At 43.2% G+C, this 72,089-nt stretch overlaps 3 long non-coding RNA genes across 5 annotated transcripts; 2 read left to right on the top strand and 1 right to left on the bottom strand.

Moving 5' to 3' along the window:
- Window positions 1-22,045: 22,045 nt before the first annotated feature.
- Window positions 22,046-27,915, top strand: LOC140254465 (uncharacterized). Its single transcript, XR_011904226.1, has 3 exons — window positions 22,046-22,142; window positions 26,342-26,479; window positions 27,442-27,915. It is a non-coding gene; the product is annotated as an uncharacterized lncRNA (long non-coding RNA).
- LOC140254463 (uncharacterized) lies at window positions 27,006-49,405 on the bottom strand. Of its 3 annotated transcripts, none has more exons than XR_011904222.1 (6): window positions 48,785-49,405; window positions 48,317-48,398; window positions 47,787-48,058; window positions 47,643-47,696; window positions 47,140-47,551; window positions 27,006-27,178 (listed from the first exon to the last, which is right to left on the bottom strand). It is a non-coding gene; the product is annotated as an uncharacterized lncRNA (long non-coding RNA). The 3 variants fall into 3 exon arrangements; XR_011904223.1 differs by lacking the exon at window positions 27,006-27,178 and adding an exon at window positions 44,531-44,671; XR_011904224.1 differs by lacking the exon at window positions 27,006-27,178 and adding an exon at window positions 44,862-44,984.
- On the top strand, window positions 39,524-45,177 carry LOC140254464 (uncharacterized). The gene is made up of 3 exons (XR_011904225.1): window positions 39,524-39,638; window positions 43,834-43,971; window positions 44,936-45,177. It is a non-coding gene; the product is annotated as an uncharacterized lncRNA (long non-coding RNA).
- Window positions 49,406-72,089: the final 22,684 nt, after the last annotated feature.

Below are 72,089 nucleotides of genomic sequence, written 5' to 3'. Positions count from 1 at the left end.
GCCTGCTTGTATTTTAGCCTGTATTTGTAGACGGTATTTGTCTGATGTCCGGCAATGAGGCCCCACGGTAAGAGATGGCTGGGAAGTAATGGAACTGCAGCGTACTTGGTATTGCAGTGAAACCATAGAGGAGAGAATGGTGAGTCCTTACCTGGATTTTTTCTGGTCCTCTGCCAAAGAAGAGTCTTGTTTCCTAGGCTCCTTTCTGATTCAAAGCTTCTGTTGTGCTACTGTTCCATGGAGTCTATGGGTAGGAAACTTTTATGCTGTGAATTAAAGCTTCTCGTTGAAAACTAGCATGCAAATATCCAATATGTATGAGAAATACTGAATGCAGCTAGTTTGCTTGAATTGCTCTATTGTGTTTTTTTGTTTGGTTTCCATGATTTGTTGTTTCTTAGGAGTCCTGTAAGCTCTTTGTGAGCCCTGTGACAAAAGTCATAACAGTTAACTGGTGACTACCATTAAGTGACTAGAGAGATTACTGAAAGGAATGGATGAGACACATTTGTAGTACTACTACTTATATTGAACGCTGTTTTTACACAGGTTTTGTTGTGTTTGGTCTGAATGTATTTCTTAGTACTTCAGTTTCATTTTGCATATGTATACCTAGAAATGCTTGTCTTCATTGCAAAGCAAAATATATTTCTGTTCTTTTCTGGCCCTTTTTCCTCATGCGCAGTCAGAATTCCTTAGTTTCCTTCACATTTATCTGTAAAAATGGTCCTTTGTGATGTGAGCTGTAGAGCTAATCTTCTAGCCAGCTGCTGAGGTGAGTGATGAGCTTTTGGGACAGGGTGCCACAGAAATGTTTGAAGGCTAAAATGGCACATGGCAAATGCTCAGTGCATAGGTAAAGTGCTGTTTGCTGGCAGGCTTCAGCTCAAGGCAGTTAATCAACTTTTTGCCTGGATTAAACCTTGGAAGCTGCTACCTGTGTGTGTACATATATATATAATAAAAAGAAAGAATGCATGTATGTCCTCAGATATTTCCAGAGGTTCTGAGGTATGGATGAACACTGTCAGAGCTGTTTTGTTGAAGGTTTGATCTGGAACATCCAGACAAGCATCATTAGGACTTGTACTTCTACACTTTGTATCACATACTGCTTTTCCTCCCTCATCTCACCTGCAGTGTTAACTGATTTTGATTAGTACTTACCAGTGCATGCTGATGTGCAGAAGGCTATGGGGGGGCTGACAAGAAAGCTGGGGAGGGACTTTAAGAGTGTGCAGTAGCAGGATGGAAGAAAATAGCTTTAAATTGGAGGAGGGTAGTTTTTAAACTAGAAAATGGAAAGAAATGTTTTACTGTGAGGGCAGTGAGATGCTGGAATGTGTTGCCCATTGAGGTTATGAATCCCTCCCCCCCTTCCCAAGCATGCAAAGCCAGGCTGGATGAGGCTTTAAGCAACTGTTGTCTAGAGGGAGGTGTCCCTGCTGACAGCAGGGCAATCGCAACTAGGTGATCTTCTAAATGTTCCTTTCAACCCAAATGATTTAGCGATTCCATGAGTATTCTTAATGTTCATCCACACCTGTGGAAACTTTAAAGACCTTTAATTGCCCTTTTTTCAAGTCTATTTTGTTAGTTATTAAATCCATCTCCAGGTTAGTCATGTTGTTGTTCTCCACTTGGTTAAATAAAATGAAAATCATAGTATGCAATGCAGCCTCTTTAAATACAGGAAACAGAACAATTACTGTAGTCAAATCTCCCTTGAACACCAGAAGCAGAAAGTCTCCTGTTGTAAATGCATTGCTGTTAGCCTTACTTACAGTACTGCATTTGGGAAAGCAATTGAGGAGCACATTGTAGGTTCAAGATTCATCCTTAAGGAAGAACAGATGTTTTAAAACTAGGACATTAAGAGGTCAGTCATGTATGGTGGCCAGCCTACAGTGTAGTGGCAACACAGGTGAAGGCAGAAAGCCAAGGGACTGCTGCTTTCCTTCCTTACCTGTGGCAGAGGGAATTACGGTGGCTGAGCAGTCTTTGGGCCTGTGCTGATTTAAATGTGTTTAATAGGATCCACTGTGGCTTTATATTTCTCTCTCCTGTTTTAGATACCTCGCCTTTCAGCTTGCTGGAAATTTTGAACGGAACGGGCATCAGCAATATACACAGTTGTATTGGCTCTGTTGTTTGCCCATGCTGGGAAGATGATCTCTTGACCTCCACAGGCAAGCCCTATGCTTTCTTCTAATCTGAATAGCTTGTTTATGGGATTTAGCTGTCAATGTTGCAGTGCTGTTTTGATAGTGTAGGAAGGGCATTGTGGTGGCTGTCAGTTCTTCCCTCTTAGCTCTGGTTCAAAGCGCTTGTAACTGAGAAGCACGAAACCTTTTAAGTTTCAAGGATAGCAGTGTGATTTCCCTCATAGGTTTCTACTGAGGCTAGTTTTCTTCCTGGCCTCCTCCTCATTGTCCAGTGTCTTCAGTAGATGGTTTGCCTACTGCTCCTTAAGGTCTAGTATAATGTCCCTGGTATAGATTCCCATGACAAAACCAGACAAAGTCTAGTGTGATACATAAAGGGATAGCTTTATTCAATTAAGCAAGGTGGTTAAAGTGAGTAAAAGAGCACTGGGCAGCATGGGGATCCTACACTCCACCAAGGTCACAATTTGAATAAAGGATCACTTCTGCAGCTTTGTGGGAGGGAAGGGCTGTGCACTTTCTTGTCTCCTGATGGTTGTGGGGGTGAAAGTCAGCAGTCTTTTCTGTTATTCTCTGGTTATTTTCTAGCAGCTTATGTGTCCTGGCAATGTGTAGTTTGTAATGTCTGCAGCTTCTTAGTTTCTCTGGTTTACAACATGATTTATAGTTTACAATGCTGTTTACATTCCAGGACACCTGAGAAAGCACAACTGAGTTTTGACCTGACTAAAAAACTGAACCCTTACCTATCACAGTCCCTGTCCACTTGAATTCAGGTGCTGTTTGTTATAGCCTTACTGTGGCATGTGAGCCTGCAGGCAAAACTCCTACTTAATTCTATGTTTTCCTAATGAAAGCAGCAGAGCTGGTTACTTAAGGGCTGAAAATGGACTGTGAGATTTGTTATGTTTTTTGTGTGTGTCATTAGATTTCTGCTTAGTTGGTATGCTCCATAGCCAAGCGGGGCCTTTGGCGTCCTTTACAATTAGGTTGTGAACATGTAAAAGCAAGTAAGACAGCAAAATGTTGTGATTAGTGTTAACTCGAGCACTGCAGCATCTGACTTCTTAGCTCACAATGGTTTCTAGACAGTATTTTGAGTTTTACTATCTTAAGGAATTTTATTCATTTTCTCTGTTTTCCTGGTACTCTCTCTTAGATTTTCTGTGATCTAGGCTTTGACTCTCTCATGGATTTTTGGGATCTAGAAATATACCAGGGTATTTCCTTAGTTCCCAATAGCTATAGAGAATATGTTCCAATTCACAGACTGGAATACATGAGCCATAATTAGTGCATCTCTGGCAATGAGAGTAGGAAGACTTGATGTGTGGGTAGGATGATCAGGGGAAAATTGTCAAATATGTGCTTAAGTAATGACCAAAATCCTTACTTAGGGTATCCTTGGCTAGGATTCTTTGAATTTAAACCTATTTCTAAGTCCTGCACACCCTGCTGGGTTTTCACTCTACTTTTCATCGTCTCCTAGCTGAATGCCCCTCAGTGTATGTCCCGATTCGCAGGTCATTCCAGTACAGAGCATCTAGCTCCTCACTTTCTACTGTCCATTACCCCCTCTGCCTCAACAACATAGTTGACAACCTGTCCAACTTTGTGCTACAGCTCCTCCTTTCCTGGTGAGTAACTCCCACAACCTCTCCTCCTGCACCTCTTCATGACAGACAAATTGCTTCTTGTGCTTGCCTCCTAGCCCTTTAAAAACTCCCCCAAAGCCTTCTGTTCCCTAATGTACTCCACTCCTGCATTCAGTCTTTTCCACTACATTCTAGTATACGCAGCTGGACAAAAAGGAGGCCTTTTCCCAACCAGAATTTCAAGTTCCGCAGTGCAGGAATCTCAACGTATGTCCCTTTTCTCCTTCTCCTTGTACTTCAAGGCAGCAAAGCAGGTGAAGTCAGGCGTGTACTAGCCCTTTGTGCATTGGGAGAACGGATGGCTTCAGGCAAGGTCTGGAAGAACACTAAGGCTAGCAATACTTCAGTGTGGTACTTTTTAAATACATTGTAGCTACTTTTATTTCTCTTGCCAGGTAAGCTGTACAGGATTCAACGTATCTTATGGAGCAAGTTCAGCCCAATGGGGGCTTTTGAACTGTTTGGTGTGTTTATCCATGTGATTATTTGTGTATGTGTTATTTACGGTCACATGTTAACATCTGTCTGTTAGATGAAAAGGGTTTTCAAACCAAAGGGATTTGGATGTGTTATTGCTGGTTTAGCACTTTTGATGAATGCAGTCTTATGGAGCAAGTGTTATTACACCAGTGTTTCCTGCATGTGTGTTTGAAAAGTTAGCATGCGTAAATGTAAGTCCGTGGAAAACAGTAATGTTGACACATAGTAGCTTAGCAGGAACTGAGACCTCCACTGTAGAGTTGTGCTGCTTCTCTCTTTTCCCTGTGGACAGCCAGGAGTTACTGCAACCTGCAGTGAAAACATCACCAGCCTTGGGCTTTCTCTAAGACATGGAGGTTGTAACGAAATAATTTTGGCTAAACTGTTTATTTGATCTGTGTGGACGAGGAGTGATATCGCATTACCAAGCAGAATGCTGACAGCACTGAAACAGTTTTTCCCATTGAAGAATGGGAGCAGGCAGTGAAGGACTACTGTAGTGCATTCTCTTCACAGATTATCAGCAGGCAACTAGATGCCTTTCTAGAAGGGATGGGTCTTGCCAAGGTCAGGTCTATGGGTCACGAGTGAATATGTTGATATTAAAAATACATGTGAAGTGAGGTCTGCATAAATGAATACCAACTTGGCACCTGAACCTAGATCTGAGCTATTTCACTTGCTGTTATTAAAATGCTGCTGGTAGTATAATTTTACAGTTTTACCTGAGGTTTGCATTTGTTAATTTCATTCTGTAACTAGTTAATTCACACGCTATCTTGTGCCAGTCAGTTGCCATCCTACTGTTTCCAAGATGTCTTGGTACTCTTATATTGATATGTTGATTCCATTCAAAGCTTCTTCCATTCTGTCCCGGAGACCGTTGCTGAACAAAGAGCCTGGGGGGTGATTCCAGTCCTTCCTGATACCACTTCAGGCACATCCTTAGATTTGTCACTACTTGTATATTTTTACAGTGTGTACAACAAAGCATTAAAACATAAGTTGTTGCTAGTTTATACAGGTATACTGTTAATTATTTTAACTTCTCCTCTTGAGATCCTTTATTTCTCAGGTCTTATTTGTCCAGCTCCAAAAATCGGTAGTTTTATTTCAGACAGCTGGACAGACAGGAGCTGCAGCCTTTGTACCTATGACTTCTACCTAATAACTACAAATTTCTTCACTTATATATTCTTACTTTGTTCTAAATGCAGAAACATTTGATTCCCACACTATGGCAGCTCCTGTTACATCTATACCGAGTGTTTGCAAGCTGCGACTGGGTCAAATTGGAAGTAAATCTAGCTTAACCTTGTGATTTATGTAATGTACTATGCCAGGATGGTACAGCTTTTTAGGTACTGCATTCACTGCTGGAAAGAGTGACAAATTCATCAAAGATAAACCTATTAAAGAACGTTAACTATAGAGAAATCACCTCTTCCATAACCAGAGCTGGAATCACAAATAGCTGAAGATGTAGGAGCCCTCTGGGGAGTGCCATTATTTGTCTGATAAAAGGGTATGCTCTTCTGCAGGCATCTACCATCAGCTGCTGTTCAAATTGCAAGGCTTTCATTTGTCTTTAAAGGAAAGCATGTAACAGGGAAGAGAGTGAGGAGCTGAGCTATCGTTCCCTCGTTCAGTGGGCCTTGAGGGCACAAAAGGCCAATTAGGAGTGTTCCTCTATTGAATGCTTGTTCCTTAATTCTTGACCACTATGCGGTTTGGTGTGTGCATTTTGTACCAACTTACTTAAACTAACGGAGGGCAACCAGGTTTTGTGAAATGCCTAAATATATTGAAGTATTTTATATATAAAACATAAAAACATAACTACTGATTGGACTGTAGGTCTCTAAGTGCCCATCATGGAATTAATGGTGTGTTTTCCAGTTCTTCACTGATATTTTGTGATAGACGTATTATGTTGGTTTGGTGTCTATTTCTTAATGTGTGGCTCTATTGTTGTAGAGAATTGTACTTCAAAGGAGCTGTGATCCACAAATAACCTCTTCTCAAAGAAGTGTTCACTGTTTTCTTCATCCTTTGGACTCTGGGTTCACCTTAGAGTAGTTTTCACCATTTATTAAAGAAAAAATACACCAGAATATCCTTTATTCTTCCTGCAGTCTCATACTTTCAACTGTACCCAGCTGTAAACTGGAGCCTGATGATCTCTTAGTTGCCTGGTGTGGAATGTGAGAGAAATCAGAAACTTTCTCTGCTAACTTTCTTCTGTTTATGTTAGGTTTTTGCATCTCTATCTTCCCACACCTTTAATTTTCTGTCTGCTGCTTTAATTTTAGCTTGTTGTTATTAGTAGTGTTGAACTGCTATCTAGCTGCATCAATATAGAGTTAAGTTTTCCTAAATGAGCATGTATTGCTTTGCTTGCCTGATGCTTATGCTGCAATGAGAATGCCCCGATGCTTACATGTTATCCTAGAAAACAGTTACGAGAGGATGAAAAAGATTTGTTCAAATACTATTAGAAACTGAGGGGGCTTTCTTATTTTTTACATTAGGGAGTGAAGATGATGTGTTTTTACCTCCATTCTGTTTCTCTTATCTTTTTAGCCATGGTGTTAAAACTACTTTTAGTGTTATTGCCTCAACTTATAACACACTGTGCAATATTGACTGGAGACGGACTTGAGTGCTGATGTACAGTGAGCCTGTAATTTGAATTAAGCATTACAGTGATGTTTGCCATGTATTTGGCCTAAGTTTTAACTTGTCATTTCTTGTAGGTGTGGATGTCTTTTAGCCTCTCTGGAATACTCAAAATACTGAAATCAAGAACTACAAGTATGTAAGGTTAATACGTAAGAGTACAAGACTGTCTATATGAAGTCCCAAAGTTTAGCCAACCCAGTATCCAGTGTCTAACAGCAGCCAGCAGAAAATGCTTAGGAAGCATCAAACAAGATGCACTTACGGTGTACATTTCGCTGGGTATCCTTCTGTCCTTCAGAAAGCTGCAGTTGAGTGCCTGCCTCAGCCACAGGTAGCTCCGTGTTTAGCAGCCTTTGTGTTTAGATGGTAATTTTTTTTTTTTTTCAACATCTGTAAGATGAACTGGACACAAAATCCTGTGGCAAAGCAATTGCAAACTGTTTGAAGATATGAAGATGCATTTCTTAAATTCACTTTGTGTTTCCTATCTAATGTCTTTGTGGAGAACATGGCTTAGTTCTTTAATAGAAAAAAAGCTATGAATTATTCCCTTGCCTGTATAGCAACCAGAATTACTCTTTCTCCTGGTAGAAGCCAAGAGGAAATAAAGCTTGCTCACTGAGTGTTGCTTGTGTATTGGATAAGAATGTGATTACACATATCTGGGACTTAGTCCTGCCTCTGGGAGGAATTTCTGTTTCCAGGTAATGTTTACCAATGGAACAGATATTTTTACTGTGGTCTATTTCAGGGAGAAAAATCCAATGAAAATAAATACTTCAAAAAATTAAAACTGAGCTTTATCTGGGAGACCTAAATTAGTATTCTAATCACCTTCCTCTTCCAGAGCAAAATAATATAATTCAGATTAAGCAGCTGTATATGATTTTTCATAAATTGAAGCTAAAAACAGCCTGTAAAACCTACCTTAAATCTGAATTTATTGGGTTTTTACTGTGTTGTTTATAATTGTTTTGCTTTACACTCCAGTCCTTGGAATCTCCAGTGTTACATTTACATTTACATAGTTGTCAGAGGGGTGTTTTCTATTTAGTATTGTTCTGATACTTCCTGTGTAGTTCACTGGCGGAAGTTAAAACTTTAAGATCAATGTCCATACTTCATTTGACATTAAGAATTATTGAGAGCTCTGTGTTGTTAACACTTGTCTGCTCTGGAACCAATGGCAAAACGTCTGCCAAGAGGTGCTCAGTTTAATAGCTGCACAGTGCTAAGCAGCCACTGCATCAAGCCACTGACTGTACATTATTATGAGGATGTCAGCATGGGCCTGTGTATGGAATATTAATTCCCCAGTCATTCATTTGTTGTATGCATGCGAAGACACCGTATAGAAAGTGAATGGCTGTCTTGTGTGCTCAGAATTTTTTTTTTTTAACAACGTTTTTTCTGGATGCAAATGGCTATAAAATTGAAGCTTTCTTGAAGGTATATTAGAGAGATGAAATAACCGTAAAAGAATAGGACAGGACTTGAAATTCCGGATCCCTCCTATGACTTTATTGGAAGTACATTAAGTGAATTGATGGCTTGTTCTTAAAAAATAAAATTGTTCTTGTTCATTGCTACTTAAATCTGCAAATTGATGGTATCTATTTCAAATATGTTCTGTTGCAAAATTTACATTCACGCTAATCTACATGTGAACTGTGAAAACAGGACTGCCCTGGAAGTAATGGCTTCCTCCCAGGGTGCATTTAATGTTTCTGAGATCAAAAAGATCCTTCTGATTTTGCGGTAGAAGCTATGTATCCGGTGTTTTGCACTGTATTTCTGTATGTCTTTTGTAATAAAGCCTTCATGAGTTTGAATACTTTCCTATGCTCATACTCAGTCAATTTTAGCTTGAAGAAAATCTGTCTATGCTAACTCCAATACGGGGCTGATTCACAATAATCTGCTTTTAACAACCCAAATAATTTTCTGATTCTTACTGTTCAGGTACTAGTGCTAAAGCTTAGAAGGTTTCTCTGCATTGTAGTCCTTATCAACCAGTTTGTGTCATGACAAATTAGTAAACTGTTTGAGAACTGTTATGTTGTGGATACCCATCAGCTACGCGCACCACCACTTGTCCAGGTAGCGCAGACATCCCCGCTAGTCATATGTGTAAGACTGAGACATGCTGGACCCTGTAATGCTTGCCTTTACCAAAGTGACTTTGGATGCAGCAGTGATAGTTATGGGCCTACTGGATTATGATATGAGTGGGGTTTTAGTTTGTGCTGCTGATTGTTTTTGAAATTCATCTTGGATTAGAAGTACTTTATCTCTGTATGCTCTCAGGTCAACGCGCATGTGTTGTTCAAGGCACAGCATCCATTTATTTATTTTTAATATATGCATTATGCTGCATATATCCTTACAGCAACTTTTACCCTAAGAATCATTTGTATCATCCTAGAGAGGAATGTCCTCAAAGCAGTAATTTTAAAGGACTATTTGTTTTGTACAGCTTGTTTACAATTGGAAGGTCTGCCAATGAATTCTCAGTAAGTTTGTGTTGTTATTTTGTGATGTAGGGATTTCTATCTCTGTCCTGCTATGCTTCTGAAACGCAACTGATGATTTATGGCTGTGGTGATGCGTACAGGTTCTTGATTCAGTAGCTGTGAGGCCAAAGATAAATCACTTATGTTTCTTTATACTTATTTAATTAATAATAAAAATCATTGTGACTTTTTTATGTTGTGTTTGCAGATGCTGATAACTGTATTACAAGTTACCTGAAAGCCGACGGTTCTATGTGGCACAATGAACATCCTTAGGAGCTGCTTGAAGTTCCCTTGCGTTGTGAAATCCTAAAGGAGTTTTCTTGCTGGAGAGGAAAGAGCAGGTAGAATACAAGAAGGTTGAAGTGATATTTATAGTACTTATTAGGTGTAATAAGCTGTCATTTAATTCCACAATTCTGCATTTACACAACAATGTCAACCAAGAAAAATAGTTACATTACAGAGTAAGTGTTCTATGCAAAGTGGTTATATTATTTCATACCATGATGAGTTGACCATTAATTCAAAGCAATAGAAGTTGCTTGAGATACACTTAACTGGATTTGGCTGTAGAGAATTAATTTTCATTCATCAGCTTCCAGTTAAATTTCTACACAGTAAATGTTGCAGAATGTTACAAACAACATAATTTAGGGCAACAGAGCTATTTCCAGAAGCCGGTAGGACTGTCTGAATTAGAGCCTGACGCGACTGCATCTCCTGCAAGACGTGGCATCTCAGATGTTGCTGGACCGAGAGGTAAGATCTGTTCAATTACTTTTTAAGAGAAAGGTGCTTGTAGAACAGTTTATCACCCAAGTGAGAGTTGGCTTGATGGTGTGACTGCACCCATATTAGCATTTCCATGTGCAATTGGTGCAGTGTAACGCAATACCAAAAGGCTTTACAAAAATCAAGGACATGTATAGCAGTGTTCAAATGGTTATGAACTGTGGTACTTGGCAGGTGCCTACAGTGATAAGATGGATGTACAGCTGTTTCACGATAATGTGAACTGAGATCTGCTATCTACAGAATACTTGATGACAGTGATGTGCAACGTCTGGATGCCCAATGAAAATCATGGCATGCCCTTTGCAGAGAGCATCTCTGTAGTAAGTAGGCAATGAATCCTGCAAGTATATGTCCAAACAGACCTTTGAGAGAGGATACAGCTTAAGAAAGCAACGTATTTTAAAAGTTTCATGGCTAGGAGTTAGGCTAATCAATGTGACAGCCTAAGATCTGATCAGTCTTGAATACTGTATATTCATAAAGACAGGAAATAGATGTTGTTGGATAACCAGTTGCTGCCAACAAGATGCATTTTGAGAACAGAATAATCTGCATATCTTCTAACTAAAGTAAGAGTACTTAGATAATAAAATAAACTTTTCATTCATGCTGTTTTTGAACACATTTCTCTGTATATGAATTCACTGGTCCCTGTAAGTATGCCTGGAAGTATTCTGTCTGCAGATCTAGGTAATGCCTAAATTTACTGTGCACTGCTGTAGCTTAAATAGACATGTTTTTCTTCTTCTTTGCTGATTTTATGGACCATGCTTTGAACCAGAATAGTGCACCTGCATGTATTTAATCAGCAGCATGTGTTTAACAGCAAGTTCTATGGACAATCATATTGTTTGCACAGTCCAGTTTGCACAGTCCAGTTTGCACAGTCCAGTTTGCACAGTCCAGTTTGCACAGTCCAGTTTGCACAGTCCAGTTTGCACAGTCCAGTTTGCACAGTCCAGTTTGCACAGTCCAGTTTGCACAGTCCAGTTTGCACAGTCCAGTTTGCACAGTCCAGTTTGCACAGTCCAGTTTGCACAGTCCAGTTTGCACAGTCCAGTTTGCACAGTCCAGTTTGCACAGTCCAGTTTGCACAGTCCAGTTTGCACAGTCCAGTTTGCACAGTCCAGTTTGCACAGTCCAGTTTGCACAGTCCAGTTTGCACAGTCCAGTTTGCACAGTCCAGTTTGCACAGTCCAGTTTGCACAGTCCAGTTTGCACAGTCCAGTTTGCACAGTCCAGTTTGCACAGTCCAGTTTGCACAGTCCAGTTTGCACAGTCCAGTTTGCACAGTCCAGTTTGCACAGTCCAGTTTGCACAGTCCAGTTTGCACAGTCCAGTTTGCACAGTCCAGTTTGCACAGTCCAGTTTGCACAGTCCAGTTTGCACAGTCCAGTTTGCACAGTCCAGTTTGCACAGTCCAGTTTGCACAGTCCAGTTTGCACAGTCCAGTTTGCACAGTCCAGTTTGCACAGTCCAGTTTGCACAGTCCAGTTTGCACAGTCCAGTTTGCACAGTCCAGTTTGCACAGTCCAGTTTGCACAGTCCAGTTTGCACAGTCCAGTTTGCACAGTCCAGTTTGCACAGTCCAGTTTGCACAGTCCAGTTTGCACAGTCCAGTTTGCACAGTCCAGTTTGCACAGTCCAGTTTGCACAGTCCAGTTTGCACAGTCCAGTTTGCACAGTCCAGTTTGCACAGTCCAGTTTGCACAGTCCAGTTTGCACAGTCCAGTTTGCACAGTCCAGTTTGCACAGTCCAGTTTGCACAGTCCAGTTTGCACAGTCCAGTTTGCACAGTCCAGTTTGCACAGTCCAGTTTGCACAGTCCAGTTTGCACAGTCCAGTTTGCACAGTCCAGTTTGCACAGTCCAGTTTGCACAGTCCAGTTGGCACAGTCCAGTTGGCACAGTCCAGTTGGCACAGTCCAGTTGGCACAGTCCCTGAATTTTGCTATGTGTTTTAATAAAAAGCCTCTCTTTATTTGTTCATTTTTTGTGGCTTTCACATATTGACAGTTGGTTTTTATATGCTCTTGGAAGAAGTTACATAGGTTGATTGAAAAGCTGTTACATTTTGCAGTTTGCAGACAAGAAGTCAGGATGGTGACGGTAACTGAGCGTAAAGGATACTGATGTATCAACACAAGATTGTTTCCAAAGCTTTTTACTGTAACAATCAATAGAGTTTATCTCGTTGCTACAATGAAAGCGAATGTAGCCAAAAGCAGAATGGAAGGCGTTCGGCTTTCCGTTACCTGGCTGCTGAGAGTCGTTCCTGCCACTGGGGGGCGGGGGAGAAGCCGAGCTCTGTGGCTCCAGGGGTGTCGTCCACCCGCCTGTAATCAGGTGCTTGGTGCGTGTGTGTTTGTGCTCTGCTGGCAGCCTGCGTGGGGTGACCGCCCCGTTAGCGGGGTGCGTTTCTGGGTGCCCCGGACTGGTGGGAGAAGGAGCCTCCCTCGGCCGTAGGGACGGGGGCTGCCCCGTAAGCCAGGGAGAAGCTGCCCCGGGGTCCCAGGCCCTTTGCAACGGAGGCGGTGGCTGGGGGTCCCCTGTAAGCAGGGAAGCTGTCTTTTGGCCGCTGCTTTTTGTGTGCCCGGCACCATTTGCCCGGTCTGCCCGCCTCTGCGATCCCCAGCAGCATCGGCTGTAGTCCAGAGTGAGTCAGTGAGGTGAGAAAACCTGCTCAAAGCGGATTTTGCCGGGGTGAATTGGGTAGGGGGGCGCAATTAGGGGGGAATGCAAGGCCTTCCTTGGCTGGGTGGTTGCGTGACCCGTTCGTTTTTTGACGTCGGGTTTCCCTTTTCCTTCTGTTGTTGGGACTTGCCGCTCCGCGGGTCTGACGGTGTCGCCGCTGATGTTTCGGGAGCTGCTGCGGAAGAAAGAAGAAGCGGCGCGGAGGACCTGGCCGGCAGGAGCGAGCACGAAGCGATTGCTGTCGATTATCGGTCTCCTCGACTTACCTTTTGTTCTTGGAAGCCTCGGTTCAAGTAAGTGTTTTGCTCCTGTTAGCTCCTTATTGCCACCATATACCTTTGAGAATAGAATTTATTTTCATATTTTCTTCCAGCGACGTTTGCTTTTAATCTCTGGCATGCACTGAGTTTTAGTTTTAAATGATGTCTCTGGTTCTTTGAAACGTCTTTCCTACTGTTTGAACTGCCAGCTACACATTAGTTTCCTTTCTGCACCCGTAAGGAAAATCCTTTTATTGGAGCTGTGGGTTATACCGGTCTGTTTTTTAGTTAGTAGTCGTGACTGATATGGCACAGCTCTTCCCTTAATCTCACCCACGTCCTCTGTCAGGTGGGGTCTGCTTTCGATTTTCAGTGAAGTACGTTGCCTCACTTCCAGCTACCCTTTTGCTGATCTTTTCTTCCGTTGCAGTTTGTCAGCGCTGTCTGCCAAAGCTAGATATTGATTTGGATTTATGGGATGAATTTGGTACTCGGGGGTAATTATATTTGCTTGGTTCTCCATCCACTGTTTGTGTCATTTTCTCTTCTGGTACTTTATCCTTCCTTTCTTTGAACGTGATTTTATTGGACTTTATGCATTAATGTGGCCCTGATCAGTGGGCCTGTGTGATTGCGTGATTGTTTCAGAAATGAATCCCATTCTCTGATTCAGTTTTTCCTGGGGTGTCGAGTCACCGGAAGGCTTGCTTTGTAGGGCCCGGGATAGTATTTTGGGCAGTAGCCACGTGCACAGGGTCTGTTTCCAGCGATCCAGTGGTTGTAAGTGTGTGGTGTTTGGGTGGCCAACGGCTATAATCTTTTCACTCATCTCACAGCTTATTTAATGCTAGGAGTCAAACTATTTCTTTTTCCTCCAATTTTTGTTGTGACATTGCTCCTCCTTTGTCTTAGAAGCTCTCCTATTTAAATATTCTGGCTTTTTAAGGCATTTTTCCTTTTTGCTTATAGGTGACAACAGTTACAGGCACTGGTTGTTTGGTTGAATTGTGAGACTTACAGTGACTGGAGTGACCGCAAGGCTAGTTGTGAGCTTCATGGCAACTTCTGCGCCCTTTAGAGGGGTTGCTGTACCCACAGGTCCGTTACATGGCTTGAAGCAACTGCAACGCCTGTCATAGAGAGCGGAGCAGCTGCAGGACTTGTTGCAAGGCTTGGAGCAGCAGCAGGGCCCGTCAGAGGAGCTGGAGCAACCACAGGGCTGTAAAGGCTGCAACCTGGCTGTTCTTCAACGTTGGGTAATCCTGCTTTGGTTTCAGTTTTTAGAACTGCGATTAAATTCACTTGTATTTATTATTAGATAATATAAGTGAGTTAGAAGCTGCGGAAATCTAGATATCAGTAGTCAGTACTTGTGCCTGTTGTCTAATGTACTCAATATTTTTAGAAAGAAGAAGAAGAAAAAAAAAAAAAAAAAGAAAGTTAGTTTGCCAAATACATAAAAAAAGAAATCAAGTTCCAAATTAGGGATGTCAGAAGGGCCCTAGTTTCCATTTATCTCATGTATTTATGGAACAGATAACTCCTCTAAATGAAGCTTATTAAGCAGTCTTTCAGTGTTGTTGGACTTGACACGTATCCTCTCAAACGGTTTATAGACAGTGCTTGTCAAAAGTCAGAAAGAACTTTCTCTTACATCCTCCCGTCTGTACAATAAAAGATGAGGGAAGGGGGAAAAAAATCTTCAGTTCCTTTTGTGTCTGAGGTATGTTGCACCGGGAGTTGAGAAGGCAAAGTCCTTGCTGTTGTTCTCCTGTATATGTTTATAAAGCCATAACGAATCATTAAATTAGAGCTAGTGATAGGTTTTTAATTCCAGATGGGAATGGTTTTGTTCATTTAATCGGATGCTATGCATATCAGAGATCAGGAATCTCTGGTATTTTTTGGGGAATCTTAATAATTGCCTCAGCACTGAGGCTTGTATTCAGCACGTAGCAGTATGGGTTTTCTGTTTTGGTTTGTTTTGTTTTAGTTTTAAAGTAGTTTTAGTTTTTTTAGTTTTTTTTTTTTTTTTGAAGTTTTTTTTTTTTTTTTTTTAGTTTTAAAGTATTGGGTTTTTTATTTGTTCAGCACATACATAAGATTAATGTTGTCATTTTTCCATTCATGTGGAAATTATGACCTGGAAGTGACTAAAACCTCAAGCTGATGACAAATTCCCTGCAGTTACAAAGTAACCACACAAATTGATTTGGTGTTGTGATTGGATTCAGTCATTATCTATCTCCATCTGCTTTAGTGTTTTTAATCCTTTTAAGCTCCTGGCCTAGGTAATTCCATGCAAGAATATATATATGTATATCCCAAAAACCTGTCAGGTTTATGCTGATAACCGCTTTGTTTTACTATTGTTCTCAGTTAGTTCCACCAGATGTACTCTTCTGCAGTTCTGAACTTTTGAACTGAAATGCTAAAACTAAGCAAAAAGTGTAGAGCAGTTTGAAAAGCTGAGAACCTCTTTAAGACCACTTAGATCCCATCTGTTAAAGGGCAGTTATTCTGCCTGGTTATTTTTACTGTTTCTTATCATTTAGGAATCTATTTCTACTTTTGCTACAACCAAATCCGCTTATCTTATCCATCCTATGTGTTTTCATGCAGGAAAGTCCATGGCAGTTCTTGAAACAGCACCTTTTGAAAGGTTTTGCCTGCTCCACCCAGTGTTCTGAAACACAGATTTCTGAGTAGTAAAAGTCACCGCTCATTCCTCCATAGTGATGAATCCATCTCAGTCCTGAGGTATGGCTATTTCAGCACGTAAGTTAATTTCTATTAACACGGGATCTAAAACAGAATGTTAGTCTGCTAAGGAACTGCCATTATATTCTATGCATGTATGCATAGTCCGTAAAGCACTATATTCTAGTATGTGAAGTCCACTGTTTTTCTTTCCTTAGAAATTTTCTTTCCTCTTGTGCTTTTTCTGCTTTTATAAGCAGGGTACTATTTTTCTGAAGACATTGACAGCAGGCGTTATTCGGCGCTCATGGAGAGCCTTCAGTTAACAGGCTTTAGCAGGGGGGTTGGAGCTTGACGGTCCTCGAAGTCCCATCCAACCCAAACTATCCTATGAATCAGTGTTATTATGTTGTTACCAGGTCATACTTTTCCTCACTGGCTTTTGCAGTTATTTATTTACATGTCAAACGATGTCTCCAATACAGACAGTAACAGTGAAATGACTCGGTGATGACTGTGATGTAGAGCTATATTTTAAGGAAATAGATTTGTTTACCTTATGAAGTACTAAAGTCTTGAATTTAGTAGTCAAATAATTATATTTAAACGTGATACAGCAGACGATTTTGCAGCCTGATTTGCCATCTCTTCCAAGGAAAAAGCACATACTGGGAAGCGAGGGTTGTGAATTTAGCTTGTTTCAGAATAATCTGATTTTTCAGCATTGCTAACTAGCGTTTTATAATGTTTACTAATCATCCGAAATCTGCTTAATACAAGAGTATTTCTGGCTCCTTCATGTCCTTCTGTTTTATTATTTTTTGTTTTGTTTTGTTTTGTTTTGTTTTTTCAGCTCTCTTATCATGATGCAGTGGAAGTGTTTGCTAAATCAGCTGTCACGAGCGCATTTACCCTTTCTTTCCCCTCCACGTCAAACTCACGATGTCACTCAGATGTCCAAATAATCCACTCTAGACCGTGATTTTCAAGGAGGAAGACACTTGCCAAAGATTGCGGTAGTACTCACCCCTATGCTTTACTGTTTTAATAGTGCATTCCTATTTAATCTTAATACATTCAGTCAGTAACTCTTCTCATCATTTCAGTAGTTTTTTTCTTCTCCTTTTTCCTATAGGATATATTTTTTCCCACTTGGTGAGTTGATGCCAGCGGAAACTTTGTTGGAGTTCAAACGGGAGAGACTGTTTGAGAAAAATCTATCAGTACATCGTAAGTACTCCTGCATCACAAGTACATTTGATTATGGTTAGGAGAAATAGCAGCAAAGTAGTTGAGTTTTATTAGTGTTGAAAAATGTGTACACTTGTCTATTCTCAGTGCTATTTCACAGAGAAGTCTTTCTTTAATGTCAGTCAATTTTTATGTGCTTTCACCCATAAGCCAGCTTCTCTGATATTTGAGAGTGACTGCACATGATTGTGATGGATTTAAATACACGGTATGGTCGATGTCAGAAGATATTTCCAGAGGACCTCAAGCTGGACCCCCTATCTCAAGCCCCCTAGGGTCAAGTTCAGGCTGCTTTTGAAGATCTCCTTGGTAGGGTACTGCACAGCCTGTGACAGTGTTCTGACACCCACACATTAAAGAAGGCTTTCCTGATGTTCAGGGGAAACTGCCTGCATTGCAGCTCGTGCCCTTTGCCTCTTGTCCTGTGCTATGTGCTATTAGTGTTACTTCTCTGCGTGACTAGTTAGAGGGACGTGCTTATGAAAATGCTTGAAAGCAGAGCTGCAGTGGAACCACATGGATAAATTTGACTGATTCTGCTTTCAGAAGTTGTTTTCACGTACTGAAACTTAAGAGCTCTGAAGAGGTAACGGTGCTTAATCTTAGGGGCTGCTTGATGCTCGCTAGGGTTTACGTGACTGATACGCAGCGCTGGCTGACGAGCAGGGTGGTACAAGGAATCCGAAAAGGAGGAGAAGCCGATGGTTTGCACCCTTCTCAGGACAGGATGAGGTGGTGTGTTTGCGAATTCAGGCTGCTAGTTAAACTCCAGGAAAAACCAAGCTACAGATGAGGAACAACATGAAGGTGACGACAGGCTTGCTGGGTTAGGTTTGTCTCAGGGCTGTGCACCTACCCGGGCTCCTTCCCTCTTTATTATTATGGACAGAATTGAAAGTCTGCACACCGATGAATTCTTTTCTTTGGAAATGATCTGCTTTCCCTCCGCTTTTAATCTGTTTGAGCAAGTTTCTTCTTTTAAGAGGTAGAGAAGGCATTCCGTGAGTCTGCGTCAAAAAGGCAAAGTTTAAAGGCAGACTCCTCCTGAGGAGAAGCCTGACAGCGCTTCACTCATGTAGGCGGGAATCCTATTATTGAAGACTGAAAAATGCGAATGGACCACGGAGAACTGAAGTGAGCAAACACAGCATTGTATAAAGAGAGTGAAGAGAAAAGCTGAGAAGCACTAAGCCCATATTAAATCTGGCAAACGAACTGCATGACAGACTACAATGCAGTATAAATACCAAGTATAGTTTTCCTAATGTCACACATTCTGGTTGGTTTTTGAATATTTCTGATGTTACAATTTATGGATAAATAACCTAAGTTGTACAGCGATAAAATGAAAGAGTATTTGAGACTAAAAATTGATTATAACTGTCAGATTTTCCACACTTAGCACATCTCTGCCAGACACAGTGCTCTATGCAGATCGCCATTTGCTTTCGAGTGCTAATGTACATATGTGACTTTAAATCTCATTTTCACTTGTGTTCACTTGAGGGATTTGAACGAAGGACCCGAATTAAAAGCAGATCTGTAACACAAGAGATTATTTGCAGAATCATGCAGAATTCTGAAGGCTCTCTGTGTAACACAAAGCATGCCTTACTCTATTTGTATTCATCTTTCAAACCCTCAGTTTCATGCGGTTTCATTGCATTATATGTCTCCTTTCTCAGCATCAAGTAATAAACCCTAAGCTGTTTAAAGCTGCTATTACTGAAAGTTTTGCTTTCTTAAGTGAAGAAGATTTTGTCAGACAGCTTTTATTCACAAATAAACGTAGGGTTTTTTTGTTTGTTTGTTTGTTTGTTTTTGTTTGTTTGTTTTGTTTTGTTTTTTTCTTTAATCCTTAAACTTTTTGTTTTGGTTATGTGATATCCCTTTCTGCTATTTGTGGTGACTCAGCACATGTCATTTGCATCACGCTCAAAGTGCAGTCTGTAACTGGAATATGGGCTCTCAGTTTGTGAGGCTGGCAAAAACGGTGGCCTAAAAAGGCCTCACAACCCTTTGAGAATGTTACAATAGTTGTTCCACAAAGAGATTTGCTTTTTGTTCTGTGCTCCAGCGTGTCCAGTTATTATAATGGAAAGAGACTTCCCTAAGCATGCTGAGAAAAGCATACTCATCTCTAGTAACAGCTTCACAAGGCACAGCTTGAAATGTTTGTTTGTTTGTTTGTTTTTCCAGTTGAGACTGCATAATATTATGTATGACTGCATAATATAGTACTTTCTTTCTTTCTTTCTTTCTCTCTCTCTCTCTCTTTCTCTCTTTCTCTCTTTCTCTCTTTCTCTCTTTCTCTCTTTCTCTCTTTCTCTCTTTCTCTCTTTCTCTCTTTCTCTCTTTCTCTCTTTCTCTCTTTCTCTCTTTCTCATTTTTTTTTTCTTTTTTTTTTTCTTTTTTTCCCCGTGTGTTACAAGGTTCATTTTCTCTATCAGATGGTCACAAATGACAACTGACATCCTTTGGTATTTATGGAAAAAGAAGGAATATAAATGAAAGTGTGAAGAAGGGCTGTACGGTCCCATTGTTCCTATGTGTGCTATAGGTAAATGAGCTGAGTATCCAAACAACCCAACAGAAGGGCTTTGGTTACTGGAAGTCAAACATTACATTCTCCGTGCTTGAACTGATTTTACGTCTGCAACGTCAACCAAAAATCAGAGTTCTCGAGAGGCTTTTTTATATGGTTTTGAGTGAAACTCTTCCTGACCTTCACTTGCGGACCAGATAATTAATATATTGAAGGCTTGTTTCCTGATTTCTTCCTGTACATCTGCTACAAAATGACTATACATAGAGATGTAAGGACATATTAAAATTGGAATTCTGATTCCACAATGATTTTTCACTTAGTATATTTTGAAATAAAGGTATCTTAGTCCTCATTTTCTTGGTAATGAATGTGTAATGTGTTGCTAGTCTTTTCTGAGGTACTTCCAGCAGAAAAAGGCGTCTGGCAATTAGAAAAGCATATCATATAACAGCAGTTGCTGTAAATACCTAGAACCTAAGCAAGTTTTTCATCTGGCAGGTTTCCATGCAGGTCAGCTGTCGCCCTTTCATTCATTTTAATATTAGGGCTTCTGCCTGTTAAGTGTCTGCTTAGGTACCGATAGCTGCAAAAGGCTGGACGCTTCCTGTGTGAGAGCTGCTGGGTGACACACACATATCTTACAGCATCGGAGCCTTTGGATAGTTTCTACATTTCCTGGGCACTATCTTTGATAGGTATTTGAGGGCAATAGGAATTCCCAGCTCTGCCTATTAAGAGTCACAGTGAAATTGAAAATTAGAACAATGAAAGATGACTTTGTGTCCTGCGACAGGGCAATTCGATGGACCCGAAGCTTCATTTAGAGTCTGGTTTCGAGCAGAAACCCTTGAGGAGATAATGAATTCTATTATTAAATGCAAACATGTTTCACATGGGCTCAAATGCACTCTGCTATGGGCAAGCATCCAGATTTTGCAGTTGAACGTGGCAGGGTCTGAAACAGCGACCTTCATTTGAGATCTCTATCATCCTCAAGGAAAAAAGAAAAAAACAAAACGAAACAACAACAACAACAAAAAAAAACACACCCAAAACACAATAAATGTTAATTAAATAGTTAAATTAAAAAAATAAAGAGTTAATAAATAAATAGTAAATTAAATAAATAGTTCAATAAATGTTACTGAATTAATATCTATCCTATACCAGGTGAAGTCTGTAATATTTTTTTTCCAACTTCTTTAGCACACGTTCAGTGAAAGCAACATGTTTCACACGAGACGGTTCAACTGGAAAATAAATTTATTCTATTGGCACGTGAGAGTCATTATGGAAACTATTTACAGTAGACTGAAAGTGATAATGCTGCTGTTAGTGTTGTCTTTAGAAGTTTACGGTTCAAGACATTGAAGATAATTTTACACAGATTCCATTTTAAGAATAGCTTTTAATACTAAAAATACTGAGTTATTATGTATGATCATCCTGCGAGAGTAAACCAAAATCAAAATCTAACGTTTCAGACGTATGCTAAGGAGCTCTTCAAAGAAGGGGCAACTCTGGAATCAGTCTGGGATCCTCTGTACTGCTGAACAGCCCCAATTGTCATTAAATTCTTCTTTGAGGCCTTTCAAGTTAATATTAATGACCTGCTTTACATAGTATATTGCTAAAAAACAAACAAACAAAAAACAAAAACAAAAACAAACTCATTTTAAATAGAAGAGACAGGAATCACACCAATATTTCACAAAGAACTTTCTCAACATTAATTGTCAGGAAATGAGAGAACCAGAGTCTCAGTTCCCAAAGAGAGCTTCGTTTCTCTGCAATAAATCTCTTCTGGCTCTGCTCTGTGCAGTAAAATCCTCTGTGGAAATTTGGGCGTCGGTTGTGGGTTTTCTTACGAATGTTAAGAAACATTTTGACATATTGGCTCAGCGTCCATTTCTATGACAGAGCGGCTCGGGTGGCAACAGAGCTTAAGAATCACGTCGTCGGAACACCTCCGCTGCAGGCAGGGCCGCCACCCGCTCGGCGGAGCCGCCCGGAGCCCCGTCCGACCGGGTGCGGAACGCCTCCGGACGCGGGGCCGTCACGGCTCCTCCGCGCGCCCCGCGCCAGCGCCTCGCCGCCCCGAGTAAGACATTCCTGCCTCCTCAGATGTCACCTAAATGTCCCCTGTGTTAGTTTATAGCCGTTCTGCCTTATCCCGTCTCTTTCAGGCTGTAACAGCGATGACAAGTCACAGCTGGAAGCGATGACGGAGCACGTGGCGAGAAGGGGCCGGGCCGACCCGGGAGAGCTCAGGTGCGGGCGCCGCAGCGTAAGGGGCGGAGCCGGGATCCACCCCTTCGCAGCCCTCATTTAAGACTCGGCGGCGGAGGTGAGAGCATCGTGCCCGAGTTCTGTGAGTAGTAGAGAGATCTTTAGAAGGTGAGGCGTTTTTCTTTTCTTTGGTGCTGCTTCTGCGGCAGTTGCTGCGTTCGGGCTCGTCTTTGGTTGCCGCAGCCTAGCGCTTTGCCACCCTCCTGTTATTGCTGTACTTCACGTCAGTACAACAGTATCACACAGACCGCATAACAGGTCAGCGTCTGTCCTGTTTATGAGCTCGCTTCGTGTGCTAGTAGGCTGCAATGAGGCCTTTGTCCCTTGTGATAAACAGACCCAAATCCCTCAATGTTTCTCGTTGGAAGAAGTATTGTAGCCCTTTGCTCCCTTTTTCGGCCTTCCCCCGGAGCCACTCCGGCAGTATTTCTCCCCCCGAGGCCCGGGCGCGGGACTCCAGCCGGGGCCCTTCGGGGCAGAGCGGAGGGGGACCGTCACCTCCCTCTTCCCGACGCCCTTTCTCTTCTGGCGCGGCCCAAGATGCCGCCGGCATTCCTGGCCGCAAGGGGGTGCCGTTGCGCTCACGTTCAGCTTTTAGTTCGCTAGAACCCTGACCCAAGCGGGACACCGGGCTTCTTTGAACCTCGTAGTGTTCACGTGGGCTTGCTTCTCATATTTGTCTAGATCCCTTTGGATGATATCCCTCCCTTCTATTGTATCAGCAGCACCACCGAGCTCGGTGCCATCAGTGAACATGTCTAGGGTGCGCGCGATTTCTATATTTGCGTTATCGGGTACGAGGTTGAAGAGCACTGCTCCATAGAGCGGGTCTTAGGGGATGCTATTCGTCCCCGTGGGGTAAAGAAAACTGAGACTTGTGTGAGCAGAGTGCATACTGCAGGGTTAATGATTTGAGATGCCAAGAAAGGATGATTTCATCTTTTGTTGTTGTTATTGTTGTTGATGGTGGTGTTGTGTGTTTGGTTTTTTTTTTCTCTGTAAAACAAGTGAAATACTTGGAGTATTGGCATTGCAAACAAGACGGGTTGGAAACCTGTGAGCTTTTGAATATATGACTGTGAGGTTTCTTTTAGTTAAACAATTGCCCCTTCTGGGAGTTGAGCAAATTCTGCCAGTGGCTTCTCTTTGAGAAATGTCAGATTGAACAAGTAGTGGAGATGAGGGTTCAGCAAGTCAGACAGCGACTTGAGGCGTGAGCTTTCTTGTGTGATCATCTCACTTGATCAGAGTTCCATTTAAAACAGAACAGTAAAAAAGCCTGTCAGTCAGACAGTCTCCGCAGCCTTCTTTCCTCACGCGCTGAGCTCAGTCAGAATCCATGGAGTTCCAGTGAGCTTTCGCTAAGCTCTCATTGAGCTTTTGCTAAGCTAGCGAAGTTTGGGGGATCCCATTTCTCAGGAAAGGCTTTGAGAAGGATAAGTGATTCTGCTTCCCTCTGCAGAGTGGTTCTGCCTGACTTATCCAAGGCTTGTGTGTCTAGGTACTGGAGTATAGCAATATATATATATATATAGTGGTATAGATTTATATATAGATTTATATATAGATATCTTTATCTATCTATCTATAGATATATATAGATATATATTTATAGATATATATTTATAGATATCTATAGATACATATAGATATATTGATATATTTAGATAGATAGATACCAGTATATATATACATAGATACCGGTATATATATATATACATCATATATATACACACATATACATATGTACATGTATATATGTATATGTATATGTGTATATATATATATATACATATATAGTATTCATATATATAGCTTGTATCATAAGCAGTAAGATTTGCAAGACTGTCTGGGAACTGCAGAATCCACGTCGGAATCACCGATCCGGCACCTGGGCGAGGAAACCGGGTCTGTCTCGGGAGCACAGGCGGCGGCGATTTACCATAACAACGGGAAGGGCTGGAACCAGGTTCTGCCCCTCTCAGACCTCACTCGAGGGCCTTTTGCCAGCGAGGAAGGATCTCTCGCTCGAGATCCCTGCTTTGTGGAGTTTTTCAGTGAGCCTAGATCTTCAGAGACAGGTAAGCCTTGTTCTTTTTGTTACGTGATCTCACGGCAGTGGTTCCGGTGCTGTTACAAGGATAATAGCTGTAGCCTTTCCTTTGTAGCCTTAATAGTTCTATTTATATGGCTGTATTTTGACGTGTGAAGTAATTAAGAACTTAGAAACTGCTGAGAAGGGTTATATCAGAGAAAGGAATTTAAAAGATCTCCTTCTATTGTCATTGTAGGTTTGATTTCTCTTAAATTGGGTAAAAAAATCCCCTTACTATGACATTATTGCACGGTTTTGAGGGCAGGGATTTATCTTGTCAGCTTGAAAAGTCAATTTGATGCAGAAGGGCTATTACTGTAGATGAGATTTCCCCACGTGAGCGTAGATCCTAGAGAATGTGGGAGCTCCCACACGGCGTGACAAGGGAGGGCGTTTTTCAATCTAGGGAATCAAGAGAGGGGCGTGTTTGGCTGTTTGAGTCTTCATAGCTACAAAACTTACTTTCTGTTCAGCCCTTGTGGGTATTGGTGGTAGAACACACTAATACCGATTCTATGCAGACAGTGTGTTTAGAGAAATGACTTGGTTCGTAGCGGTTTTAGCAGTATTTGATGCTGCGTGGGAGACAATCTGTACTTGTTAGCTATATCTGTATTACTGATTCTGACCTGTTTGCCATTTTGCATGAAGGGGATAGCATCATTAACTGCAGCGGTTTAAGGAAGTCTGATTCAGTAATTAATTGCTATAAGTTCTGCTTTCTAGTTTGCCTTCCTTTTTTTTGCCGTTTCTAACATCCGCTCGCTCCACTGAGCGCACGCATAACAAAAGAGGCGTCTGTGCCGTGTTCTAGTTCTGTATTATCTGAGCATGTAGGGAAGATGCTTGTCGGGCAGGGGGATGCAGAAAGTCAGTCCTACCTCAGCAGACAGCCCTTCCTCCTTGTACCTCTTATTATTGTGATATGTATATATATATCATATTAAAAATAATTTAAAAAAAAAAAAGAAAAAAAGAAAAAAAGAAAAAAAAAGAGAAATCTAAGCACTGACTCAGACCCCTACAAAGGAGAATGCAAGCGTTTGTTAGGATAAATGACGAGGGGAAAGGCCAGCAGAGGGGCACCGGTCATTTGCCTCATGGCTTGCTTCATTTATGGGCAGAGTCCACTCGGGTATTTCTAGGAACAATCAGGGCACCGCAGTGTGTGTGTTAAGTTTGTTTGTTGATGACAGTAAACTAAAGAAGGAAGAGCTGTGGACTCCACCGGGGTAGGAAGGCTTTGCAGATCGATGTTGTCTCAGCATCGGGCCCTATGATAGCAAAGCACGTGCAGTTTGGCAGGAGCAATTCTACTTAAGCGTGCGGAGTGGGATACGAGAGGCCACAGCAGACTCTCAGCAACAGCCAGGGCAGTCAACACTCTGACAGTGAGCAGCAAGGGGCAATAGGGTGTTTTCTCTTTGTGTTTACTAGAAAATTCAGACTTGTAATTGTGATGAGCTTGTTGTTCCTTATAAGCATTTATTAGCTCAGTTAAAGAGACTTCAAGCATTCCTCAGGAAAACATTCCATCATTATGTTTGTTGCGATGATCATTTGCCTTCTAACGTGTTCTTGAGCTATTAATTAGAAATAGCTAGTAATGTACTGCTGTGCTGTTCATATCAATAGGAAAGCAGAATCATTTTTAAGTGAGCTCTGCAAACAGTCATGAATTATCTAACAACTGTTGCACTTCAATGGTAGCAGAAACAGATCATTTATTAAACATGTAGCCAGTACATAACAACTGCAGACTACAGCAGAAAAGATTCAGTCTGTTTATTTTTCTTAACACAGAGGCAGAAGGGAATGCAGTTCCATTTATTTCAGTCGGAACAATGTGATACAATACCACCACCCCCATTTGTATGACAGTTAAGTCTCAGTTAGGGACCAAGGTTCAAAGGAAATCACCGAGTTTCTTGGCAAAGGCTTTCAAGGAGAAGCAGCAGCTAGAGAGTTTCCTAGGGAAAAACCAAGTAAATTCTCAGCAAAGTTAACACTTTTGCTTTCTATGTCAAAGTGTTTTCTCAAGAGCTCAAAGTTCTACTGAATTTAAGGAATGCTTTTAACCATATGTTCAACTGCAGCAATAAGATCACTGGTATCATACTCTGCAGTTTCACTTGCTAAATAAAGCATATCTGATATGTTATAGTTCTGCATTAGTTAATTTGAATTTAAGTCTCAATTTCTGTTTCTACAGGCTATGAAACACAGCAAGCGGGCTTGCTTACAAGGGAACATCTTTGTCACCTTTGCCTTAGTTGAGGTAAACAGCCTAACACCCACCCCAAAGGAATAAGGCTCAAGTCCAGAAGTAGCCAGCACATCTTTTATTGAGGTAAGCGGCATATTACTGTGGGGTTTAATCTTTGTTTTATTCAGGGACAGACAGGCATCCTCTGTACAAAGTGTTGAGCGTGGCTTCTCTTTCCCTCAATTGCATAAGACACCCCACTCACTTCTTAGGACACACAGCACTCACTCTGAGAGACACAACAGCTTTATTGAAAGACCATTTTGAGCCTTTATTTTATTTGTCTCCAAACAAGACAGACATCATGACCTGCTTCTCACATCACAGCCCATCACAGAAGCGAGCTTAGAGATATGCCTGTGGTACACACTGAAATGAGAAGAGAGTTATACCCTGATGTTGCCCTCTACAGTTGGGCTTAAGTATTACTACTTGATTATTACTTAAAGTCATAATTAAAATAATTAAAATAAAAATAAAATAATAAAATAAAAATTATTTTCATTTTAATTATTAAAGTAGTAATACAAAGTAGAAGACTTCTCTTACAAAGCAAGTCCTAGTTCATATTTTGTTTTTGAAATTAAGTTGTCTGCCTACAGATTGCAGTCAGCACACATTTAGGGAAGCACACTTAGAAATACAGAGTTAAACCTCATTAATGCAAAGAGTTTATTTAATTTAATATAAATGTAGAAAAGCAGTCGAGTCAGCCTTGGACTTGACACAAGAGGAGCCATCAGGACCATCTTCTTTATTCTTCCATTTAATTGACTTGCTTTCCTAGAAGAAAAGGCAAAACACTTAGAGAACAAAGTAGCAACTCAACTCCTTCTCAGATATCAAGCTATTTCAATCAATACCATAAACCACCCACAGCATACCCAACACATATACTGCAGGCACACTTCCCCTCCAGCCACTTATCCAAACCCTTTTAAGAAGGCAACCCCCTCTACTTCTCAATTGCCATTTAGTGACTGCATAGAGAAAAGCCCTTTCATCATTCTGGTTTGCCCTAACACTTCATTTTTCTTCTTTTGCAGGACATAGAGCCCAGCTCCTCCAAGCCTCTTCCTTTACATCCCAGGAGCCCTACAAGAATACAACCATCACCGCATAGGAAACAGTCAAGCACACAGGGAAGACAACATCAGCAGAAGCCACCCCACACTCAGGGGAAGCCCCTACAGGAAGAAGGGGCTTCCCCTCCTCACCCCCACTCAGGGGGCCCCTATGTCAGGAGGGGCCCCCACACACCCCCACTCAGGGGGGCCCCTATGCCAGGTGGGGCTCCTCCTCACCCCCACTCAGGGGGCCCCTATGCCAGGTGGGGCCCCCTCACACCCCCACTCAGGGGGCCCCTATGCCAGGTGGGGCCCCCCTCATACCCCCACTCAGGGGGGGCCTTCGCAGGCCCCCTCACCGACAAAAAGACCGACATGAACCCACCATCCCGCCCAAAAATAAAAAAAATATATCTCTTTAGAGATAGTGCAAAACCCGGTGTCTAGCCCCATTACAAAGGGGGAAACTCTGACCGCTCACTCCAAGAGTGAGCAGCCAGAGTTTCCCCCTTACATTCCAAATCATACAAGACTAAAGCAAAGCCCAAACACTTAACTAACAGACAAGAAAAAAAACTAAGACAACACTAAAGTCCTCACAAACAATTAACCAAAGCTAACAAAGTCAACTTAACACCTCAAAAACCAAAAAACAGCCAAGTACTAACAAAACATCTCACTCCTCAAAAAAGAAATTTAAACTACCAAAGAAGAAAACCCTGGAAAAAAAGAACAGCCAAAAACAAAGACAACAACAAAACAAGCCAAGACCTAACAAACACATCCAAAAAATCTCAACAACTAAATTTAAAACAAAAGAAGCAAACTCCACATGTTCAAACAACACTAACTCTGCAAAAAAACACCAGCCAAAACTAACAAAGGCAACACCGCAACTTGCAAAACAAGCCAAGGACTAACAGACCAAATTCATCACAGAAAACTCAAGCAACTAATTCCCCACAAAAAAAAGCCAAGTCCTAACAAACGCACAAACATCTAACTCCTCAACAACGAAATTTAACCAACAACCAAAGCAGCTAACTCCGCATGCTCAAACACTAAATATGCAAAAAAATAGCCAAAACTAAGACAACTGAAAACCACACAATAAAAAAGCCATGTCCTAACAGACTCCAACAAAAAATCTCAGCACTAAAACTAAGAAAACTACTCAAGCAACTAGACTTTCCACACAAAACACGAGCCACAACTAACAAAGACAACTCAACACCCCTAAAAACGCAAAACAAGCCGAGTCCTAACAGACCAACCTCACAACTGCTCTACAAGGAAAACTCAGCAAAACAAAAGCAGAAAACTCTGCACGCTCAACAACACACTTTCCCTAAAAAAAACAGCAGCCAAAACTAACACACAAAACTCAATGCCGCTAAAAACATAAACCAGCCAAGTCCTAAACAGACAAACTACTCACCGAGTGACATTAACCGACCTCTAACAAAACCATCCGCTGACCGATACAAATGCAACTAAGTAGCCACCCCGCAAATGAGACACTGCCAACAATAACACGATCGAGCTAACCCCCGTCAGCTCCAACCCAGAATGAAGCACAAACAGCACAATAAACAGCACTACAAACTCTAGCCTCCAAACCACACGAAAAAGAACACACACCAAAACCAACACAAGTGGCCGATGCTACACGCCTCAACCGAGCTGCCCTGCCTTCCAGACATCAGGCTCCGCACTAACAGAAACCGCACGACAAAAGAACAACGCCAACCTAAGCGAGCCCCTAAACCTGAGCAAAAAAAGCCACCTGACACGCCCCCCTGCCACCGTGCCGATTCCAACGCCCTGCGACAATATTAACAAACATTCCACCATAACCACTAACTGGCTAACCGGCAACAGAAAAACAACCCCCTCACCGCAGTGCTAACCTCCAACCGACCGTCGGCTGAACCCCAAAAAACAGCCCGCTAGACACTATAGCACGACCCTTCTCCTGCCTCTGCCCTCCAGCCACGGCATCACCAGATGCACCAGCTGCACTAGAACCTGACAAAACTAAACAGCTCGAAGACATAGCACCTCACACTACAAAACCCTTACAGGACAACCACACCAATATTTCTTAACCCTAATCCTCTAACAAGTCACACGCCTCGAGGGCACCACTGAAAACGCTCCACCTTTCTCCAAAAAGTGAAAAAGAAACACAGCCCCTACCTGGTGACGCCACATCCTCATCCCGACGGGCTTCCAGGTGGCCGACCTTCTCGTCTGATGGCTCACTCCCCTGCTCCCCTCCGTCCTCCCTGTCGAAGCCGATGCTCCGCTACAGAACGCGATGTGAAAGAAAAATCCTGCTGTTCATCTCCCTTGCCGATGTGAGAGAAAAATCCTGCTGTTCATCTCCCTTGCCGATGTGAAAGAAAAAATCCTGCTGTTCATCTCCCTTGCTTCCGTGGCTTTGTGATGGTTATTCCATTGCGAATGCTGCGGGCCCAACTTGAGTATCCCGGGACCACACGACTCCACAACCTGTCTGGAGAGTGAAAACCTGTAGTTCTGCCGGCCGTCCTTCTCACGTTTCCCAAAAGCTGCGCCGATCGTCTTTACCCTGCAGTCCTCCAGTCCCTTGCAAAAATAAAATGATTCATTGAGTAAAAAACTACCTGAAAAAAAATCACTCACCCCAGCTCCCTTTGTTCAGGTTACTCCCGTCACTTACTCGCAATTGAAGACGAGCTCCGGAGGCCTCGCGCTCCTCCCGGTCTCCTGTCACCTGCACAAAAATTTTAGTGTTAGACTCGCTGACCGAACCTCCTGCAAAGATACATTTCACTTTCCTAACAACTAGCAGGGACGTACAAACCTACAGCTGGAACAAACGACTGAAGTTGAGAAGCTCCTTTTGGATGCGTGCACACCCATTTCCACGCTTCTCGGTCCCGGCCTGCGACGGACGACCCCGGGCAATGAAACCCACGCGGACCGGCCGCTCGAGCCCCGCTCCTCGGCGCTCCCCTCGCTTCCGCGTCCCTCGAGGAACTCTCGCCACAACACCGACTCCGCCGCCTCGTCCCCGGAACGTATTCCTGTAAAATCTGCAAGCTCTCCACGGCAGCGTTCCTGTCCAGCCGCGTCTCCGTGTGGAGAATGAGACGACGCTCCTGAAACTACAGAAAAGGAGAGAATACACGATCCCGTCCCCCTCGCCGAAAGCGGGACGGACCGAAGCGCCCGAAAACGCCGGCCGAAGGGGCGAGGCCGCCCCGGGGTCCCCCTCCGCCCGGGCCCGTCCGGCGGCGGTACCGCACCGGCCCATCCGAAACGCCGGGTCGGAACCCGACCGCCGCGCCTAACTAAAGGCGAGGAAATAGAAGCGGCCGAACGGCGGACCTGCGAGATTACTGCAAAAACAAAACAAAAAAGATATACCTATTAACTCCTAAAGGCTCAAGACTTCCACCGCCTCAGCGATCCCGGCATAAAGGAGTCTCCGCCGCGACCTTCGGTCGATCTGCGAAAAGAAAAAGATTCCGTTTAAGCGGCTCTCGTCGTCGCTTCTTACTCCCGGCGGCACCGAGGCCGCGGGAACGCGGCACCGTCCCGCTTGCTCCGTCGCGACAAAAAGGAAGGACCCGAGAAAGCCGCTGAAAAACTCGGGACGGACCGAGAACGCGGCGGGGCTGCGCTGCGACTCGGAAAACCGAGCGGCGGCTCCCTCCGAAAACGTGACGGCGGCCGGACGGCGACGCCGCGCCGGCTCCGAAAGGCCGGCGGAGCCCAGCAGGGACCCCGCGTCTGCCCCGAACGGAGCGCGGCGAAAGCCCGGCGAGAGCCGGGCGGTCTCCCGCAGGGGGCACCGGATGGCTCCGAAGCGCACCGTCTCCGCGGCTCCAGTTGTAATAGAACGACTTACCGGTCAGGGCCGATCCTCGACGCGAAAGGTCCGGCAGCAGCCTGAAACGGAACGACGAAAAACATCACAATCAAACCCAAAAACACGCCTAAAAAAACAGCCCCACCTACCGCCTTTCGGCCTCACCGACGCGACGACCGGACGAAGAAACGCCACCCGCTCCGGCTCCTCGTAATGCTGATTCTGGTCGGATCCCTCGTGGTTACCGGCGGCCTCAGGCGGAGCTTAAGAGGCGTCAGCGCGGTTCCGCCCCCGAGCTGCCGACGAACCGCAGCCGCTCCCGGGCCGCCGCAGCTGCGACGGGGCGGTCGCGGCCCCGCCTGACGCTCGCCGCCTCGTTAGCGCAGCTGGGGCTCGTTACGGTCGGCCCGGGGCCGTGACGGTTTGACACGTGAACCCGAGATCTGAATTAGGGGCTGAGATGACGTTTCTGTAAATGACAGCTTAGTACGCGCTTCCCCTTCTCGCCTCTTTGACGGATTCATAAATCAATTAAATAATTGTGTCAAATTGGAACGGATCGCTTTGCGTCTCACGAGACACCCTTCCAAAGAACGTCCCCGCCATTAACGGTCTCCAGAGTCCCCTGCTGTCCGCTTTCTGTCTCTACCATGCTTTCTCTTGGCCCTCATCCAAAGAACAAAATAGGAAATAATAATAAGAATAAATTGTTAAATATGGAACAACTTTGTACCTGACTGAGAAAATAGAACTAAAGGTGGAGGTGGAAATATGGGAGCAGGGATGTGGCAGATTCCTGCAGGGGTTAATGATGTGCCTGACAGAATAGCTGATGAAGGGCATTTGCAGCACAGCTTTATGAACGGCTCTGTACGGTGCTTTTCGGGGTTACATTGATGTGACGCATACATGGGTAGGAACACTTTCGGAAAGAGTTCAGTCCTCTCCAAGGACACCGGTACTGTGTAAAGACTTCAGTGATTAAACTCGCTTTGCTTTGCAGTCTTGTTCTTAATTGGAAATCTGGATGTTTTGGGGGTGGCGGGAGGAAACCTTTGCCTGCTGGTTTTCTGACAAAGCCATCAGTTAATGTAGTTGTGAACTACAGTGGTTGGGTACTGGCACATACAACTCCTTGGCTTATAAATGTATAAATAACAGACATCTCTCGCTTTCCAAAGCTACTGCCTGCAAATGGGTGCGTGTGCTCAAAGCGAACATGTCCTGGGTTACAGATTCTGAACGAGAGGCCCAAAGCCGTCACCGCTGGGTTCTTCTCCAACCGCTTCGTGCTCGCAAAACAACAGGCGATGTGAAGCCGCTGGAGCTGCAGCGATTCAAGCGGAATGGGCTCCTCCGGCCTTCTGTAACCTGCTCCATTTTTTTCTGGCCCAGTTCGGTCACTTTTTTTGGGGGAATCTTAAGAATTGCATCATCGCTGAGGCTTGTATTCAGCACGTAGCCGTATGGGTTTTCTGTTTTGGTTTGTTTTGTTTTAGTTTTAAAGTATTGGGTTTATTCTTTGTTCAGCACATACACAAGATTAATGTTGTCTTCTTTCTGTTTATGTGGAAATTATGACCTGGAAGTGACCAACACCACACAGCAGTGACAAATTCCCTGCAGTTACAAAGTAACCACACAAATTGATTTGGTGCTGTGATTGGATTCAGCCATTTTGTATCTCCATCTGCTTTAGTATTTTTGATCCTTTTAAGCTCCTGGTCTTGGTTATTCTGTTCCAAATATATATATATATATATATTCCAAAAACCCATCAGGTTTATGCTGATAACCGCTTTGTTTTACTATTGTTCTCAGTTAGTTCCACCAGATGTACTCTTCTGCAGGTCTGAACTTTTGAACTGAAATGCTAAAACTAAGCAAAAAGTGTAGAGCAGTTTGAAAAGCTGTGAACTTCTCTAGGGCCACTTAGATCCCATCTGTTAAAGGGCAGTTATTCTGCCAGGTTATTCTTACTGTTTCTTATCATTTAGGAATCTATTTCTATTTCTATGACTAAGTCCGCTTATCTTATCCATCCTATGTGTTTTCACGCAGGAAAGTCCGTGGCAGTTCTTGAAACAGCACCTTTTGAAAGGTTTTGCCCGCTACGCTCAGTGTTCCAAAACACAGTTTTCTGAGTAGTGAAAGTCACCATTCATTCCTCCGTAGCGATGAATCCATCTCAGTCCTGAGGTATGTCTATTTCACACATAAGTTAATTTTTATTAACACTGGATTTAAAGCAGAATATTAGTCTGCCAAGTAACTTCCATTTTATTCTATGCATGTATCTATAGTCTGTAATGCATAACATTCTAGTATGTGAAGTCAGATGTTATTTTTTCCTTAGCAATTTTTTTTCCTCCTTTGCTTTTTCTGCTTTTATTAGCAGGGTACTATTTTTCTGAAGACACTGACAGCGGGCGTTATTCAGCGCTCATGGAGAGCCTTCAGTTAACAGGCTTTAGCAGGGGGGTTGGAGCTTGACGGTCCTCGAGGTCCCATCCAACCCAAGCTATCCTACGATTCAGTGTTGTTATTATCTTGTTATCAAGTCATACTTTTCCTCACTGGCTTTTGGAGTTATTTATTTACATGTCAAACAATGTCTCCAATACAGACGGTCACAGCAAAATGACTCAGTGATGACTGTGTGGTAGAGCTATAATATAAGAAAGTAGATTTGTTTACCATACGAAGTGCTAAAGTCTTGAATTTAGTAGTCAAATAATTATATTTAAACGTGATACAGCAGATGGTTTTGCAGCCTGATTTGCCATCTCTTCCAAGGAAAAAGCACATACTGGGAAGTGAGGGTTGTGAATTCAGCTTGTTTCAGAATAATCTGTTTTTTCAGCATTGCTAACTAGCGTTTTATAATGTTTACTAATCATCCGAAATCTGCTTAATACAAGAGTATTTCTGACTCCATAATGTCCTTCTGTTTTTTTGTTTGTTTTTTTTTTTGTTGTTGTTGTTGTTGTTGGTTTCTTTGTTTGTTTGTTTTTGTTTTGTCTTGTTTTTTTCAGCTCGCTTATCTTGATGCAGTGGAAGTGTTTGCTAAATCAGCTGTCTCGAGCACGTTTACCCTTTCTTTTCCCTCCATGTCAAACTCACGATGTCACTCAGATGTCCAAATAATCCACTCTAGACCGTGATTTTCAAGGAGGAAGACACTTGCCAAAGATTGCGGTAGTACTCACCCCTATACTTTAGTGTTTTAATAGTGCATTTCTCTTTAATCTTAATGCATTCAGTCAGTAACTCTTCTTTTCTCATCATTTCAGTAGTTTTTTTCTTCTCCTTTTTCCTATAGGATATATTTTTTCCCACTTGGTGAGTTGATGCCAGCGGAAACATTGTTGGAGTTCAAATGGGAGAGATTGTTTGGCTAAAATCTATCAGTACATTGTAAGTAATCCTGCATCACAAATACATTTGATTATGGTTAGGAGAAATAGCAGCAAAGTAGTTGAGTTTTATTAGTGTTGAAAAATGTGTAAACTTGTCTATTCTCGGTGCTATTTCAGAGAGAATTCTTTCTTTAATATCAGTTTATTTTTATGTGCTTTCACCCATAAGCCAGCTTCTCTGATATTTGAGATGCGACTGCGCATGATTGTGATGGATGTAAATACACGGTACGGCCGATGTCAGAAGATATTTCCAGAGGACACCTGCTCGAGCATGGCCCCCTATATGAAGCCCATAAGGTCACGTCTGGGCTGCTTTTGAAGATGTCTTTGGTAGGGTACTGCACAGCCTGTGACAGTGTTCTGACACCCACACATTAAAGAAGGCTTTCCTGATGTTCAGGGGAAACTGCCTACATTGCAGCTCGTGCTCTTTGCCTCTTGTCCTGTGCTATGTGCTATTAGTGTTACTTCTCTGCGTGACTAGTTAGAGGGACATGCTTATGAGAATACTTAATTTCACTCTCCATTCCTTTTTTCTTTTTATCTTTGACTGAATTGGAATATAGAGGTAATCACTTGAAAGCAGAGCTGCAGTGGAACCACAAAGATAAATTTGATTCTGCTTTCAGAAGTTGTTTTCACGTACTGAAACTTAAGAGCTCTGAAGAGGTAACGGTGCTTAATCTTAGGGGCTGTTTTATGCTCACTAGGGTTTACGTGACTGATACGCAGTGCTGGCAGACGAGCAGGGTGGTACAAGGAATCCGAAAAGGAGCAGAAGCCGATGGTTTGCACCCTTCTCGGGACAGGATGAGGTGGTGCGTTTGTGAATTCAGGCTGCTAGTTAAACTCCAGGAAAAACCATGCTACAGATGAGGAACAACATGAAGGTGACGACAGACTTGCTGGGTTAGGTTTGTCTCAGGGCTGTGCACCTACCCGGGCTCCTTCTCTCTTTATTTTTATGGACAGAATTGAAAGTCTGCACACCGATGAATTCTTTTCTTTGGAAATGATCTGCTTTCCCTCCGCTTTTAATCTGTTGGAGCAAGTTTCTTCTTTTAAGAGGTACAGAAGGCATTCCGTGAGTCTGCATCAAAAAGGCAAAGTTAAAAGGCAGACTCCTCCTGAGGAGAAGCCTGACAGCGCTTCACTCACGTAGGCGGGAATCCTATTATTGAAGATCGAAAAATGCGAATGGACCACGGAGAACTGAAGTGAGCAAACACAGCATTGTATAAAGAGAGTGAAGAGAAAAGCTGAGAAGCACTAAGCCCATATTAAATCTGGCAAACGAACTGCATGACGGACTACAATGCAGTATAAATACCAAGTATAGTTTTCCTAATGTCACACATTCTGGTTGGTTTTTGAATATTTCTGATGTTACAATTTATGGATAAATAACCTAAGTTGTACCACGATAAAATGAAAGAGTGTTTGAGACTAAAAATGGATTATAACTGTCAGATTTTCCACACTTAGCACATCTCTGCCAGACACAGTGCTCTTTGCAGATCACCATTTGCTTTCGGGTGCTAATGTACATATGTGACTTTAAATCTCATTTTTACTTGTGTTCACTTGAGGGATTTGAACGAAGGACCCGAATTAAAAGCAGATCTGTAACACAAAAGATTATTTGTAGAATCATGCAGAATTCTGAACGGCTCTGTGTAACACAAAGCATGCCTTACTCTATTTGTATTCATCTTTCAAACCCTCAGTTTCATGCGGTTTCATTGCATTATTTGTCTCCTTTCTCAGCATCAAGTAATAAACACTAAGCTATTTAAAGCTGCTGTCACTGGAAGTTTTGATTTTTTAAGTGAAAAAGATTTGGTCAGGCAGCTTTTATTCACAAATAAATGTGCTTTTTTTTTTTTTTTTTTTTTTTTTTTTTTTTCTTCTTTAATCCTTAAACTTTTTGTTTTGGTTATGTGATATCCCTTTCTGCTATTTGTGGTGACTCAGCACATGTAATTTGCATCACGCTCAAAGTGCAATCTGTCACTGGAAAATGGGCTCTCAGTTTGTGAGGCTGGCAAAAACGGTGGCCTAAAAAGGCCTCGCAACCCTTTCAGAATGTTACAATAGTTGTTCCACAAAAAGATTTGCTTTTTGTTCTGTGCTCCAGCGTGTCCAGTTATTATAATGGAAAGAGACTTCCCTAAGCATGCTGAGAAAAACATACTCATCTCTAGTAACAGCTTTGCAAGGCACAGCCTGAAATGTTTGTTGTTTGTTGGTTTTTCTTTTTTTCCGGTTAAGACTGCATAATAATATGTATGACTACATAATGTAATACACTTTTTTTCTTTCTTACTTTCTTTCCTTTTTTTTTTTTTTTTTTTTTTCTTTTTTTCCCACTGTGTAACAAGGTTCATTTTCTCTATCAGATGGTCACATGACAACTGACATCCTTTGGTATTTATGGAAAAAGATGGAATATAAATTAAAGTGTGAAGAAGGGCTGTACGGTCCCATCGTTCCTATGTGTGCTATGGGTAAATGAGCTGAGTATCCAAACAACCCAACAGAAGGGCTTTGGTAACTGGAAGTCAAACGTTTCATTCTCAGTGCTTGAACTGATTTTACGTCTGCAATGTCAACCAAAAATCAGAGCTCACCGGTGGTTCTCGAGAGTCTTTTTTATATGGTTTTGAGTGAAACTCTTAAGGAAGTTCCTGGCCTTGGCTTGCGTACCAGATAATTAATATATTGAAGGCTTGTTTCCTGATTTCTTCCTGTACACCTGCTATGCTATGACTATACATAGAGATGTAAGGACATATTAAAATTGGAATTCTGATTCCTCAATAATTTTTCACTTAGAATATTTTGAAATAAAGGTATCTTAGCCCTCATTTCCTTGGTAATAAAAGTGTAATGTGTTGCCAGTCTTCTGTGAGGTACTTCCAGCAGAAAAAGGCGTCTGGCAATTAGAAAAGCGTATCAGATAACAGCGGTTGCTGTAAATACCTAGAACCTAAGCATGTTTTTCATCTGGCAGGTTTCCATGCAGGTCAGCTGTCACTCTTTCATTCATCTTAATATTAGGGCTTCTGCCTGTTAAGCATCCGCTTAGGTACCGATAGCTGCAAAAGGCTGGACGCTTCCTGTCAGAGAGCTGCTGGGGGATACACACATACCTTATAGCATCGGAGCCTTTGGATAGTTTCTACATTTCCTGGGCACTATCTTTGATAGGTATTTGAGGGCAATAGGAATTCCCAGCTCTGCCTATTAAGAGTCACAATGAAATTGAAAATTAGAATGATGAAAGATGACTTTGTGTCCTGCGACAGGGCAATACGATGGATCCGAAGCTTCATTTAGAGTCTGGTTTCGAGCAGAAACCCTTGAGCAGATAATGAATTCTATTATTAAATGCAAACATGTTTCACATGGGCTCAAATGCACTCTGCTATGGGTGAGCATCCAGATTTTGCAGTTGAACGTGGCAGGGTCTGAAAGAACGACCTTCATTTGAGATCTCTATCATCCTCAAGGAAAAAAGAAAAACTAGAAAACAAAACAGAACAAAAAAAAAAAAACAACACAATAAATGTTAATTAAATAGTTAAATTAAAAAAATATAGAGTTAATAAATAAATAGTTAATTAAATAAATAGTTAAATAAATGTTTACTGAATTAATATCTATCCTATAAGTCTGCACTATTTTTTTCCAACCTCTTTTAGCACATGTTCAGTGAAAGCAACATGTTTCACAGGAGACGGTTCAATTGGAAAATAAATTTATTCTATTGGCACGTGAGAGTCAATATGGAAACTATTTACAGTAGACTGAAAGTGATAATGCTGCTGTTAGTGTTGTCTTTAGAAGTTTACGGTTCAAGACATTGAAGATAATTTTACACAGATTCCATTTTAAGAATAGCTTTTAATACTAAAAATACTGAGTTATTATGTATGATCATCCTGCGAGAGTAAACCAAAATCAAAATCTAACGTTTCAGACGTATGCTAAGGAGCTCTTCAAAGAAGGGGCAACTCTGGAATCAGTCTGGGATCCTCTGTACTGCTGAACAGCCCCAATTGTCATTAAATTCTTCTTTGAGGCCTTTCAAGTTAATATTAATGACCTGCTTTACATAGTATATTGCTAAAAAACAAACAAACAAAAAACAAAAACAAAAACAAACTCATTTTAAATAGAAGAGACAGGAATCACACCAATATTTCACAAAGAACTTTCTCAACATTAATTGTCAGGAAATGAGAGAACCAGAGTCTCAGTTCCCAAAGAGAGCTTCGTTTCTCTGCAATAAATCTCTTCTGGCTCTGCTCTGTGCAGTAAAATCCTCTGTGGAAATTTGGGCGTCGGTTGTGGGTTTTCTTACGAATGTTAAGAAACATTTTGACATATTGGCTCAGCGTCCATTTCTATGACAGAGCGGCTCGGGTGGCAACAGAGCTTAAGAATCACGTCGTCGGAACACCTCCGCTGCAGGCAGGGCCGCCACCCGCTCGGCGGAGCCGCCCGGAGCCCCGTCCGACCGGGTGCGGAACGCCTCCGGACGCGGGGCCGTCACGGCTCCTCCGCGCGCCCCGCGCCAGCGCCTCGCCGCCCCGAGTAAGACATTCCTGCCTCCTCAGATGTCACCTAAATGTCCCTTGTGTTAGTTTAAAGCCGTTCTGCCTTATCCTGTCTCTTTCAGGCTGTAACAGAGATGACAAGTCACAGCTGGAAGCGATGACGGAGCACGTGGCGAGAAGGGGCCGGGCCGACCCGGGAGAGCTCAGGTGCGGGCGCCGCAGCGTAAGGGGCGGAGCCGGGATCCACCCCTTCGCAGCCCTCATTTAAGACTCGGCGGCGGAGGTGAGAGCATCGTGCCCGAGTTCTGTGAGTAGTAGAGAGATCTTTAGAAGGTGAGGCGGTTTTCTTTTCTTTGGTGCTGCTTCTGCGACAGTTGCTGCGTTCGGGCTCGTCTTTGGTTGCCGCAGCCTAGCGCTTTGCCACCCTCCTGTTATTGCTGTACTTCACGTCAGTACAACAGTATCACACAGACCGCATAACAGGTCAGCGTCCGTGCTGTTTATGAGCTGGCTTCGAGTGCTAGGAGGCTGCAATGAGGCCTTAGGTCCCCTGTGTTAAACAGATCCCATTCCCTCAATGTTTCTCGTTGGAAGAAGTATTGTAGCCCTTTGCACCCTTTGCGGCCTTCCCCCGGAGCCACTCCGGCAATATTTCTCCCCCCGAGGCCCGGGCGCGGGACTCCAGCCGGGGCCCTTCGGGGCAGAGCGGAGGGGGACCGTCACCTCCCTCTTCCCGACGCCCTTTCTCTTCTGTCGCGGCCCAAGATGCCGCCGGCATTCCTGGCCGCAAGGGGGTGCCGTTGCGCTCACGTTCAGCTTTTAGTCCGCTAGAACCCTGACCCAAGCGGGACATCGGGCTTCTTTGAACCTCGTAGTGTTCACGTGGGCTTGCTTCTCATATTTGTCTAGATCCCTTTGGATGATATCCCTCCCTTCTATTATATCAGCAGCACCACCGAGCTCGGTGCCATCAGAAAACATGTGTAGGGTGCGCACGAATCCAATATTTGCGTTATCGGGTACGAGGCTGAAGAGCATTGCTCCATAGAGCGGGCCTTAGGGGATGCTATTCGTCCCCGTGGGGTAAAGAAAACTGAGACTTGTGTGAGCAGAGTACATACTGCAGTGTTAATGATTTGAGATGCCAAGAAAGGATGATTTCATCTTTTGTTGTTGTTATTGTTGTTGATGGTGGTGTTGTGTGTTTGGTTTTTTTTTTCTCTGTAAAACAAGTGAAATACTTGGAGTATTGGCATTGCAAACAAGACGGGTTGGAAACCTGTGAGCTTTTGAATATATGACTGTGAGGTTTCTTTTAGTTAAACAATTGCCCCTTCTGGGAGTTGAGCAAATTCTGCCAGTGGCTTCTCTTTGAGAAATGTCAGATTGAACAAGTAGTGGAGATGAGGGTTCAGCAAGTCAGACAGCGACTTGAGGTGTGAGCTTTCTTGTGTGATCATCTCACTTGATCAGAGTTCCATTTAAAACAGAACAGTAAAAAAGCCTATCAGTCAGACAGTCTCCGCAGCCTTCTTTCCTCACGCGCTGAGCTCAGTCAGAATCCATGGAGTTCCAGTGAGCTTTCGCTAAGCTCTCATTGAGCTTTTGCTAAGCTAGCGAAGTTTGGGGGATCCCATTTCTCAGGAAAGGCTTTGAGAAGGATAAGTGATTCTGCTTCCCTCTGCAGAGTGGTTCTGCCTGACTTATCCAAGGCTTGTGTGTCTAGGTACTGGAGTATAGCAATATATATATATATATAGTGGTATAGATTTATATATAGATTTATATATAGATATCTTTATCTATCTATCTATAGATATATATAGATATATATTTATAGATATATATTTATAGATATCTATAGATACATATAGATATATTGATATATTTAGATAGATAGATACCAGTATATATATACATAGATACCGGTATATATATATATACATCATATATATACACACATATACATATGTACATGTATATATGTATATGTATATGTGTATATATATATATATACATATATAGTATTCATATATATAGCTTGTATCATAAGCAGTAAGATTTGCAAGACTGTCTGGGAACTGCAGAATCCACGTCGGAATCACCGATCCGGCACCTGGGCGAGGAAACCGGGTCTGTCTCGGGAGCACAGGCGGCGGCGATTTACCATAACAACGGGAAGGGCTGGAACCAGGTTCTGCCCCTCTCAGACCTCACTCGAGGGCCTTTTGCCAGCGAGGAAGGATCTCTCGCTCGAGATCCCTGCTTTGTGGAGTTTTTCAGTGAGCCTAGATCTTCAGAGACAGGTAAGCCTTGTTCTTTTTGTTACGTGATCTCACGGCAGTGGTTCCGGTGCTGTTACAAGGATAATAGCTGTAGCCTTTCCTTTGTAGCCTTAATAGTTCTATTTATATGGCTGGATTTTGGCGTGTGAAGTAATTAAGAACTTAGAAACTGCTGAGAAGGGTTATATCAGAGAAAGGAATTTAAAAGATCTCCTTCTATTGTCATTGTAGGTTTGATTTCTCTTAAATTGGGTAAAAAAATCCCCTTACTATGACATTATTGCACGGTTTTGAGGGCAGGGATTTATCTTGTCAGCTTGAAAAGTCAATTTGATGCAGAAGGGCTATTACTGTAGATGAGATTTCCCCACGTGAGCGTAGATCCTAGAGAATGTGGGAGCTCCCACACGGCGTGACAAGGGAGGGCGTTTTTCAATCTAGGGAATCAAGAGAGGGGCGTGTTTGGCTGTTTGAGTCTTCATAGCTACGAAACTTACTTTCTGTTCAGCCCTTCTGGGTATTGGTGGTAGAACACACTAATACTGATTCTATGCAGACAGTGTATTTAGAGAAATGACTTGGTTCGTAGCGGTTTTAGCAGTATTTGATGTTGCGTGGGAGACAATCTGTACTTGTTAGCTATATCTGTATTACTGATTCTGACCTGTTTGCCATTTTGCATGAATGGGATAGAGTCATTAACTGCAGCGGTTTAAGCAATTCTGATTCAGTAATTAATCGCTATAAGTTCTGCTTTCGAGTTTGCCTTCCTTTATTTTTGCCGTTTCTAACATCAGCTCGCTCCACTGAGCGCACGCATAACAAAAGAGAGGCGTCTGTGCCGTGTTCTAGTTCTGTATTATCTGAGCATGTAGGGAAGATGCTTGTCGGGCAGGGGGATGCAGAAAGTCAGTCCTACCTCAGCAGACAGCCCTTCCTCCTTGTACCTCTTATTATTGTGATATGTATATATTTATCATATTAAAAATAATTTAAAAAGAAAAAAAAAAGAAAAAAAGAAAAAAAAAGAGAAATCTAAGCACTGACTCAGACCCCTACAAAGGAGAATGCAAGCGTTTGTTAGGATAAATGACGAGGGGAAAGGCCAGCAGAGGGGCACCGGTCGTTTGCCTCATGGCTTGCTTCATTTATGGGCAGAGTCAACTCGGGTATTTCTAGGAACAATCAGGGCACCGCAGTGTGTGTGTTAAGTTTATTTGTTGATGACAGTAAACTAAAGAAGGAAGAGCTGTGGACTCCACCGGGGTAGGAAGGCTTTGCAGATCGATGTTGTCTCAGCATTGGGCCCTATGATAGCAAAGCACGTGCAGTTTGGCAGGAGCAATTCTACTTAAGCGTGCGGAGTGGGATACCAGAGGCCACAGCAGACTCTCAGCAACAGCCAGGGCAGTCAACAGTCAGACAGTGAGCAGCAAGGAGCAATAGGGTGTTTTCTCTTTGTGTTTACTAGAAAATTCAGACTTGTAATTGTGATGAGCTTGTTGTTCCTTATAAGCATTTATTAGCTCAGTTAAAGAGACTTCAAGCATTACTCAGGAAAACATTCCATCATTAATGTTTGTTGCGATGATCATTTGCCTTCTAACATGTTCTTGAGCTATTAATTAGAAATAGCTAGTAATGTACTGCTGTGCTGTTCATATCAATAGGAAAGCAGAATCATTTTTAAGTGAGCTCTGCAAACAGTCATGAATTATCTAACAACTGTTGCACTTCAATGGTAGCAGAAACAGATCATTTATTAAACATGTAGCCAGTATATAACAACTGCAGACTACAGCAGAAAAGATTCAGTCTGTTTATTTTTATTAACACAGAGGCAGAAGGGAATGCAGTTTCTTTTATTTCAGTCGGAACAATGTGATACAATACCACCCCACCCTTTTGTATTAGAGTTAAGTCTCAGTTTGGGACCAAGGCTCACAGAAAATCACCAAGTTTCAAGGCAAAGGCTTTCAAAGAGAAGCAGCAGCTAGAGAGTTTCCTCGGGAAAAACCAAGTAAATTGTCAGCAAACTTAACTGTAACACAGAAAGAAGTGTTTTCTCAAGAGCTCAAGGCTTTACTGAATTAAAGGAATACTTCTATCCATATGCTCAACTGCAGCAATAAGACCACTGGTATCATACTCTGCAGTTTTACTTGTCACATAAAGCATATCTGATATGTTATAGTTCTGCATTAGCTTCGTTTGAATTTAAGTCTCAATTTCTGTTTCTACAGGCTACAAAACACAGCAAGTGGGCTTGCTTACAAGGGAACATCTTTGTCACCTTTGCCTTAGTTGAGGTAAACAGCCTAACACCCACCCCAAAGGAATAAGGCTCAAGTCCAGAAGTAGCCAGCACATCTTTTATTGAGGTAAGTGGCATATTACTGTGGGGTTTAATCTTTGTTTTATTCAGGGACAGACAGGCATCCTCTGTACAAAGTGTTGAGCGTGGCTTCTCTTTCCCTCAATTGCATAAGACATCCCACTCACTTCTTAGGACACGCAGCACTCACTCTGAGAGACACAACAGCTTTATTGAAAGACCATTTTGAGCCTTTATTTTATTTATCTCCAAACAAGACAGACATCATAACCTGCTTCTCACATCACAGCCCATCACAGAAGCGAGCTTAGAGATATGCCTGTGGTACACACTGAAATGAGAATAGAGTTATACCCTGATGTTGCCCTCTACAGTTGGGCTTATGTATTACTACTTCATTATTACTTAAAGTAATAATTAAAATAATTAAAATAAAAATAAAATAATAAAATAAAAATTATTTTCATTTTAATTATTAAAGTAGTAATACAAAGTAGAAGACTTCTCTTACAAAGCAAGTCCTAGTTCATATTTTATTCTTGAAATTATTTAACTAAGTTGTCTGCCTACAGATTGCAGTCAGCACACATTTAGGGAAGCACACTTAGAAATACAGAGTTAAACCTCATTAATGCAGGGTTTATTTAATATAAATGTAGAAAAGCAGTCGAGTCAGCCTTGGACTTGACACAAGAGGAACCATCAGGACCATCTTCTTTATTCTTCCATTTAATTGACTTGCTTTCCTAGAAGAAAAGGCAAAACACTTAGTAAGCAAAGTAGCAACTTATACCTGAGAAGGAGTTATCAAGCTATTTCAATCGATACCATAAACCACCCACAGCACACCAGACACATACCCTACAGGCACACTTCCCCTCCAGCCACTTATCCAAACCCTTTTAGAGGGCAACCCCCTCTACTTCTCAATTGCCATTTAGTGACTGCATAGAGAAAAGCCCTTTCATCATTCTGGTTTGCCCTAACACTTCATTTTTCTTCTTTTGCAGGACATAGAGCCCAGCTCCTCCAAGCCTCTTCCTTTACATCCCAGGAGCCCTACAAGAATACAACCATCACCACATAGGAAACAGTCAAGCACACAGGGAAGACAACATCAGCAGAAGCCACCCCACACTCAGGGGAAGCCCCTACAGGAAGAAGGGGCTTCCCCTCCTCACCCCCACTCAGGGGGCCCCTATGTCAGGAGGGGCCCCCACACACCCCCACTCAGGGGGGCCCCTATGCCAGGTGGGGCCCCTCCTCACCCCCACTCAGGGGGCCCCTATGCCAGGTGGGGCCCCCCTCACACCCCCACTCAGGGGGGCCTTCGCAGGCCCCCCCCACCGGCAAAAAGACCGACATGAACCCACCGTCCCGCCCAAAAATAAAAAAAAATATATCTCTTTAGAGATAGTGCAAAACCCGGTGTCTAGCCCCATTACAAAGGGGGAAACTCTGGCCACTCACTCCAAGAGTGAGCAGCCAGAGTTTCCCCCTTACATTCCAAATCATACAAGACAAAAGCAAAGCCCAAACACTTAACTAACAGCCAAGAAAAAACACTAAGAAAACATTAAGTCCTTACAAACAATGAACCAAAACTAACAAAGTCAACTTAACACCTCAAAAACCAAAAAACAGCCAAGTACTAACAAAACATCTCACTCCAAGAAATTTAAACTACCAAAGAAGAAAACTCTGAAAAAAAACAGCCAAAAACAAAGACAAGAACAAAACAAGCCAAGACCTAACAAACACACCAAAAAAACCTCAACAACCAAATTTAAAACAAAAGAAGCAAACTCCGCATGTTCAAACAACACTAACTCTGCAAAAAAAAACACCAGCCAAAACTAACAAAGACAACACCGCAACTTGCAAAACAAGCCAAGGACTAACAGACCAAATTCATCACAGAAAAAACTCAAGCAACTAATTCCCCACAAAAAAAAAAGCCAAGTCCTAACAAACGCACATCAAACATCTAACTCCTCAACAACGAAATTTAACCAACAACCAAAGCAGCTAACTCCCCATGCTCAAACAACACGCTAAATATGCAAAAAAATAGCCAAAACTAAGACAACTAAAAACCACACAATAAAAAAGCCATGTCCTAACAGACTCCAACAAAACACCTCAGCACTAAAACAAAGAAAACTACTCAAGCAACTAGACTTTCCACACAGAACACCAGCCACAACTAACAAAGACAACTCAAGACCTCTAAAACGCAAAACAAGCCGAGTCCTAACAGACCAACCTCACAACTGCTCTACAAGGAAAACTCAGCAAAACAAAAGCAGAAAACTCTGCACGCTCATCAACACAAACTCCTTCTCTAAAAAAAAAGAAAAACCAGCCGCCAAAAGTAACACAGAAAACTCAATGCCGCTAAAAACAGAAAACAGCCAACTCTTAACAAGAAACAACCAACTACTCGCCAAGTGACATTAACCGGCCTCTAACAAAACCATCCGCTGAACGATACAAATGCAACTAAGTAGCCACCCTGCAAACGTGACGCTGCCAACAATAACACATTCGAGCTAACCCAAGTCAACTCCAACCCAGAATGAAGCACAAACAGCACAATAAACAACACTACAAACTCTAGCCTCCAAACCACACGAAAAAGAACACACACCAAAACCTACACAAGTGGCCGATGCTACACCCCTCAACCGAGCTGCCCTGCCTTCCGGACGTCAGGCTCCGCGCTAACTGAAACCGCACGACAAAAGAACAACGCCAACCTACGCGAGCCCCTAAACCTGAGCAAAAAGAGCCACCTGACTCGCCCCCTGCCACCGTGCCGATTCCAACTCCCTGCGGCAATATTAACAAACATTCCACCATAACCACTAACTGTGGCTAACCGGCAACAGAAAAACAACCCCCTCACCGCAGTGCTAACCTCCAACCGACCGTCGGCTGAACCCCAAAAAACAGCCCGCTAGACACTATAGCACGACCCTTCTCCTGCCTCTGCCCTCCAGCCACGGCATCACCAGACGCACCAGCTGCACTAGAACCTGACAAAACTAAACATCTAAGACATAGCACCTCACACTACAAAACCCTTACAGGACAACCACACCAATATTTCTTAACCCTAATCCTCTAACAAGTCACAAGCCACACGCCTCGAGGGCACGACTGAAAACGCTCCACCTTCCTCCAAAAAGTGAAAAAGAAACACAGCCCCTACCTGGTGACGCCGTATCCTCATCCCGACGGGCTTCCGGGTGGCCGACCTTCTCATCTGACGGCTCGTTCCCCTGCTCCCCTCCGTCCTCCCTGTCGAAGCCGATGCTCCGCTACAGAACGCGATGTGAAAGAAAAAATCCTGCTGTTCGGCTCCTTGCCGATGTGAAAGAAAAAATCCTGCTGTTCATCTCCCTTGCCGATGTGAAAGAAAAAATCCTGCTGTTCATCTCCCTTGCTTCCGTGGCTTTGTGATGGTTATTCCATTGCGAATGCTGCGGGCCCAACTTGAGTATCCCGGGACCACACGACTCCACAACCTGTCTGGAGAGTGAAAACCTGTAGTTCTGCCGGCCGTCCTTCTCACGCTTCCCAAAAGCTGCGCCGATCGTCTTTACCCCGCAGTCCTCCAGTCCCTTGCAAAAATAAAATGATTCATTGAGTGAAAAGCTACCTGAAAAATCACTCACCCCAACTCCCTTTGTTCAGGTTACTCCCGTCACTTACTCGCAATTGAAGACGAGCTCCGGAGGCCTCGCGCTCCTCCCGGTCTCCTGTCACCTGCACAAAAATTTTAGTGTTAGACTCGCTGACCGAACCTCCTGCAAAGATACATTTCACTTTCCTGACAACTAGCAGGGACGTACAAACCTACAGCTGGAACAAACGACTGAAGTTGAGAAGCTCCTTTTGGATGCGTGCACGCCCATTTCCACGCTTCTCGGTCCCGGCCTGCGACGGACGACCCCGGGCAATGAAACCCACGCGGACCGGCCGCTCGAGCCCCTCGAGGAACTCTCGCCACAACACCGACTCCGCCGCCTCGTCCCCGGAACGTATTCCTGTAAAATCTGTGAGCCCTCCACGACAGCGTTCCTGTCCAGCCGCGTCTCCGTGTGGAGAATGAGACGACGCTCCTGAAACTACACAGAAAAGGCGAGAACACACGATCCCGTCCCCGAAAGCGAGACGGACCGATGCGCCCAAAAACGCCGGCCGAAGGGGCGAGGCCGCCCCGGGGTCCCTCTCCGCCCGGGCTCGTCCGGCGGCGGTACCGCGCCGGCCCTTCCGAAACGTCGGGTCGGAACCCGACCGCCGCGCCTAACTAAAGGCGAGGAAATAGAAGCGGTCGAACGGCGGACCTGCGAGATTACTACAAAAACAAAACAAAACAGACATACCTGTTAGCCTCTAAAGGCTCAAGGCTTCCACCGCCTCAGCAATTCCGGCATAAAGGAGTCTCCGCCGCGACCCTCGGTCGATCTGCGAAAAAGATTCCGTTTAAGCGGCTCTCGCCGTCGCTTCTTACTCCCGGCGGCACCGAGGCAGCAGGAACGCGGCCCCGTCCCGCTCGCTCCGGCTCGACAAAAAGGAAGGATGCGAGAAAGCCGCTGAAAAACTCGGGACGGACCGAGAACGCGGCGGGGCTGCGCTGCAACTCGGAAAACCGAACGGCGACTCCCTCCGAAAACTTGACGGCGGCCGGACGGCGACGCCGCGCCGGCTCCGAGAAGCTGGGGGAGCCCAGCAGGGACCCCGCGTCTGCCCCGAACGGAGCGCGGCGAAAGCCCGGCGGTCTCCCACCGGGGGCACCGGACGGCTCCGAAGCGCGCCGTCTCCGCGGCTCCGGTTCTAATAGAACGACTCACCGGTCAGGGCCGATCCTCGACGCAGCAAAGATCCGGCAGCAGCCTGAAACAAAACAACGAAAACCATCACAACCAAGCCCAAAAACACGCGTAAAAAAACAGCCCCACCTACCGCCTTTTGGCCTCACCGACGCGACGACCGGACGAAGAGACGCCACCCGCTCCGGCTCCTCGTAATGCTGATTCTGGTCGGATCCCTCGTGGCTACCGGCGGCCTCAGGCGGAGCTTAAGAGGCGTCAGCGCGGTTCCGCCCCCGGGCTGCCGACGAACCGCAGCCGCTCCCGGGCCGCCGCAGCTGTGCCCGGGCGGTCGCGGCCCCGCCTGACGCTCGCCGCCTCGTTAGCGCAGCTGGGGCTCGTTACGGCCGGCCCGGGGCCGTGACAGTTTGACACGTGAGCCCTAGATCTGAATTAGGGGCTGAGATGACGTTTCTGTAAATGACAGCTTAGTACGCGCTTCCCCTTCTCGCCTCTTTGACGGATTCATAAATCAATTAAATAATTGTGTCAAATTGGAACGGATCGCTTTGCGTCTCACGAGACACCCTTCCAAAGAACGTCCCCGGCATTAACGGTCTCCAGAGTCCCCTGCTGTCCGCTTTCTGTCTCTGCCACGCTTTCTCTTGGCCCTCATCCAAAGAACAAAATAGGAAATAATAATAATAACAAATTGTTAAATATGGAACAACTTTGTACCTGACTGAGAAAATAGAACTAAAGGTGGAGGTGGAAATATGGGAGCAGGGATGTGGCAAACTCCTGCAGGGGTTAATGATATGCCTGACAGATTAGCTGATGAAGGACATTTGCAGCACAGCTTTATGAACGGCTCTGTACGGTGCTTTTCGGGGTTACATTGATGTGACGCATACATGGGTAGGAACGCTTTCGGAAAGAGTTCAGTCCTCTCCAAGGACACCGGTACTGTGTAAAGACTTCAGTGATTAAACTTGCTTTGCTTTGCAGTCTTGTTCTTAATTGGAAATCTGGATGTTTTGGGGGTGGCGGTAGGAAACCTTTGCCTGCTGGTTTTCTGGCAAAGCCATCAGTTAATGTAGTTGTGAACTACAGCAATCGGGTACTGGCACATACAACTCCTTGGCTTGTAAATGTATAAATAACAGACATCTCTCGCTTTCCGAACCTACTGCCTGCAAATGGGTGCGTGTGCTCAAAGCGAACATGTCCTGGGTTACAGATTCTGAACGAGAGGCCCAAAGCGGTCACCGCTGGGTTCTTCTCCAACCGCTTCGTGCTCGCAAACCAACAGGCGATGTGAAGCCGCTGGAGCTGCAGCGATTCAAGTGGAATGGGCTCCTCCGGCCTTCTGTAACCTGCTCCATTTTTTTCTGGCTTAGTTCGGTCACTTTTTCTTTGAAGAAAATGCACAAAGGTTCTTAGTGATTCGTACATGAACTGCAGCAAGAGGCCGATTCCGCCTGGTGAAAAGTAGCAGGTGCACTGATGAAGTATGATTTTGTGTTTGTAATCCATACACATTTAAGTTAGGTTAAAAATAAACCAGGAAGACAACTTAGGAGATTTTATCATAATGCCCCCCAAAAATAATAGCTTGTTCATAGCAATTGGCTCAAGCGAGACAATAGTTGTTTTTTTTTTTTAATTATTATTATTATTATTTGTTTTCTTTAATTATTTTTTCCCAGAACAATTGATTAAATAGTAATTGAGCGAGCAGAAATGGTACAGCTGTAAAGTAATACAGTTGTTCTTCAAAGGTGGGAGCTGAGTTCAGCTGTTTGGGGGAATTTCACCGCACTCGGGCAGCGATTCCTCATGAACTGTAAGCGCTCTTTAAACTTGACCTGGGTGTAACATAACTGCAGATCGCTTCCCTTAGTAGAGCCGCCTGTGCTCCTGGAATGGGGCTGAGCAGAATAGGGCACTTGCGGGAATCTGACCTCTGCTGTTCTGAATTACTTCACGTACCCTGGATATGTGCTGGAATACGATATCCCCTACAGCACAGCACCCAGAAAACTTCTGCAGTAATGACATGAGTGGTGTTTTTGGCACTGGAAAATTGTGAGAGATTTTTCTCTGAGTGCTCCTCTAAGTAGTGTACTGAAATAAAACCGAAAGAATATTTAGATATCCTAATTTTGATAACTTATACCCAAGAGATCTTTTTAAATGTAAGATCATCTATTCGGCTTCCACTGATCCAGTAGTTTTAACTTAAAACAAATCATGGGAATGGTGGAGGGAAAATGGAAATGAAAATGAACCTTGTATAACTGTGGTGTTTACAATACAGCTACTCGACTCCCCCATTTATCACCACTTGAAATTTGGTGTGTGATGTAACACGGTAGCTTCGTTTGTTCCGGATGGGGGCTGGAGTCCTGAGTAAGAGAACAGGCAGAAATATGTGCAGGTATCAGATGGGCTTTAATCACCTTGCTGAATACAGACTGGTTTACCAGGTACACTTAAATCTAAAGGAATAATTCTGAGGTGTACTTGCTCATTTTGCATTCCGATGCTTCCGTGCGTCTCCCTGGATTTTCATTCTCATGCTCCTAATTAAATCTCAATATTTGAAGCACCATTTTTTATTTCAGTATCAAACAATAAAATGCATAAACCCTGAGCGTACTTTATGAGCACTGACAATCTAGTGACAAAAAGCTCGTTACAGTGAGTGTTTTTCACCAGGACGTGCTGCTGCCCTGGAGTTTCCCCAGATGAAGCTGCCTCGTACCTTGGAGGTCAGGCCATCGGAACTGCCAGGTAAACGATCCCTGGTGAAACCCTACGGGAAAACCTCACAAAGAATCTCAGAGCTGAAACATTCTGAAAACTGAAGGTAGCTTGAAGGATAGGAAGGATTTGAGGTGTTTGGCTGCACACTCAGCCATACTGAGACCAATTGCAACAGATTTCAAAACCAGAAAGTTTTCCTAATTACAGATATGGTGTTACACTGCAATTGTGAAGGATTGTTCTGCATGAAAATAATCTCAATGGACAAAAGTTTAAATGGCCTGCTTTTCTGCCCTCTGTGCTTTTCTGTTTCAAGGGAAATGTGTCTGTGCTTGCTGGAAAGGATGAGCAAATCTCCAGCGGCCACATTCTTTGTTCTGCTTATGAAGTCTAGACAAAAAACTGCATTTAGTTTCTGAGATACAATCTGTCTAACGTGTTCTCTCAGCAGAACGCTTCTGTAATGCTCTGTGGGTCACTGATATCTGCAAACAGAAGGGAACGCAGAAAGACAAAGAATGCCACTGCTCAGTTAAGTTTTCAAACAGGTTACTGTTAGTAACAATTTAATGTTTGCTCCATAAACACAGCGTGTTAACTTGTATCCATGAGATACAAGTTAAGCGTCTCCCTTGAAAGCTCTACAACCATTTTTTTTTCTCGCAGCAAAGGAAACATTTCACTTTGGTCAGATAGTTTGTATCAGCCCAATACTGTTACATATACAAAGAAGCAAGAGTACTCATGTCCTAGGGGTGATCTTACTTAGTCTTCCAAGCATTAACAACTCACTGAAATCACTAATGCAACGCTCAGCGAACAATCATTTCCAAGAAATTGTTTCCAAGAACATACAAGTAACACAATACGAGTTGTTTTAGATAATAGCAGGCAAGCGGCAGACAAACACCTACCAACCACAGTTCTCAAAAACACAGTTCATTTAAAAGTGAAAAAACTGTGGCCTTGTGGTTACAAAGAAACTGAAGCGTTACTGCACTAGAGGCTTTGAACACATTATAGGGTGCATAACTTGCGTCCGGCTGCTTATCAAGCTTACAGTCAGTCTTTAGAGTTGCCAGAACTGGAGCAAGAGAGCCCTGTAGCAAACGAGGAGCTTCAGCGTTGGTGCTCTTCAACAACGGCGCTGAATTTGCAACTTGGACTTGATTCTTAGAACTGTTTCTCATTCCAAGGATAGTTTGAAGTGCTGGAAAAGCAGGGGAAGAAGGAGCTACGGGCACAAGCAGACCAACACAGGTAGGGCTAACAATACAGCAAGATAAAAATCAATACTTAACTTACTACCTTTGCTGACTACACCCAGAAAAGATAGACAATAGGGTCGCTAGACCATTTCTAGCAGATGTTAATCATAAAAATGTTCTCATATCATAAGAATGATTCATCATAAATTAAACAGGTTATGCAGACCTTTACTAACCCTTTCAAACCCACGTCTGTCTATTTAGAAATACAACAGCTTGCTTATTCCACCCAGGAAAGTTCTATCAGAACTAGAAGACCCGTCACCCAGAGGGCCACAAAGATGCTCAGAGAGCTGGAGCACCTCTCCTATGAAGAAAGTTTGAAGGAGCTGGACTTCTGCAGCTTGGAGAACAGAAGGCTTGATGGAAGATATCACTATGGCCTTCCAGTACTTCAATACATTTCCCCCTCCCGTGCAGGCAGATGGTGACGGAACAAGGACGAATGGCTGTAAATGAAAAGAAGGGAAGTTCAGAAGTTCAGGTTAGACATAATTCTTTACTTGAGCTGGTGATGACACATTTCAATAGCTTGCCCAGAAAAGCCACAGATGCCCCAGCTCTGGAGATATTCAAGGCAAGACAGGGCAAAGAACATAAAATAAATACATAAATAACAGTGCTATTCATGTTTTTGCAGGTGAAACATCTGCCACGTTCCCAACATTTATTGGAAGCCCTAGCAGACCTAACAATAATTACAAAAATAAGCTACTGCAAACCCCAGTTAGTAATGGCCCCTTTCCAAAGAAATAACATTCCCACTTCTAAGATTTGTTTTGTCACAGGGTGTAATGAGCTCAGGGCAAAATGTTAGACATGCAAAATACTAAGGGAGATTTCTTTGAAGAAAAAATAATGACTCAGAAGCGTTCATAGTGCTGAAAGATTTAAAACCATTTCACGGTAAAATGGATTGGAGGTAAAGTAGCCAGCATGATCTATTCTATGTATTGTATGGCAGGCACATTTTGAGTTTCCACAGAACTAAGAATTTATAATACAATAGTCACATCTAAAGTCAAATAAGAGGCAACCAGAAGTGGGAATGAAGTGAAGCCTCTGTGTAACTTCATTGGTTCTTACAAGATATCATTCACCAAAAAACCCTTCATCAAAACCCTTTGTTGCAAACAAGCAACAAAGCTTCAGTGTACTGCATTTTATGATGATAAAGCTGAAGCTTTGTTGCTTGTTTACTTTTGATGAAATTCCAAAAGTACCTCTTAGCTGGAGCTCAGGATACCGTTGGCTTCTTGGGCTGAGGGCCCATTGCAGGCTCATATCCCACTTCCCCATCCACCAGCACCCCCAAAGTCCTTTTGGGAAGGGCTTTGCTCAATCCTTTTGTCCCCCAGCTTCTATTGATAGTGGGAATTGCTGAAGCTGGGGAATCTGGGTGCCAGACCCCAAAAAAGAGTTTGTGGAGGTTCTACAGGGCCCACTGCTTGAGCTTGCCTAGGTGTCTTAGGATCACATCCTGCCACTCAAACACTGAACAGCATGGTGCCGTCCATTGTCCTGCTGTGGGTACTCTTCATTCCACTGATGAAAACACTGAAAAGCATTGGTACCAATACTGCCCAGCGAGGGACACCGCTTGTTGCTGATCAGCCTCCAGACATGGACTCATCTTCCTCACTCATCAAAATGGTCCAGCCATCAAATCTTTACCTTTGCCATTTGGAGAGAAGGATATCGTGGGGGATGGTGTTAAAAACCTTACCAAAAATCCAGATAGTTGACATCAGCGACTCTTCTCTGGTCCATTTAGTCCATCATAGAAAGAAAGGCCAGTAGATTGTTAAGACAGGATCCATCCCTGGTGAAGCCACGCTAGTTGTCACCTGTCGCCTCCCTCTCTTCCATGTGCCCTAGCGTAGCTTCCAGGAGGATACAGGTGAGAGGCTGACAGATCTCTGAAAAGAACATCACAAGTTTCTTGTGAGACACTGAAGCAATATGAGGCTTCATCAGCAATAAAAGCAACAGTGCTTGAGAGAGAAAAGTTTCTGGCATTCTATAAATAACAAATAACTGAAGGAAGATCCCATTCCCACAAGTCTTTCAAAGGTGCAAAACGTGAAACAAGCCTCAGACAGAAAACAATTACAAGTCAATATTTGCATATATTGTGGCATCTTAAATCATGACATGCAAAAAGCAAAATAAATGACTCTATTTTCACAAATAACACGCCACACCAGTTCATAAAATTCTGGCTTTGATTACTAAAATGTTAATAAGTACATCACGGATACTTACCGGTCTGGTGGATGAGGTGAATATTAGAAACACTCAGGACATCCGTGTCTGTACTGCGTACGTAATGTTGAGCAGAACTGCATTATCTTGCCACATCTACCCACAAGACAATGGAGAAGACAGAATGAGATAAGATGTAATTATACTTCACTCTAACACAATCACAACATCCTCCTTTATCTAGACATTACATTTGATCTCTGCACCAAACACAGGAAGCAGACAAGTTCGGTGTTTCCAACCTGAGGTTCAAAGGATAATGATTTCATTACAAACACTACCAACTCCAGGTTTCTTTTCCCTTCCTCTCTTCCATGGAGAAAGAGGTTGGAGGAGCGTTCACCTTCTCATTGAAATGAAAACATAAAACTATTTGTCTATCAGATTCTGGAAGTTTAGAGCTGATGGAAATAAAACAGTACATTCTTCCAAAGCTGCTTTTCAGAAACCTACTGGCTTGTTATTTTTGTATCATTATGACCTTTTATTTTCATTTGTGTACCCTTAATCATTATATAAATTAGGTCATCTTGCTTCCTGTGAAAAATTACTTAGTTAGAGCTTGCAGAGGAAGAATACTGGAAGAATCTAGTAGTTGAGGGAGTTATTCTGTCCCTCTCATGGGACAGGAAGCGAGGCGTGCAGAAGCAGCACGCGTGGGTCCCCAACAGAAATTCTCAGAGAAACTGCAAGATTCTACAGACTAGTACACAGTAAGCTTTCAGCAAGCCCACGCAAACAAGATACACGAAGGAACAAACTAACCAAAGTTGTACCGTCTTTGCTGTCGGTTAAAATTGCTGTGCCACAAGTACGTACCTTTTCATGTTCAGAGATATTTCGTCAGAAGATTCTCAGCTGATCTTAATCTCCACTAAGCTCTGCTCTGCTGTGTGAAGAAGAATTCAAGAAGATTTAGTAGACAAAGCAGTTATTAATTATGGAGATTAACTTGTATAAATGCACACCATACCCTCTGCGCAAATAATTTCCAAAAGCAAATATTCACAAGGCAGGGTGAGTAAAAGAACAACCACGTATAGGCACTCAAATTATGTCTGTTATTAGTTCCAGCCAGGAACACCAATAAGATCGCTATTGTCAAAAACGCCACGAGGCAAAATGGAGGAATAATCAGAAAGCATTTGAAGAAGCCCACGTGTTCGCTTTTTAACTTATTTCTAAATAAGGCTGGTAAAACACTTACTCTGCAGATGGCGGCGACAACAGCATCCTGCTGACAACAGTACCTCATAGAAGGGATCCAGGTTATCTCCTTCTACTGCAGGCAGTATTTCAATATCAGATTAACATCCCGTTTTTGTTAGGGAGAGAAAAACACACGTATAAAAGAGTTACAAAGAGACAGAAAACATCCTCAGGTACTTCCATAAAACATGCAGCAGGACAACATTTTTTCTTCCTTAACTGACTAAAAAGCTAAAACAGTTTACCCAAAAATACAGAGATGAAAATCTGACTCTACAAATCAGAATGAAACTTCTACTTCACGGGAAAACAGACTCTTCAAGCACTTAGTGCCTTAGTTTCTCACTAAAGGATATTGATTGTAACAAAGCTTTTACCCATAAGGTATTTTAACAGAGTTACTCCAAAATTGCCGTGCAACACAAACTCAGTACAGAAGCAAGTAGCCTCAGTAATTTAAAGCAATTCAGCACGGACTGAAGTTGAACACACTTAAATACTTATTCAGCCTTTTTAACGCTTTTCAGCTGAAATAAAGAGGGCTAAAACTTACTTGAAACTCAGCTTGACATAAAAACCGCACGTACACTCGTAACAGAATAGAAAGCACAGCAGTGACAACAGAGCACTAAAAATACAGGCTGCAGCAAATGTGGACTTGCTCAAACGCAACAGCAGAAGATACAGAAACAAAAGAAACTGCTCAGCTTCAGCAAACCACAGGTACGCTGGAATCTCCAGCAATCTCATCTGGGAGATGCAACCCCTCTTCTGATCTTAAAACTTCTAATCCCCTCCTCGCCAGATGTCTCAAGGAGATCTCGCTCCTTATCTGCATCCTTCCTGCTCCCCCAGACCCATTGTCTCAGACTCTTGTTATTCCAACTAACTTCTACATTCCTTTTCCAGTATACAAACTACCTTTAAATATACCCCTTTAGCCCCCCTCCATTCTAAATTCCAGCAGAGCCTCTGTCTCTCGCTTCACCGTTCATTCCCCCCTTTTCCTTAATCTAACAGGATTTTTCTCCTGCTAGATCATTTCTTTTCTGGTGTGTGGCATCTAGCTGTTCTGCTATTCCCTTAATTGCACTTTTTATATAATTTATATGTAGTTCATCCAGCCTATGTTTTTGTTAATTGTTACCCACCAAAACAGTGACTCAAATCCTGCAACAATTTGATTTCTTGCCTTAAATTTATCAGGGACACCTCTAGGTACCCTGACTGAATGTATTTATATTACGTCCTCAAATGATATCTCTAAACTCCTTTTGGTTCTTCCAGAGACATTCCTTTTTCAAATGCCAGGGTGAATGGTATAACTAATTGAACAAGTGCACAGGTGCCTCCCTAGTTAGATGGTTAAAGCGGACCGTAAAATCTTTCCCCCACGGTACCGCCAGAGATCTGCCCTGGAGATTCCCAGTCTTGAGTAATTTCCCGCTGAATCCTCTGTAACATTCAAGAGCTCCCTGCATGAGGAAAAGTTTCCTATAGACCTTCCTATAGGTAGCCTTCACACCCTGCCGTGAGAGGCAAGCTCTGTGGTTACCTACCGCTGTAGAGAATGCAGGAGGGATCTTGACATCTGTATCGGGCATTGGAAGTAACAAGAAAGAGATCTGCAGTCCTTTTCCCCAGGTGGTTTTCTCTTGGTACAGGGCAATCGTGCAGTGCATTTATTTACCTATTAGAGGAGAAGTTAAAGGTTAGTTAAAATAATAATAAAAAATATGCATATAAAAAAACAGCTTTTCATGATTTCCTTCTAATTCTTATCTTTTAAAGGTTTTTCTGTGACAACATTTCCCACGCCTCGGGGCTAGTGGATGCCTTTACCAGTGTATAGTGAGTCCGTCCTTTCTCAGCTGTCCTTTCTCAGCTGTCCTCAGAGCTGTTTCTGTCGTTAGAAGTACTTGGAACGGTCCTTCCCAGTCAGGTTGCAGCTTTGTCTCCTTCCCCGTCTGGATCGGGATCCAGTCCCTGGCTTGAAATGGGTCAAAGATGATGTTTGTCCTGATAGTCCTTGGATCCTGATCAGTAGCAGTTACTGCATATCCTGCCTTACACTCTCCTTGTCTCAAAAACTGCAGCTGTCGGTAAACAGAGAACTTCTGCATCTTCTAAGGGTTTGTCCTTCAGGTCCGACTGACTGTCTGAAATGTGCAGCTTCAGTTGTTTCAAAGCAGACGTGTAATCTTGGTTCTCGAGGAGTTCCGCTAAGGAAAGATACTGGGTTGACAATATTAGTTACGATTATTTCTATATCATCCTGCTCTATCAGGATGGGCCTGGTATTTCAGAGATCTTTGGGGTGAGAGCCAATGTCCCCCTTTTGCCTCCAATACAGTAAACACTGTATGAGATATTAAAACTGGTATCCTTTGGCCCAATGTAGATTTACAGGCTTCTTCAATATTGAGCACCGGTGCACCCACCGCCTTCAGGCACCCTGGCTATCCCTCGGCTCAGGGGTTTGGCAAATGGCTTCTTTCCTGGCAGTCCTTAATGTTTAAAATCCAGCTGTAATCTCGTATCCCAAATATGTCACTTGCTGTTGAGTTAGTTGTGCTTTCTGTCAACCAAGAAACTCAGCAAACTCACAGACGTTGCACAGTTCTCTTGTTTCTATGGCATCCACGTGCTGCGGTAAAGTTCCACCCTGGGATGGAACATCCCAGGTCTCGGTTCTCAAAAATCATTAAGCTGTTCTCACAACCCTGGGTAACGCTGTCCAGGTTAACTGAGTCTCTTCTCCCTCTATTAGGGCTGTCCTATTCAAAGGCAAATAACCTCAGGCTTCCTTTGGCCAAACCAGGCAGAAAAGACATCCTTCAAATCCAGAAGGTAAACTCCACCTATTCATTCCTTAACTGGGTTAATAAAGTGCATGGATTTGCCATCGCTGAGTTTATCCATTCAACAATTCTATTTCTTGCCCTCAAGTCTTGTACCAAACTATAGCGCTTGCTAACAAAAATTTTTGCAAAATTGGGAGTCCAAACTCCAAAAAGTTATCTATTATTTCTTCTATCCTTCTACAGTTACATATCCTTATAGGGCACCGCTTTACCCTGACTGGGCAGTCTCTTGCTTTTAACTTCTATTTAGGGCTTCACGTTTGGCACCGATGCCCACACCATTAAGTGCATCGTATGTGATACTGCTGTGACTTCTGGGGGTACAACACTGTTTTTCCTTGTTTGTGTTAAAGCCACGCTTACAGCTTTTAATCAGTCAATATTGTTGGACCCTTAGCTCCAGTATTATTAAATTTCTTGCCAGAGTTACCCGGCAGGTACAAGAATTTCTATATTCCTACTTAGCTTATGTGTAATTAATCCAAAAAACGTAAACCTGTTCTTGTTGGGCAGTAGTTTCTACTACTCTTACAAAAGCGTCTATGAGTAGTAAGAAGCACCCGTATCCACCAGAAAATGAACCTCTTTATCCTGCTTCCCTAGGTGCAATTTCCCATTGCAGTTTGCACACTGCTTTCCTTCCAGTGGAGCGGAGCCCTCCCTGGGCTCTTCTGAGCCCCTGCTCCCCCATCTCTCCCTGAGGGGATCTCTGGGTCCTACGGCCCTATTCTAGCACCACAACAGTAACAGCTGTTATTATCACCCATTCCCTTACTATCTGTTTGTCAATCAGTTTTGTTTTGTTTTGTTTTCATATCGTTTACCTCTTTTCAGTCCTGACATCCCTGTTATACCTTGCTAGTCCTTGCCTTCTTCAGCCTGTGTCTGTCCCAAACTTTCTCACTTTCCAAACTCCCATCGTTACATTAACTACTAACATCCTATTTCAGTTTCACCTCCTTCTCTCTCCAGAGGTGTCTGGTGCTAACGCTGGAATTTCAGGTTTCCCAGACCTCTGCATATGAAAGCTGTGCTCACTTCCAGTGCCCTGTCCTCTCCACCTCCCCCTTTCCACCTCCCCCTTTGTGGTTTACAGCAGCAGTCACTGTCTGTCTGTCTGTCTGTCTCTCCAAGGGGGGGGGGGGGGGGGGGGGGGGGAACAGTGCAGGGGGTTGCTCTTATACCTCACTTTCTCTTTAACCCTTTTTCCTTTGTACACTATTCCACTATTTGTACCCTCAGTAAAAATATTCTAAGTACAAAAATTCTAAGATATTTCTTAAAAAATATCAAAGTTGTTGGTTCAACACTTAGTTCAAATGTACAGTAACAAGCGCTTATAAGAGATGTCAATAATGGCCAAATACACAATTCCCACTAATACATCTAGGAAAACCCAGGTTAAGGTTGACAGAGTATCCGCAATACTTTGTCAGCAGCCAACCCCTTAAAGGGGAGCAAAAATAGCTCTCCTCGTGCACGCAAAGTAATCCTGGTGGGACTCGAACCCACGGCTGAGACTGCCTTCATGGGACCCAAACCCACAATTAGAACAGCTCAGACCGCTTCAGTGGGACTCGAACCCACGATTTCCATGGCCTCTGATCGTGATTACACAACCAACCACCCGGGCCCTTTACCAAAGGGGAGAGCTTGACAGCTCACATCTCCTGCGTAGGATGTCTCCTCTTGACTTATGGATTCCCCTGTACCCATTAAACATACCTTATCTGCCGATAGAGGGTCCTTGTCTGCTCCCGCAGTGATCGGATGAGGAAAGGGAGTCTTTCCAAGAAATCTCGGGGCGCGCCAAAGGCGTCCCCTCTCTCAGCCGGTCCTGCGGCTGAATGGAGCAGGTCCCATCTGGGGTGCCAAAATGACTCGCGGAATCAAACTCTATAATCCAGAGATCGGTTATAAAGCAGGTATGTTTATTTAAGCGTTGTACAGCGCCGGGCGCAAAGGGGATAGCTCCACCAAACTTGCACCCCGACTTGTAAAATCGTGACACAGATATAGGTGAAACTAATACATAATCAATGATTTCCTGGAATTCGGATACATATTCAATAGTTCTTTAGCATGCAGACCCCCCTCTTGTTATCGCCCATCTTATCGGGGAGATGCAACTCCTCTTCTGATATTAAAACTTCTAATCCCCTCCTCGCCAGATGTCTCAGGGAGATCTCGCTCCTTATCCGCATCCTTCCTGCTCCCCCAGACCCATTGTCTCCGATCCTTGTTATTCTAACTTCTACATTCCTTTTCCAATCTACAAACTACCTTTAACTATCCCCCTTTAGCCCTTCTCTATTCTAAAATCCAGCAGAGCCTCTGTCTCTCACTTCACCATTCAACACTACACTTAATTTGCAAGGATTAGTCAGTTTTCTAAGACTACAATTTGATAAGACATATGCAGAAACATGCTGCAATATTCATAAAGGCAAAATGGCAGAGCTGAAAAAAATCTTTCACCTCAAATAAAGCTTTCCAAAAAAGTTAAAACTCAAAAGGATTCTGTTCTAGAAGAATCTGGCAGCTAATCTGATTGCAAAGAAATCTAAGCCATTTACTGATGCTAAGTTGGAAAGCATAGCAAACGTCATTTGTCCTGATTAAAATAATAATAATATTACTAATAATAATAATAAGAAAAGGATTTTCTAAAATCAGTTTATCTCACCAGACTGCAGACAGGTGAACTGAAGAAATAAGAAAATCTATCAAAATAAATGAGGGGAGAAAAGCTGTTAATTTCAAATTGTGTGCTTTGGCAAGAGAGAAAAGTTCTGATACTACAGACATAGCTCAATTTGTCATTTTCATTAGAGATAGTGAATATAATGTCACTGAAGAAATGGCTTCTTTGGTGCCATTAAAAGACAACTAAATCTCACGTTCTGCATGAATCAGTAAAAATTACATTAAAACAATTTTCTTTAAGCTTTGTCAGCATATCTGGTACGGCTAGTGATGGTGCCACAGTGATGAGGCTGTGCAAAGACAGATTGGTAAGATTAATAGAAGATGATGCAATTGCCCATGGCAACACAAATATCAGAAAATATCGCTGCACCATAAATGAAGAAAATTTATGCGTGAAAGCTTTAAGCATGGATAATGTTCTGCAAATCATCATCAAAGCTGTGAATTTCATAAAGTGCAAGGGACAGATTCCTTGCCCGTTCCAGGAGTTCCTTAGAAGTATGGATGCTGATTATGGGGACATCAATTACTTTTCTGACGGAAGATGGCTAAGCTGGGGAAAATGCTAAAAAGATTTTAGGATTTGTGAAATAAAGTCATTTATGGAATTAAAAGGAAAACTTGTGCCAGAACTTGAAGATGAAAAATGGCTCACAGGTATAGCATTTTTGGTGGATTTGACTGCTCATTTTAAAAAGTTAAACATGCATTTTCAAGGTAAAAATCAACTGATCTGTACTATTGAATTAGGAATCAGGTAAATAGGGGCCTTTCACAAAGATTAAGTATCCCAGGCTTTGTGGAATGTCACAAGAAAAGGACCCGTGGGACATGTTGATATTGCTATATTTACAATACGGCTGGGTATGCATAAAGGAAAGGTAGCCAAAGAAACTGATTTTGACCAGACTGAGTGAAGGAGCTGGGTCAAAGAAGGAAGGTCAACCTGAGGAAGACTTCTGACTTCATCCCAACGAACACCGGAGCGAGACCCCCGCTACAGACTGCACGTTCGTCAGTGGGAGGGACAGCATGTAAATGAGTTCCCAGAAAAACAATGAATATGTTAATGATCTCTAGGAAATCTGATGAATATGGATACACTTGCTCTATAACTTTCTAATGCTCCTGTCTACTGGTGCGCATGATAGGAGTGATCCCCCATGTGCCCAGCGCTGAATAAACACGTACCTGCTTCATAACCTAATTCTGGTTACAGAGTCTGATTCCGCACGTCACTGTGTTTCTAATCTTCACAGTGTTCAAAATGATATTCCATCAAAAACTACTGATCAACACTTGAAGAGTTCACTAAGAATTGCAAACACTCCTACTGAAACAAAAGGAAGCACTAGTTTCACAAAAACAGGGTCAAAAGTACCAGCTCTTTTATGTCTCTTGATCTTGGATTATTTTTACATTAAAAATAAAAATGATAATAATAAAAAAGCCTTGTGTTACTTACATAGAATTAGATATATTATGTACTTTATATGCAGCCAAAGACAATTTTTCATGACTCAATGTGGCCCAGGCGGGCCAGCATGCCTATCTTTCTGACCCCACCAATCCTCCTAGCTTTCCTGTTGTCTTGGCCAGCTTGTGGAAACCTGCCAACATACCCAAATAGGACTGACAGATGTGACCGAGCCTAAACTGAAGCCATTTAGCCTGCTCAGGTTCGAGTAGGCCTTCTGGACAAACATCTGAGCCCTGAGCAGAGACACTGCCTGATTCACCCACAGACACAGCAACGTTGCTAAAAAGGAGGTGGTGGAAGGGACCGTCTTCGTCCCAGCTAAGGAAGATGGGACAAAGGCTCCAGTGTGCAGAACTGATGACTTTATTCATGCCTCTAGAGAAGAACCTCGCTCCAGGATGGCACAGGGACTGACTGGGCTGTAACGTGTGCCGTGAGGCTCCTCCCCGCTCTCCCGTGCTCCAAGCGAGGACCGGCTCTCCAGTGGGAAGACAGGTGGAATTTTAAGCCCATTCATCAATTCTGTATAAAGCTCTAGCTCTGCTTGGTGAACTTTGCTCCCGTTTCAGTGCACACTGTGTGATCTGGAGGGATGGAAGGGAATGAAGCCATTGCATTACTGATCATAACAACCTTGGCTGATAAGTAAGCCACAGAAACCAGTGCTGAGCTTAGAGCAGGAAAAGATCAGTTACAGCCCAAACAACGTTCTGTGGAATATACAGCTACGCTGACAAAATCTTGCTATGTATTAAGAATAAGGACTATCATTAAAGAGCTTCGGGCCAATTACGGATGAATGTATGACTGTGACTGGGCTGTAGCCAACCTGTGTACGCTATACAACTTCTGTGTTGCTGATCATTAGGGGCTCCCAGAACCAGGGTGAAGCACGAGATGAACAGAAACTGTGCATTGCAGAGAATTTTCCTTTTGTAATTCTGTTCTTAACATTGTCAGTGTCTCTGTTGTGCTTTTGCCGTGGCATGCAGCTGTGTACCTCTTAGGTGCTAGATACACTTCCTGGGAGGAATAGGGGAGAGAACTGGGAAAGTGAACGTACAAGGATTCGTGAGTTGAGAAGAAGACTGTTTACTCAGTAAAGCAAAAGCTGCATGACCAAGAAAAAGAAAAGAACAAATTCATTCACTACTCCACACTGAGTAGTGAATATATGCTACATACTCCAATATATACTAAAAAGTCCATACCCAGTGGAGGAGTGGTGTTGGAACAGGTGACATCCAGGTGTCCCAAACAAAACTATTCTGTGATTCTGTGAGTCTGCCTTTATGCTCAAAAAATGGCAACAGTTCATACTTGTCTTCACACAGGAGAGCTGATCCCTGCTAGAAACAGAGGAGCAGAGAAGCATGCAGTGAAGCCCAGTCCCCCGTGCCACATCTGGGCTGGTGCAGGAAAACAAGTAGAGAGAACTGCAGTGTGCCTGCTGTGCCTCATCCCTTGCCATCTCCAACATCCCATCTCACAAACAAAGGCTGATACTGGTTGCATGGCCACAAAACTGTCATTAGTGGGCTCGCTGTGATTCACAAAGCAAGACAAGAACATCTGTTCTCAGGTGAGAAAAAAAAAAGGACAGTGTAAATAAATGGACTTGTAAAATTGTGACACAGATATAGGTGAAACTAATACATAATCAATGATCTCCTGGAATTCAGATACATATTCAATAATTCTTTAGCATGCAGATCTCCCTCTTGTTATCGCCCATTTTATCGGGGAGATGCAACTCCTCTTCTGATATTAAAACTTCTAATCCCCTCCTTGTCAGATGTCTTGGGGAGATCTCGCTCCTTATTCTGCATCCTTCCTGCTCCCCCAGACCTTGTCTCCAATCCTTGTTATTCTAACTTCTATGTTCCTTTTCCAATCTACAAACTATGTTTAAATACCCCCCTTTAGCCCCCCTCTATTCTAAATTCCAGCAGAGCCTCTGTCTCTCACTTCACCATTCATTCCCCCTTTTCTTTAATCTAGCAGGGTTTTTCTCCTGCTAGATCATTCTTTTCCGGTATGTGGCATCTAGCTGTTCTGCTATTCCCTTAATTACACTTTTTATATAATGTATATGTAGTTCTATGTTCTTGTTGATTGTCACCCACCAAAACAGCTCTTCGGCTGCCAAGTTAATGATAACAGGATGAAGCCTGAGGGAACGCGTACGTATTGACCAAAGCAGCGGGCATTTGTGCGTCATTTGTGAAAAGAAGACCCTCCACCGAGTGAAGCGCTGGGACATGCAGGCAGGCGGATGCTCCGTCCACTCATTTTAGCTGCGGAAGGGGTCCCGGAACGAAGAGAGGGCCGGGTGCGGCACAGGGCTTGCATTTCCTTATTTGCGTTGGTGTCATTTTGGAGTGTGTACCTGTAAAACAGACAGAAAGGAGAGAAAAGTGAAAGACACGTTAAATCAGAAATTCTCGCAACGGCACAAAATATCCATAACTGCAATAGAACTGTTAATGCAGCCAGGCTTAGGTTATTGGTTACCAGAAAACAAAAATCAATCGTTACCTTTATGTGCTTTTCTGTTGATTTTGGCCAATTTCACACAGCAGCCTTTTTTAACATTCCGACCTAAGAGTGGAAAAAATAATACACCATCAAGGGAAACAAAAGATGCAGAGTACACAGACACATTGATTCCTTGAAGAAGAGAGATCTCAGAGACAAAGGATCGCTATGACCGATCTTTCTATCCTTTGACACCACGCTCCTAGTGCAGAACAGAAATTAAACTGTCCTCTTAGTTCCTTATGAGCGTATGCAACGCGCCAGATAGAAGAAGACTACCAAGAGGACAAGTAGAGCATCTCTGGGTCCACACGCACAGAGGTACTGAATGAACTGCTTTGAACAAGCAAAGACATTTAGTCACATCCCGCCTAAGAGATCTAAGTGAGCCGTTGATTACGCTTGAATGCTTGGTACACTACAGAGAAGAAAGGTTGGCACGGTAGCAAGCGCACGGTAGAAGCGGAACACAAGGGGCGGAGGCGCTTGAGTTCTGAATGGCAAAACCTCCCGTACGCTCAGCGGTCCCGGAAATCGCTGCGGCACGGTTCTACAGCTGAGGCAAGTAACGGTGCCTGTTCCAGCATCTGAGAGGCTTGAGATGTCACACTACCTCATTCTGATCTCATTCGGATTTAACAGATTTTACATAAAACACATCTTCAATTTGTACACCCAGGCACTTATTCTGCAGCTGGAATGTGTAATGCTGCGCTGGGGCTATGGTCATAAGCGCACAGGTAGCCGCAGCTCATTCTAGAGTGCTCTTCAACACTATCGCATCGGTTGTGCTTGAGCACGCTCATACATGACCAGGAAACTTCGTGCACGTTACTTAGGAAGAGTCCTGCTGATCAGCGTGCTCGTTGACGATCCACGTGTTTCTCCACGCTCATCTGCACACATCGAATGATTTTCTGATTTCGCGTCAAATCTGCCACTTTTCATCACCGCACGCTCACTTGGCTTTCCTTATCTCACGTTCATTCGCTACATCTCGTGTGAAAAATAAACTCTGTGGAACAATACGATAGGTCTCACACCTTGACAACATCAAAGATACAATCTGAACAGGTAACTGAGAGTTCTAAGAGTTACATCCTTCGGTTTCAAAACCATGCTAAACCCTTTCCTTTGCAAAGCCAGAATGGCACCTGCGTATTTGTTCCATGGACAACGAAATCCCCTTTAACATTTAAACCACACACTCGGGAATACTGCAAAATGGTACACGAGCACCACAAAGTCACTTGGTAATTAAATAATGCAGTATCAGCACCAAGGAAAAAACTTGAGACACGGATTGTCGGGAGAGCTACCGTCACCCATCTCACGCTCTGATCAGAACTCCCTATTTACTCCAATGCTGCTCCACGCTCCCCTCATTCCGCAAGCGTAATGACACATTTGCTAATGCTTCCTTCGCTATTCAGGCAACGTGCAGCTCTTATCGTGTTAGATAATTATCTACTGAAAAAATATAACAAGGACTTATTAATTAGGGCTGCAGAGAGGGAGCAGGTTTCAGAATGCAGGTGAAGGTTGAGAACTCTGCATGGTAAGCGACAGGCAACAAAGACAAAACTGCCACGCGAAGCGAGCAAAGATGCACTCAACAGCTCTAAATTCTTCCCTGAATTTGTTCTCTTCTCCTCCCCGATCGCCGAGCTCTGTTTGTTATTTTCAATTAAAATCAACAAAGCATTAGAGAAAGAACACTTCTTATTTAAGCTACAAGAGGGAAGCATGGGAGAAGAAAGGAAACGGCCGCCTTAGAAAAATATACAGTACCTTCTGCAGCAAAGGCACCGAGGCACAAAAGAAAGACGACCAGAAAGCCACAGAGCGCCAGGAGCTTCATCCTCCCGACAAGTCAGGAGGTGTCTTCTAGGAGGCTGAGGAGCGTTCTGCTCTGCCTCCAGCACAATTTCACGTTTTTATCTTATTGATCAGACCTGTCTTCAGAATGGGCGGAGATTTGGCCCTCGTATTGCACTTTAGGGTATGGAAATAAACAGCCCTACCTCCTACAAGGAACAATTTACTCATAAATCAAGCAGCAGTTTGCTGCTTTAGCGAAAGCACTCACGGTTAAAGGAGAGCACCTGGCTTTGAGTATCAGAGCGCGGAGGGATGGTCCGATGCAGAGTGCTCCTCCCGCAGCTCACAGCAGCTCCTTGGTGAAAGTCTGAGCGACTCGGGATGCTCGGAATGACACGGCACGGCTGAAATAAAGGGAGAAGAAACCCAAAAACCACGCCAAACGTGGAGGGACTAAGTCGAATCAATACCAATGTGGTGTCAATACAATTAAGAACATACCTGGCTATGCAGTGCATTTCTGAGTTTATCATTAACTTCGCAGTATCTAATATAGTTGGATAATTAAGTCTCTAACAGAGATTTCATTTAACAATCAAGATAAGGAAGTCCATCAAATTCAATACAGTATCAAAGTCCATAGAACGCATGTTTAAAAAGCCTTTCCAGAAAGGATCAGCTGCAGTCGAGTCCATTAAATGAGGCAAAAGTTTACATCTGACAACAGCTCATTCTGAAGGTCCATAGCACCGCCTTTTAAATACCTTTTAAAACTGCCTCACCCAACTGACTTTCTTCCTTAAACGTGAAGTATAAATAAAAGATCCATTTCATGAAAGGCACATATTAGCTCACAACCTACTAAGACTTTATACCCCAATAAACTTCTGCGTCTGTAGCACTGAATAACACCATCGCCTCCTCTTTCAGTGTGCACATTAAGGAAGAAAAGTTGAATACAGAAGGGGAAAGTAACTAGGTAATAAGGCGTATCTACTGTATAAGAAAACCTCGACACATTATGGCTATTGACATGCCCAGCTATGTTTGTACAAGTGAACCGAAAGGGTGCCGGAATGTTAAATGCAACACAGCTGCTGCCAACACCCACCACGAGAAAAGGAATCGTTTCCCTTAAATACTTACACGACAACATCGGCAACAAGAGTGCTTAAACATTATTATTCTCCTAAGCACAAATAACTTGTTAAATCTAGCTAACGTGATAAAGGATAATAAAAAAGGCTTTTTGAAGTATGTCAATGGCAAAAGGAAAACTAGAATGTAGGTCCCTAACTAAGTGAGGGGGGTGCTCCGGTAACAGGGGATGCTGAGAAGGCAGAGTTACCGAATGCCTTCTTTACTTCTGTCTTTGGTGAAAAAGCTCTCCCTCAGGTTTCCCAGACACCGGAGGTTAGCGAGAGGGTCTGGCAATTGAAGGACTTCCCTTCAGTCGGGGAAGAGGTGGTGGCATTTTGGAAGAAGAATAATGCATTTGAACAACCCTTCCACATAGCATTTAAGAAAGAATTGGATTTCTATTTCAGTGCTCAGTCGCGATGGCTTCCAGTCATAGCCGTAAGGGAGAGACGTGCTCTTACGACAAAAGCAACCGAATACATTGGTCTGTTGCAGTTCTCAGTAAGGACAGCTGTTCAGACCTGCAGCCGTACCCTGGAATTCCATCCGCTACGAAGCCAAAAACCCCATCAACAGAAGGTCCCCAGATGAGTCATTAACCCACCCGTTTCCCGAGTCATTAACCGACCCGATAGCCACCTCGCTCTAGCTAAGAAGAGCAGCCAATGGCAGCAGAACTGACGCAACCCAGAAACGTAATTCTCTCACCCACACATTCTCCCACCATGTCTCAAAGCGTCGACCTTAAGATCTAAGGATCTCTCCTTTCAGATCCCACTTTCAGAGTCAGACAAATAGAAAGAGGATCAGAAGGACAGCTATCGTAGCCAATTTCTTCATTCCTCACTTTTAATGCTGTTCTGTTTCTTTTTGCAGACACCTGTATTAAGCTTCTGAACAATTATTTACCTCTACTGCAAAGCAGCATTCTCAGGAACTCAGTTGTAACTAAAAAATTCTGATTTGTAATTTTTTGCTTTAAAAAAACCCAACAACACATAAATGCAATCTTTTAACATCTTGTCACCACTTCTTACTTGCACACTTAGAAAAAATAATTGTTGCACACCTTTTTCAATTACCAGTCTCTAGATGAGAAAATTGTATGACAGCGCTGTCACCGAGGATTTGGTCGACGAGGAATTTGCCAGGGTCTGGAGAAGAATAGAGCTTCTGAGCACTAACAGAGAAAGAAAACAACACAAAAAAACCCAATGGTATTAAATGATTAATTGCAAAATCTTTATGATTAAGTGAAATATTCACAAAATATCCTACATATACAATACACAGATGATATGGGGCTCTAGCTATCTATAGAGGTCCTAGATTTCTTCCGGATCACTAACTCACTCATCACCACTGCACCAGGGAGGCAGCAGAGACAAGATGATTTGCTTGTACTGAAGCAAACGCTTCTGTGTCTCGGATGTGCTGTTAATTTATTAAGCACAAACCTAACATCACCGTACCATCCCACTAAGACCAAACGAGGTGCTACGAATCTAACATCGCTACCATCTCATTCTTTTTTTGTGGCGATTGCCTTTCCAGGGATGAAGATGTTCGCTATTTCCTCCTAAGCGCTACAACAAATCCTAAGGGAGAAGAACGACGACGCAAGAAAGCTGAAAACACCGCCACTGCACACCTGCAAAACCAAGCAAAAATAACCACATTCCTTAAAGCAATACATTCATTAGGGAAATCAGAACTTGTAAGAGCAAGTGACATAGAAGCTCTTCCTTCCCCCAGGACTTTAAAAAAAAAAACAACAAACCATAACTTTGTAACAAAACAAAAAACAAAACTCCAGATACATTGGGAAATTTTACATCTGTGCCCCAAGGGAAAGACAGAAATGCAAGCTCAGGTGCAATGCTAAAAGCTCACCTTCTTATCACCGACATTGTTTGCCTGTACAGATTCAGACAAAACTCAGGCTCTCAAATGAAGTTTCAGCCAAGCTTCCCCGCCCCACCAAACCTCAAACTGGAAACAAAATAATTTTTCATGAAGTGCCTTTTTTTCTTCCTTCCCAGTCACAAAAACAGTTGAAGTTAGCATACAAGCTTGGAGGGATAAATAGGGCTCATTACATTGAAAGAGCACCTGGTGAACAGAACTAACAGAAATAACTGAAAGTAAATCAAACGATGAACCGTACAACTCATATGCAACTGTAGGAGATGACAGGAGGAAGAAGCTGAAATGCATATTGTTACAGAAGTGCACGCGACCTCAACGCGGGCTTCCAAAAGCCTTAGTTCAAAATCTGGACTTGATATTACCAGAACAAGAAATAACGCTTACTTGTTTTGCATTAAGCCGTCAGCGTACCCACACTGTAGAGAAGAGCCAGGAATACGCCGCAACGGTTGAGCAACACCGCATACACCCATTCAGAAGGGCAAACGCTTCCTGCCAACCCCAAAACCAGTTCCCGTCAGATCGACAGACAAGTTTTATTTATGCTCGAAACTAATCGATATGCAGATTAACCTAAACATCTTCTTGGAAACCCCAGAGGCTGACAGCTGCTCTGTACTCGCCACTCTGGAGGCCTTCCAGCTGATTAAATGCCCTACCTATTCAAGAAGGAGAACGAGATGTCTGCCCAAACATTTGTCACTGTACAACTTCGTTTCCTCATACTGACTCTTTGGGAATAAAGCATTGAGCAATCAAACCAGGTACTCTGTGCAAAAGACCGGGTCAACGTACCTGCTTCCTTCCATCATCTTTCAAAAAGAGGATGACTTCTTAAACAGCAGCAGCTATGAATGAGAGAAAATGAATCTCTTAGAGTCAGTGGAAGGACAGACGGTTCTCCCCAGTGTAGATGCTCACGTTTATCCCTCCACGTGGGGAAAAAGAGCGGGGCACAAGGGGGACGCAACTGCCTCCGTAACCAGAAGGCTGCACAGCTCCTCTCATTGCCCTTTCAAGGAGCTGCAAATTTTGGCATACCAGCTGTCAAAAAAGTTTCCTAAATTATATCCTGCTTAAACTAGATGACCAGAACACAGGAAAAAACAAAACAAATCAAAACAAAAAAACCCTTTTGCACACATAACAGTTAATGCTGCATCTAATCTTCAGGACAGAATTCACTCCCATCGGTATTTTGTCACTGTGGGACTGAAGACAGATTGTCACGATTTCTATTCCCCCTCCAAACGATGTCCCCGCATCAAAGAAAAGTTAACACCCCCATTTAAACATAGCAACATTCTGCACGCGTTCCCGGAAAAACAAAACCAGTAGTTTGGTCAAAGCTCGCT

The sequence above is a fragment of the Excalfactoria chinensis genome, chromosome 6 (assembly GCF_039878825.1).
Source record: "Excalfactoria chinensis isolate bCotChi1 chromosome 6, bCotChi1.hap2, whole genome shotgun sequence".
In the NCBI taxonomy this organism is placed as follows: Eukaryota; Metazoa; Chordata; class Aves; order Galliformes; family Phasianidae; genus Excalfactoria; species Excalfactoria chinensis.
Note: the sequence above shows the minus strand (reverse complement) of the source record. Positions and strands in the feature narration are given on the sequence as shown.